The sequence below is a fragment of the Ruditapes philippinarum genome, unplaced genomic scaffold (assembly GCF_026571515.1).
Source record: "Ruditapes philippinarum isolate M1 unplaced genomic scaffold, ASM2657151v2 ctg6302_1_1_1_1, whole genome shotgun sequence".
Lineage (NCBI taxonomy): Eukaryota > Metazoa > Mollusca > Bivalvia > Venerida > Veneridae > Ruditapes > Ruditapes philippinarum.
In genome coordinates, this window is record NW_026857317.1 from 1 (window position 1) to 52820 (window position 52820).

Here is a 52820-nt window from a genome sequence, read left to right on the forward strand (position 1 = left end):
TACCAAAATCCATTACATTACCTCTTTACCAACTTCAACATTTACCTCTTTTACCAAATCCATGCATTTACCTCTTACCAAAAACACCAATACCCTTTACCTCTTTTACCCAACTTTCACATCATTTACCTCTTTACCAAATCCTGCAAATTACCTCTTTTACCAACCACCATACTTTACCTCTTTACCAAACTTCCCAACCATTACCTCTTACCAAAATCCAACAATTACATCATGTTTTACCAATCCTTATCTTTACCTCTTTTAAACCAACTTCAACCATTACCTCTTCACCCAAATACCATACATTACATCTTTTACCAAACCATTACATACCTCTTTACCTTCTTCAATACATTACCTTTTTTACCCAAAAATCCATACATTTTACATCTTTACCAACCTTTCCATTACACTTTACCTGTTTACCAACTTTCATACAATAATTACCTCTCTACCAATCTACATAATTATAACATCTTTACCAACTCGCAATACAAATTACCGTTTTACCAACTTCAACAATTACATCATTTACCCAACCTCATACCATTAAAACCTGTTTACCAACCCTTCATACATTTACCTCCTATTTGACCAACTTCATATATTACCCTCTTTACCATCTACATATTATTACAGTTTACCAACTCCATACATTACCTCTTTACCATCTACATTATTACATCTTTACCCACCCATTACATTACCTCTTTACCAAATCCATTAGACGCCACCCCCCCTGACAATCTTTACCCAAACTCATACCATTACCTGATTTCCAAACTCCATACATTACCTCCCTTTCCATCTACACTAAAATATTACATGTTTACCAACTTCATACATTACCTCTTTTCAAACTCTATACATTACCTCTTTACCATCTACATACATTACATCTTTGCCCACTTCATAGAGAACCTCTTTACCAACTGCATACATTACTTCTTTTCCCACTTCATACATTACCTCTTGACCTACTTCATACATAACCTCTTTACCAACTTCATACATTACATCTTTACCAACTTCATACATTACCTCTTGACCTACTCCATACATAACCTCTTTAACAACTTCATACATTATCATTTTACCAACTTCATACATAACCTCTTTACCCACTTCATACGTTACCTTTCAACAACTCCATACATTACCTCTTTACCAGCAATTCCCTTTCATTTTACCCTTTACAAACCATGTTCATTACCTCCTTCTAACATAATACATAAACTCTTTACCAAATACTCTTTAAATTTTTCATGAGCATGTACTGTTTGATTTGACAGTGAAACTATCGAAGTCGTAATTACATTGAGCTATTTTGGAGCCCTGACTCAAGCATACTTCAAAAACATGCAACAGCGGCGCATGCTTGTGCGATTTTATCCGTTGATGCATGCTTTTATGAAATAATTTCTTTTAGGTCCTACACATATCCATACATAATTTTAAAAGATATTTTAAAAGTTTTTGCTTTGTAATAAAAGGAATAGTTTTTTTGGTCAATTTAGTTGTTATATTTTTAAGAGTGCACATTATTCACATAGTGTGAGTTTAATTAATCTCGCCGTCAGCTATTTTGTTTTTATAGAAAAGTCCCACTATAAAAATCCTAGTTTAAAAATACCTGTATTTATAAAAAAAATATACTAGTTCTCTCCTTTCTTTTACAGAAAGATTCGGACATCCTGTCCAAGTACTCAGCTGGACAAATACGAGGAAGATTTAAAATTTGTTAAATTTTAAACTTTTTAAAGCAAGGGCCCAAATTTGTGGGCTCATGCTAGAAACCCCAATTTATTCCAAAAACTGCCCCTCTCGTCCCAAACTGATTCGGCTTTTATGCTTTGCAATATAGCCCAATCTCCCACGCAATGATCTACACTTACAGGATTAGGTTACTGCCTGTACCGTAACGATAAGTCGACATATTGGAACTACTTTCAGTCACATGGTAAAACGGTAGCCTCCATGTGCCACTTTTGTAGCCAAGATGATAGAGATATAATTCATTTATAGAGTGGAAGAAAGAATAATAGTGATTTTTTAAATTGATAAAAAGTCAATTTCTCTTCCCCCCTCAACTTTGACAAAAGTGGGTAGTACTTTTAGGGGTTACTTCCGCGAAGGAACTTGGCCCTTTAAATTTTAAAAGCGGGGGGAATTGCATTGGTTTTATTCGAGGTGTACGTATATTTTAAAAACTCACAAATTTATATTTCCAAAAGAAATTAATTATAACACGGAAATTTTTTTATTACAATTTTAAATAATAGGTAAAAATAAAAACCGGGGATTATAAGAAATGGGGGCCTTATCCTACCTTTAAAAATTTCCCGTTTTTAAAGCCCAAAGAGGTATTTTTTTAGCAGGGAAAGAAAAGCCTGACACATAAAAATTTTCTGTTAAAATAGGGGTAAACCAACCAAATTTTTTGCCCAAAAAGCTTCAAAAGGGTTACCCCCCCCTTTCATTGAAATTTTTGCGATCACAGGAACTGCATACACCTTTTATTTTAAATGGCAAAATCCAAGTCAAAATTACACAGAGGACTCATAAAATATTTTCATTTTCTTCAGAAAACCATTTTGTGTTACTTTTTTTAAATCAGGTTTTTATACTTAAAAAATACCCCCCTTTCATCCCAATCGCCTATGATAAACTGAAATCATTAACGGTTTTCCCTGCACTTTTTTTCAGCCAATCGCTGGCCTCTATCCCGTGTTACAATCGATCCCTGAACCCTATACCGGGAGAAGAAGACGGTTTCTGTTTTGCCGATTATCGCTTGTACTAAACATTTGTAATCATTTTCACACTTTCAACCGTTGGGAAAATCGGTTTAAAATTAAGATATTATAATGTATCGTTTTCAGACATGCTTTGTCGGTTGTTTCAGAGGATTTTTTGTTGTTGTTCAAATTTTTTTCCAGCAATCACTATTAATGAAAAACGCTTTGAAAAACGAAAAATTTAATGGGAATACTCTAAATTTTTCAATTTTGTTTTAGAAATAGGGAAAAGGAAAAATTGATTCATCCTTTTAAATTTCCCCCAAAAGTTGGAACGCCGAATTAAAAAAAAAACCCATTTCCCAAAGTCTCTGTTTAAAAAATTTTTCAAAAAGACCCAAATTTATTTGGAGAGCTATAATTCAATTTATGCGAAATGTAAAATTTATTTTTAAAACCCCGAAAAATTTTTAGTTGCCCCAAATTTTTAAAAGTAAGCCTTTTTCAGTTTTTAAAAAATGATTTTGGGCTTTCAGAAAAGAATCAAAAAAAGACCCGGGGCATTATTTATCTAACAAAAAAATACAAGTCAAAATTAAAATAAAAATTTTTTTATTCGCTTTTTGGGGTTTCCCTATAAATCACGGGGACAAAACCACGTGGGCTTCTTAAATTGAATTTCGGGAAGAATCTTTTAAATTATAAGGACAACAGACCATTTGGGAATTTATATGAATCATTTTTTTATTACTTTTCTTCTTTTCTAAAAAGTACAAAAATCTGGACCTTGGAAGCATTAATCACAACAAAATTACATAAGAATTGCAGACTCGGTTTGACTTGAGTCTGTACATGAGGGATAATGAAAAGGTGCAACATCCCTCACGCTCCCTAGCACCGGCTTGAGCGGTACTCAATTCTCAACACTTAATAGTGCTGGCATCATATGAACCCGAAAGGACCAGAAAATCATAACAACACTGAAGTGAAGTACCGGAGCAACTTTTTACAGCTGCCACACAGCACTTTGACACCTCTGTTGTGAATACAAAAATTCTGGAAACAAAGTGATCCCTCGGAAGCCATTATAATCACAACAAAATTACATAAAGAATTGCAGGCTCGTTTGATTGAGTCTGTACTACATGAGGATAATGAATAGGTGCCAACATCCCTCACACGCCCCCTAGCACGGCTATGAGCAGGTACTCAATTCTCAACTCTTAATAGTGCTGGCATCAATGATCCCCAAGGGCCAGAAAAATATATCAACAACACTTGAAGTGAAGTACGGTAGCAACTTTTTACAGCCTGCCCACACAGCACTTGACACCTGCTGTTGTGAAGTACAAAAATTCTGGAAACAAAGTGATCCCTCGTAAGCATTAATCACAACAAAATTACATAAGAATTGCAGAGCTCGGGTTTGATTGAGTCTGTACATGAGGATAAATGAATTAGTGCAACATCCCTCATGCCCCTAGCACCGGATTGAGCGGTACTCAATTCTTCAACACTTAATAGTGCTTTCATCATTGATCCCGAAGGACCAGAAAAATATAACAACAATGAAGTGAAGTGAAAACATTTATTATAAAAGCATACCCATAAAAAATATCCCCTTTTCAAACAAGTAAGCTGTCTAAACATTTAAAACCGGTGCCCATGTGTGGGGTATGTGTATGGGGTATTTGAGACATCTAAAAAAAACTTAAATTAAAAAACATATTCAATGATATATAAACATACATGCATAAATATTTGAGAAAATTGCCTTTTGATGTTGAAACATATATACCTTTGTTTGGCCTTACTTCCTAATTTGCATTAAATATCAAACATTCACTTTTTTTTCTTTTTTGTTTTCTTTTTTATGTAACCACATGTATTGTCATGCTTTTATCTTTTGCATTTCACTGCTTATTGTTTGAGAAAAAAGCGAATGGTTATATCAGCAAGAAAGAAAATGATGTATTGAGAGGGATTTGAGCCTCGGGTCTCTTACATCTGAAGCAAGTTGGACCAGGGCCTGTGGGGAAGCTAAGATGTTTACACAATACAAGGGGGGATAATCCAGATTATCTTTGAGCATTAGAATTTAACACACTATTATTTAATATTTCTTTAAAAGATAAATGTATGCATTAAAGTTGTTTTTTTTATAAGTTTTACATAAACTATGATTTATGAACAAATTAACAAATTACGTATAAAACAAGATTGATTAACAACCAATCATGTACGACTTATAGATCTCATACCCCCTCCATGTACATAAATGTGTTGCAACCTTTTAATAAGTAACCCATACTGTACATAAATATTTTTTGGAAAAAAAAGTATTAGTTTCGAGAAGTAACACAGCGTGAATTTCTGAATTTTCAATTATGTGGTAAACACTTTAAAAACAAATTATTGATTTTTTCCCTTTGAAAACGTCGCTTCTGAATCGACCAACTTTTGCATTGGTTTCCTGCCAAAGTAGATCACAAAAGGTCACATGGTTAAGGATCCATTGAATTCGAGCATATTTTGCTCTATTTTTAATTCAGATGTTCATTTAGTAAGTTACAAGATATCCAATATAACCATGTTTACGAAAACAATATTATCATCACTGGAGTGCGAACAAAATGAAGTTGCATGGCATTTAGCGTTAAATATCAAATATTGACACTTCTGGTATTATCTCTTTGACATTTCTTTATCTCCATTTTGTATTGCCGATCCATATAATTATGAACATTGTTCAACTACGTCTACGTCGTAGCTATGATTATTTAAAATTACATTAAATGATGTACTCTATTACAGAGCTAAGGGAAGCGTTCAAATTGTTCGACAAAGATGGCGACGGTTCGATCACCGCGGAAGAGCTTGGAACCGTCATGCGGAACCTTGGACAATTTCCGTCCATGGACGAGCTGAATATGATGCTGAAAGAGATCGACATTGATGGTATGTTTTTATCGTATTCCTTCGTTTATAAATGATATTGTATCTTTCATTTATAAATGATATAATTGTATATTTCATTTATTAATAATATTTATCTTTCATTTATAAATGATATTGTATCTTTCATTTATAAGTCATATGGTATCTTTCATTTGTATATATGATACTGTATCTTTCATTATAAATTTTTATTATATCTTTCATTTTAAATATGATACTGTATCTTTCCTTTTATAAATCATATTATAATCTTTCATTTATAAATGATATTGCATCTTTCATTTATAAAATCATATTTTATCTTTCATTTATAAATGATATTGTATCTTTTCATTTATAAATAATATTGTATCTTTCATTTATAAATGAAAGATTATGTGTCACCCTTTATCGCGCGAGTTACTGTGGCTACCGACTCTTGCAAAGTGTGTTTTTTATCAAATGTACCGATGCATCTCAGAATGCCACACAAAATCCTTTGAACATTTCTTCAGCATTCAATTAACAGAATTCCAATGGTTTATGCAAGATGTGGTCTGTTGGGGCGGTGAAGAATAGTTTGATCAAAGGGGCGTTTTTCATTCGTTACGAGATACCACAATTACACATATTATTTCATTCATTCTAAATGCAGTCAGAATCAACATGGAATTGTAAGCTCTCGTATAAAGTGTGCTTCTCTTTTTCTTCCTTTTGAACTTCTTTTACTTCCTTGAAAAATTATCGCTCGATGTTGTTATGCGTCTCTTCTTTATTGAACTTATGAAAAACAATGATCCACGTCAAAGTACCCTTCAAACTAGAAAAACTGGAATGAATAAAAATGACGGTTATTTTTCTACGACCATATTGCTTTGTAAACAAATGTACACGCATTTATTTTTATTTAAAAAAATATACTTCAAGAAATTGACAATATTGTTTGCTAATTATGATTAACAAAGCTATTAATCAGATCTAGAGGTCTCAGATTAAGTCCTTGAATTAATTTCGGCACGGACAGAAGCGATTTACCCATATACCGGTATAGTATTTTAATGAAATTTAATGCTTACTTATATACAATACATGTATAATAGTTATTGAAAATGGCTGGCCCATTCAAGGAGATTGTAGTCGTTAATAACATTATTACTATAGAAATAATACTATTTTACGTTTTAAGGTGATGGAACGTTTAGTTTTGAAGAGTTTGTACAAGTGATGGCTAACATGGGCGGACTTAGTGAACAGTCTGAGGAGGATGAAGAGAAAGAGTTGAGACAAGCTTTTACTGTAAGACACAAAATATACGTGCAGTATTTCATGTTAACATTAAAATCATTTTCTTTTTTCATCGCGAGACACGAGATATACGTGCTGAATTTACATTTATATTTGAAAATAAATTAGAAAATATAGTGTAAGTCAATAATTTTTGTATAAAAATGACTCGTTATGTCGATGCTTGTATAGTGTTTAAATTTAACTGTGTTTACTGTGAAACAGAGCTTATAGTGTTAACGAAAAGACGCCAGGATTTTGGGAAATATCTCAATTCCAAGATGGTTTTTTGCATTGTTTTTTGTATTGTTTTTTTTTCTTTGTAACTGCAAATTTCACATTATTGTAAGGAAAGATCTGATTTTACCAGTAATGTATAATGTCAATGTGAAGGCGATTGTAGCACCGGTTTGAGCGGTACCTAAAGTGCCCGAAGGACTAGGAAAATATAACAACACTGAAGTGAAGTACGGGGAGGGGCACGACACTTGGCACCTGCAGTTGTGAATTTAAGTCTGAAAACAAATATTTGAACATTTGCGCCTTATTTACATATATTAGCAATTGCCATGGAGTGTTCATTGCAAAAAGAATTTTGCAATGATCTTTGCATAGCATGAATTTACCATTGCAAAATAAGAAAAAATAGATTTTTGAATTAAAAAACATTACAATGACTCCTAAAAACTTTGTTAAAGTTTCAAGTTTGCCAAGACAAAATCAAGAACACGTTAGTTATGGCAAAATACGGAAAACCAATGGTAAAATGCAATTTTACCATGGCAAAAACAAACTTTGGATATATATTTTTGCAAAAAAGGTGTAAAGGTAGAGAAACAAAACATACACTTTAATAAAAGTTCTAATCAAATTTAACGTATCAAATTGAAACATATTTCATAATCTAAAAAATTGAGACATTGTTTACAATTTTAAGGCGTGTAATATATTTGATGAATTTTTGGGAGAACTGGCGGGGTAACTAGAAACCGGCGGCTAATATATATATGTATGTAGCCTTCTCATTTTTTGTATTTGCAGGTTTTTGCAAATCTGGGTGTGGCTACATATGTGCTTCGGATATCCGAGCAATTCTACAATGTCTAGGGGAAGATCTGACAGAAGAAGAAAGTAAGGCATTTCACGGTTTCATTCATAATTAATATTGCATTTCGTTTTGTAATTATTAAGAAACAATATGTTTTGATTATCTTGCTATTTTTTATTGTCATTAATAACAACTTTAGACGGTTGCTTTCCTGTCGCAGTAGGGGACAAGGGGCGACAATTCTTAATGTAAAAGGATAGAATTTATTCATTTAGAGTTTGTACGTGCGCACGTATGTATGTGCATCTTTCTTGTAGACAAATTTGCAGATTTTTAATTAGGAACCATGAGTACTTTTAATGTGTATATTGCTGTATTAAATAGAACATATATTATGTCAGTCGTTCTTTTTCGGATAATTCCGTAAGCTCTCATGGTCACCGGGTTCATATGTACATTAAAGCGTTATGCACTTCCGTGTTTGTGATCAATATAGTGTTGTCTGCGTCTTTAAATTCTACGTAGTTAAAGAATACAATTAAATTGATGAAAACCGCGTCATTGTTTGGAATATTCGAAGGAATATTTTGAAGAAAACTTCCTGTTTGTGTCGCCAAATGTTGGATTCAGAAATCGTTAAATTGTCATTGTTGGAGTTCCAAATTAACGCAAATTCCATTACTGCGCTGCTACCAGAAAATTAACTTAGTTTGGATCTGATTTAGATTTAATTTATTATTGAAATCATCTTCATAATTTTAAAGTTCAATGTACATATAATGTTAACCAATGACACTACGTTACAATTAAACGAGTAAAATTTCACTGTAAAATAAATCGATTGCAATTAGTTGTTTGGCGTCTAATAAATCATTCGGATTACTTGGCATCTAAAAATGCTATTGTTCTGAATCAATCAAGTCGGCGTCTGGAAAATTTGATAAAATTCTTAATACTAAGATAAAATTCCGATGAACAATTATAAGACTGTATGATGCAAATTGGATTAAACAAAATGGCGCGGCATATAGAAACTACCCTTTATGATATTCGCGAATTAGTGATATACTGATCACATTGCAATATACAAATTGCAGTTTTATTATATGCTATTCCTGGTTGAATAGTGATAATCATATAATACATACAAGATAATGAATGAGTGGGAGTTCAATACCGAATTTATTGAAAAAGTTGAATAAAATCATATTATGCGAGCCTCTGGCGAGTACAAGAAATTTAGTAATGATGCTAGACGAAAATAACATTCAACTTATCATATACCCGAAAAGTAACATAGACTCACTTTTTATTGACGGGGTATAAATATATAACAACATCGCTATATGTTTGTATGCACGGCCGTGCAATACCGTTTTACGGAGTCTCAAAAGTGATTAATGAAATTGATTTAATCATCCTATATTTAACTGTAATAAATCAAGTTTTAATAGCATAACTTTAATTTCCATTTCACAGTCGATGAAATGATTGCCGAGGTGGACATCGACGGAGACGGCAGAATAGATTATGACGGTATATTAACTATTTTAAAATATATGAGCCGCGTCACGACAACACCAAAGTAATGCGTTTGCATCTGCTCAGTCTGATCAGGATCCATGCTGTTCGCTATCAGTTTCTCTACTTGTAATAGGGTTTGTAAGCGAGCAGCATGGATCCTGATCAGATTGCGCGGATCCATGTTGGTCGCAAATGCATTACGTTAGTTTTGTCGTGACGCGGTTTAATTTTCATCACTTTAATGCTCCCTATCAACGATAAGTTTTGCACGATAACGGTTACACAGTCACTGCTTTGGTTTTATGTTATCTCTACCATCCATAACGTAGCCGGGCACCATGCACAATATAATATGCAAGTGACAGCTGAGCAAACCAATATCATTTTGTAACTATCTAGTGACCGTATAAGGGAATGTTCGCTCCTTCAATTCAGAAAATTAATATGTTATTTTTGTTTTTTTTAGCCATTATTGTTAATATCGGTGAATCATATACGGCGATAATTACACTTGTTAAAAGCACTAACGATGCTATAATTGCCCAATTAGTGGCAGTAATACTGCTAATGAGAATATTGAAAGAAGTACAAAAATAGTTTAATGTTTTCCTATTTCAGAGTTTATAGCGTGTGTTTGCTCCGACACAAGTGCTGACAAAGAGGACAGCAAGGTGGAATCTCCGAGACCAAGTCCCAAAGTGGGCCAGTCCGAACCGGACACGACGCGTCCGCAACCACAGGTTGTAGTTGAAAGGAACGCAGATCCGAGCACCTCGAAAGCACAAGATGGCCCTGAATAGGCTCGGTGTACAGCAAACATAAACTATGAACAAAAATATTTCTTTTTCTGAAAGTTTTTTTCTGTTAATCCTTTGTTTTTTACGCTTAGATTTGAGACGCATTAATGCAAACCTGCAAATTTTCAACAAAATATATTCTTACTGAATACAATCGGGCATGCATTGTACTGTATTAAATATTCAAATTATATTTGTATTGAAAGAACCACAAAAAGGAAATGTCTGATGATTTGACAACAGTCACTCACGTAAACGTTTACAGGTCTAAATACCGAGATGAAACATCCTTCTGTTTCTGTTGTTGTATTTCATACCTTAAACTGTTGTAATAAAAAATGTTTTGTTTATATCAAAACGAGTGAATTTATACTTTAAAATTGAAAACATATAAATAAATAATGTGAAAAAATAACGGAATGGTCACAGGAAACATATTATCAGCACTGCCTGGGACTTTGAATTCTTTCATATGTGGAAGCTGGCCAGCTAGCTTACGAAATGTCGTAAAAAGTTTTACTCAGTTGTTCGTTCTTGCCTGAAATAATACACGGAACGGCACTTGATGTCTTCCTTCACCAGTAAAGATGGAACCTCTCCATATGACCTTTACAATGTTAGTGTGACTTAAAACACAACTCAAAAAAGTGCTTCAGTCCGATATTAGGAGGCGACATTTTGTGTCAGTCACGTGCGTAATTATACCACTCTTTCGCCACGTGCGTAATTATACCACTCTTTCAATGGTGAATGTAAGCAAATTCTAGTAAATATAAAATAAAATAAAATTCAACACTCACTTTAGATCCTGATGGGTGTGTGTCTTTAAATCACATGACGAATGCAAACCCAAATTTCACACGTGGCACGAAGAACTATCTGTGTATTAACTTAACGATATAACTAGACATTATTCCTGATGGCAATTAATTTGCAAATATTTTATGTTTTTAATCAAAGCACATATTCTGCTATAAATTTTCCATCACAATTACAGGTCTTCAAAAGATAAAAAGAAATAACTGTAAACAAACTGCTTACAAATGGAAGCCCCCATTTGCCGATTTTGTGGCAAAAGTGATAGACATATAATTCATTTATAAAGTGGAGGAAAGAATAACAGTGATTTTGTGAAATTGATAACAGTCAAGTTTCCTTCCAAATCAGGCATAGATGAAGTTTGAAAAAGTTATAGGAGTAACTTAATCAAGAAGGAGCACTGCCTTATCAACGGTGTATACTCGTTATCTACATACGAGGCCTACGGAAGGAGACGCTCTTTTATGATTGACGTCTTGATTGACATTATTATATTTATTTCACACTTTTCAACCGTTGACAATGGTTTAAATTATGATTTATTTCATCTGAATGAATGCAAGTCAAATTTTGGCTGTTGTTCAAATATGGTTTGTTGTTGTTCAGATATTTTTCAGTTCAATTTAATTTATTACTGCATAATTACGAAAACGCCGAAAACCGAAAATTTAATTACTACTCTATTTTTTCAATTTGATTCTATCCGCTAATGCCCCAAGTGTGGAACGCCAAATTAACATAAACTCGATTACAAGAGTCTCTGTTTAAATATTTGCAGAGAAGATCAACTGATTTGGAGAGCTATAATTTAATTTATGCGAAGTGTAAATCATTTAGAACTCTCGAAATTATTACTGTGTAAATAAAAAGTTAACTTATTTCAGATGTAAAAAATGATTTTGTGCTTGCGGAAAAGAATCCAAGCTCAGACAGGGCATTATTTATCTACAAATGTACAAGTCTAACTCAATCATGAATGATTTTGACCATTTTGGGAATTTATAGGAATCAGTTTTTTCATCACTTTTCTTCTTTTCTAGAAAGTACAAAACATTTTTTATAGCCGCATACCCGTAAAAAAGTATCCCCTTTTCAAACAAGTAAGCTTGGCACAACTGTCTTAACATTTAAAACCGGTGCCCATGTTTGGGATGTGTGTAGGGGTTATCTGAGACATCTTATAAGACTTAAATTAAAAAAACAAATTCAATGATATAATTATAAGCATACATGTATAAATATTAAGGAAAATTGCCTTTTGATGTTGATATTAATTTCTTTTGCAAAGAATATGTCCTTACTTAAGTTTTAATATTCCAAATGACTTGACACAATACCGCCCTTTCTCGTCAGTATTTTGCGTTGAATGCGATTTTGATTCTGAATAGTGCATACACCCGGCGTTGAAATGTTACAGAAATTGAGAAATTGTCGATTAAACTAAAAGTTTCACACAACTGGAAGGTTAGTTTATTGTAGAACCTATTTCACAAATATATTTTCAATCTTTTATTTTTTCTTTGTACGAAAAATGTCTTAAAACGACATATTTACAGGAAATAGACTTATGATACTGCGTACACTCTCAAAAAATCAAGATACTGCGTACACATTTACATGTTATTGATTCTTCCTACACTTTCTTCGAAGCAGTCTAAGTTCATTATTGAATCAAATGGATAACACTGGCGAACAATAAATAATAAAAAGATAATTAAGATAAAAAAAACAAAAAACTAAGATTAAATCCTGTGATAAAGTATTATTCTTTCAAATGTTTAAATGTACATCCTAAGAAAGGTTTGAGTTTAATATTTTTCGTTAAATTTGTTACACTCTAAACTGATAATTTTTTTGTACACTGCATTTTAATTACAGTCAAATTTGTAGCTCATTTAAAGAAATAAATTTATGCCGATTTTTTCGCGATTTTTTCTCCAGACAACATGAAGGACGATGGACATCGTTAAGATGGTCCTTACAAATGTGACCTTTCAATAGGCATGTTTTTTTCTTTTCTGAGCATTATTACTTGACATATACGAAACGTCATTCCTCTGAACGCAAGTTTGCATGCCATTTTGGAAAATGAGAATAGAAAGAGAAATATTGCCCTTAAATTATTTCGTATTCATGATCTTTAAGACATTTACTACAGTTTTATGAAAATTTAACCCTTTCATAGAATTTTCTAAATTTTTTGTATGATCAGTAAAATTTGATGGCCGTATATCTCAAAATTGTCAAAATAGCCACACTGTGTTATAACAATGTATAAGAAAGCTAATTACAAACACAATAAGCATAATTTTATACAAAACTTGCTTTATCTTAGGGTTCTATTTGAAACAAACGATAATCTGAACATATTTATTAAAATAAAGAGTTTTTCATGCTTCTTAACTGAACAAAAAATGAGAAAAATAAACATGAATTCTGTAAATAATTAAAGCTATCAAAAAAGCTCTTCCATAGAATTTTCTACATTTTTGATATATCAAGTAAAATTTTATTGTGGATTCAAAAATAGAAATAAAAAAATATGTTGACGTGTTAGTTGTTTTGTAAATGGACAGTTTCCATGGTTACCGCATATATTTGTATGCCAACAGTCAAAATTACCTCGCTTTCTTGAGAAATATCAGTGTTATACTAAAAGCATTGTCAAATATACAACAAAAACGTATTGTTATATAAATTACTATTTCTTTTGATGTTATATGAAGTAAATGATTCTGAATATGTTTTTAAAACAAGTTATATAAGGCCATATTATTTCTTCACTCGGCTAACATACCTGAACAGTAACGAGTATTCAGAAATTAAAAAAGAAAATAATGATAATTGGAACATTTCTTAGATATTATTATTGTTATTTATTCAACATTTTTAAAATATATCATTTTAAACTTCTTTGCATTTGTCTTACAGTAATCAAGTGGCGACACACTTTCGTCAATAACGCGCGCAGAATCATCATCAATGCTATCGTGCAAATGCTGGGAGAAATCCTTTATCTGATGTTGTCTAAACGACCTTTTATTCTTTTGAACCGATCCATCTCCTGAACATTAAAAAATAGTTATTCTGTATTATTTGCTCATTATTTGCGTATAGTCGAAATTTAAACAGTTATCCGAGTACTTTTCAATATTTGACCTTCTTTTTGAAGAGTAAAAGTCCGCGATTATCTTTCTTGGAAGCGCATAACGATGCGCACAAAAAGCTACCGAAAACGTCTTTTAATAGGAGTTCAGTGCTTTAATATGCACTAGTGAACCATCGTGCATCTATTATTTATCAAAATAAACTTTTCTAAACTAATGGTTAATCTTTCACATTACATCAAGTTGTTTATGAAGTTGTTGAATACCGATATAATATATTTTTTATAACTTTTGCCCTACGCAGAATGCGCGCGCACGAAATGCAACATCCGTTTCTATGGAAAATTCGAATCGTAAAATGGTTTAAATGCTCTTAGGCAAACAAAACTCGTAAAATTAGAATCTTGTATAAAGTAGGGTGTAAAAATTAATTTCAGGGTGGTTAAACAAGGAAATATGTATTGATTTTGAGTGAACTGTGCAATAATATAACATTGTACGGAGTAGATGAGCAGTAATGTAATTTCAAAGGCCATAGGCCTACGGACATCTAAATGACATTTCGTGCTATATGTATATCACAGAGCAAACAGAATCATGATGTGTTTCCATTCTAACACGTCAAGGAAAACTAAAGTTGGACTATATTGGTGGTGGTTAAATTTGTTCTCGCCTTAGTGTTTATAATATTAACGCACTCATTCAATATACTCATATATCACGTAGCCATGCTGCTTTTGCGTCTCCGTAAAAATGGTATTGCACGGTCGTGACTATATCTTGACGTGACGTCATATGCGTTACATAAACACGACGGTGCAATACCATTTTTACGGAGACGCAAAAGCGTCAAGGGTATGTGATAAACAGAGTATATTTAATGGGTGTAGGTTTAATACTGAATTTCTTGAATGAGTTGAACAAAATTATATTATACGAGTTTCTAGCGTGTATATTATTATTTTATTCAACGCGTTCAATAATTTAAGTATTAAACTTACACGATTTTAATATTCTATTTATCATATACTAAAAATTAGACCGTTTGAAGTGAAAGAAAACATTCGTCATTGACACGCCTGTTGTATAACGCTCACATTTAGCGCGTGTTTACGTTATGTTTATATTAAGAAAATGGCGTATGTCAAAATATATGCACGGCTTTATAATACTGCATGTTTGTAACGTCACCTTTCATTGGATAATTGTGACGTTTATATTATTAGTTATAAAGATTGTTGACAGGTTATATGGCCCTATATAAACGACTGTTCGTTAATATAACCCGAGCTGCTGTCGATGTATAAAGATATCTCTTTTTATTCCTCTTAAAATGATGCTTGCTGTATTATAAATTCGTTTTAAATATTTCTGACAAGTTATATGACCCTATATAAACAGTTGTTTGCAACATAACCCTCGCCCAGCGACTCGGGTTATATTTACAAACAAACGTATATAGGGCCATATAGCCTGTCCAAAATATTTTCAGTTTCCGTTTCCGGTTATGGAGAGGTGGAAAATTTTCTCTCGCACTAAAACGTAAATTATAAATGGAATTAAATGTGATTGGATTTTATATTCAGTATGGTTTCTTTACAAATTAGATTAACTTCATTATTCGTGTACATTCGTGTACTAAATCATGAAAATATAACTTAAATTAGTTGAAATTTGGAAGTTAGCAAATTTTCTGTGTCTTCTTTGTTTGAAAACTGTGAGCAATGACCAATGCGCAAACGTTGAATTGTGTTTACTGTAGACTGATTGAACTGTGATCAGTAATCATTGATCGCTGGTGTATATAAACTATGGCACTCCGACAAAATCTAACGGAACTTGAACCAGTTATGTTAAGCGATCAAACAACGGTAAAATTTCCCGTTAATACGGCGTTGAAATCTGACAACATCGCTCAATATGACTATAGAAGTACTATGTCGCCAATGTCACCGAATAAAATTCAAACATATGTCCCTAACATTGACTTAAACACTCACTAAATGAGTCGTTATCATTTGAAGCCATTCCTCGAGTGGATTAAAAGACAGAAACGGATCTCAACGAGTTTTATCAGTTGCAGTCGTGGGTAAGAGACCTGCGAGCAGACATGTTTGTCGACAGGTTGGTCTTAGAATATAACAAGTCTGACACGAAACTGGAAGAAAGTCGTCAAATGCTTTTTAACATTATAAGGGAATCGGAAGGGTACACTTTCGATGTAAATACTGCGCTTAAACGTCGTGTAAGTACCAGACAGGAGGACTCTGCTTATATTAAGCTTGTCTATGACATTCATGCTATACTCAGCGTAATCGAAGGAGAGGAGAAAATATAATCGTTATTGACTAATTATAACAACATCAAAAAAGCCAAGTCGCCGTAAATCATCTGTCATTTTACAAGATACTTATAAATGTGTATGCAAAGTAGAGATCGAGCAACTCAAGATCACGGTTGCATCTCTACAAACAGTGCAGTTTTGAATCTACGCATGCGGAAGCTATGGAGAAACTAACTAAGTCAGTAACTCATTCTTAAATGAATCCTACAAACAAACATGACAGTGTTCAAACTTGTGTTGATAACATAAATAAACATGTTAGTAAAATAGAATTCACAGTGATGAAAGACCTAGAATTGTGTAAGACATATATTCAGTCTAATAGTGCTTCTATAAAAAATACTCAAGACCACCTTTTTCAGATATTTTTTACATTTGCGCACTTTAAATCATGTGTCGAAACCTGTGGTGTGAATATATCGGACCATTTGCGGAATGCAGAAGAAAATACCGTCACGTCACAACCTGGGCATGACTCCCAGACACCTATCGGTAATTTAAGTGGAACCTCAGAAACAATTCCTAACAATACCAACTATTGTTACAACAAGATCTGATAGCCAGACAAAGCGGTAGGTCTCGTATGCAGATGTATGTAAAAGCACTGGCACCGCTTTTAAAAAAACAGTCTTACCTATTTAACCCTGATCAAATCGAAAAAGATACCAAACATAGTACCTGTAAACCGGTATCAATGCCGAGCCTGAAGCAGCAACATACTAATCCAAGACCCAAACTACCCCTTACACAGTCAATGCCCAACCCTTCACCTCCACGTTAACGTTGAATACGAGGAGGAGGAGGATTTTTCATAACATGCGCGAAGGATTTTTCATAACATATGTTCAGGAAAAGGGGCTACATGTTACAAAAGTATGTATCTTTAGAAACCGAGAGTATAAAACAGTTTTAGTACGAATTAACGTTGAAGACAACGGTAAGGCTAATCTCCTAATCAATGATCCGTACTTCTTGCCACGGGACATAATTTGCAGGGCCATGGATGTCTCAAAATGCATATAATAAGTCCCGTTATAACGATAAAGATATTAATACGTTTGGTAATGGGACAAAAGCAATGCTAGAACAAACCGAAACTGCAATGATGACGCCTACTGGGAGGGAAACGAATACAATTATAATCAATGCAACACATACTCCGTGTTAGAGCATGTTGTAGACTAATATGTGTCTTGACAACTATAAAGACAATTTGAAAATTGCGACCTGGTATTCAACTGGAATCATCTCAGGCGCAATTTATTTGTGTGACTTATCAATAAACGAGAATATAGATATTTTTGGTATATCAGAACACTGGTTATACAGAAAAGACCTCCATATTTTAGACAATATCAATAACATCTATATAAGTTTCTCTGTTTTTCGAAGAAGGATGGGGAAAGGAGGTCTGGCAATGCTATGGCCTAAGAAATGGAATTCATATATTACATCATTAGATATTGTTTCAAAATACTTTATTGGCATCCAAATTATGATAAAACCCGAAACATACATTATCCTTCTTCAGATTTATATGCCATGCGGAAATCACCCCATGCATGTATACAGAAATTGTCTCGAAGAACAAGAAAATATAATTTGCATGTATATAGACAAAGGCACATTAATAGTAATGGGGGATTATAATACAGAACTAAAGTCAGATCGAATAACAAGCACAATTCCACAAAGCCCTAGAAGTGCGCCTTTGCTTGCTTTACTTAGGAAATATAACCTTCAAACCATAAATACATTAAAATCTTGCCGCGGAGCAAAAAACAGCAACGTTCCATATAACAGTAACAGAGAAACTTTATTATGTAGTCTTACCGGATTCATACGTACAATATGTCAAAGACTGTCAAATTGTTGAACGTATCGACACATCGTCCAATCATTTGAACACTTAACATTGAGTACGATGGTAGGCCAAACTTCTTGGATCTTAAAACATGCGACCGTAAAATCATTAACAGGCATAATGTTGAACAAGACCATTTTAACCAGTATATAGATTATTTAGAAAATTGCGACGTTCTGCGTTATGCACAAGATTTTCCTATAAATAATAAAAATGATATAGCTGATCTTTTCGCTGGTATTGTTACAATTGTGAATCTTGCAACATATTTGTTTATACCAAAGGTTAATAATCAAATAATTAAAGTCATACATAAACCCATACTGGAATACTACGCTATCATCATTACACAAAGATATGAAATTAAAGCGCAATAACTGGATACTGGCGGGAAAACCTAGAACGGAAAAATCAATATCTTTAAAAGAATACAAATCGCTCAAAATTAAGTTTAAATGCGCACACCGTGAAGTTGCAACGTTCTTTTTGCAGGAACAGGAAGCAGAAATCGATACGGCCGCAGAGTGCGATAACAACGAGTTTTGGCGTCGTATTAATCACCGGCGAAATAAAAAAACCTTAAAACCCTGGATTTAAAATGTGCTTTAACGGTACGATATATACAGCGATCCACAAAAGATAAACACTGAGAACATATTTTAGTGAGCTATACACACCTGACGACAACTCAAGCATCGAAAAAAGCCATTTGTCAAAAGTTGAAAATGAGCTGATCGATATAAAAAAGCTTTGTGAAAGCTCAAATGACACTACTTTCAACATTACTTCAGAAATGATAAGGAAAGCTTTGCAAACATGCAAAAAACGCAAAGCTTGCGGCAATGATTCAATTCATTATGAAAACATCATGCACGGCGGTTCACTTCTAATTGACGTAATCGCAAAATTGTTCAATAGCATGCTTAGGTTTTCACATACCCCGTTAGAAATGAAAAAGGGTATAATTTTCGCCCTTTTCAAGGGTGGGAGTAAGACAAAATCAGATCCAAATAACTTCCAAGCAATTTCTTTATGCTCGGTGATATTAAAACTTTTCGAAAAGGTTATATTAGAACTTCTTGAAAAGGATGGGAAGGTCAATTTAAATGCATCACAAGGTGGCTTTCAAATACATATAAGTTGTATAATGACATCTTTTATGGTAAGAGAATGTATATTATATCTATGATGTACAGACTCAATCAAACCGAGTCTGCAATTCTTATGTTATTTTGTTGTGATTAATGCTTCCGAGGGATCACTTTGTTTCCAGAATTTTGAAAACCATTCCCCAGTATATGCTTGTTTTCTCGATGCTAAACAGGCATTCGACCGCACTTGGGTATCATTACTTCTGGTTAAATCGTTCAAAATGGGTATTGATATTTCACTATTTAAAGTGATTTTGTCATTTTTCGAAAACTGCTATAGCTGCGTGAAATCACAAGGTTACACGTCAGACTGGTTCCCCATTTTGCAAGGAGCCCGTCAAGGCCAGTGTCTCAGTCCTTTTCTCTATCTTATATTCATAAAACGCTTAATGGAAGAAATGGACAGTAGTCAGCATTGCTTCAAATTAGGTACTTTAAAATATGGATGCCCAACTTTCGCTGATGATATGGTTATTATTTCAAATACAAAGCGCGGTCTAGATACTCTGATGGACATATGTTACAGGAACTCTCACCTGGACTTTAGGAGACAAAACCATAAACGAAACGGATAGCTACCTTCTTTTAGGCGTCCAATGTAACAACACTCTAGATATAGATGTTAATATCTCTATAAGCTGCGACAAACTTCGAAAAACCTTTTTTAGTATGTTGGATAGTGGTATTTACAGAAATGGCTTCCATCCTCTTACATGCAAAAAAATCTATGTGTCAGTTGTGCTACCTAAGGCTCTGTATGGAAGCGAACTATGGTCGGGAATTATTGAGACACAGTTACATCCCCTTATAAAACTAATCAATGTATAAAACACATTCAGTCAATACCAGTAAATACAAGGACGGATATAGCCCTGAGCTGTATCAGTATACATCCAATGGCCAATTTGATAGATAAACGAAAAATGTTATTATTTGGCCGGCTCTGCCAGTTAGACACTAAATTTCGAATAAAACAAGTTTTTGTACATAGGTTAACGTCATTTATGATCTTCCCAAGGAAAACAAAGGGATTCTTACCAGATATTTACATGATCCTAGGTAAATACAACCTAACAAGCTTCCTTATAATCTTTTACAGTACAGGGGTATTCCCAAATCTTAGTACCTGGAAAAGAATGGTCAAATCGACAATCAATAGCTCTATAGAGTTTGATTGGAAAAACCGTGTACTATGCGATAAAAGTTTGAACCAATTTCTCCTTGTTCATCCTGTTTTTGAACCATGTATTCTTTGGCATTTCAGTCGCAGTTAAAGAAACCTACATGCAGAGTGTACATCAACGTTTATTCTAATTTGCCGATATTTTTTTAGGAAATATGATATGAGATGAAAAAGTTGTAATCTAATGACAAATGATATATGTATTGTTTTGTCCCTGAGGGCAAAGTTATGGGTTACATTATCAAAACTTATGGGCATAGAAACCTGCAGATCATTGAAATGTTTCCTGGTTTTAAATCTTTTTATCTAAGCGACGAGACTAGAGTATAGTTTCAAAGCTTTCATCAAATGTGTATATTCGATGAACTGGCTGTGAATGTGAAATATACATGTTATAATTGTCCTATTCTGTTCGTAATCAACTGAATTTGCTACAAGTTCGCATACAAGCGCACGAATACACACCCATTTAAACGCACGCATGTACACACGCACGCTTATACTCACAAAGTAACCCCCCCCCCCCCAAAAAAAAAAAAAAAAAAAAAAAAAAAATCACACACACACACACGAACGCACGCAACAACACACGCACGCACGCACACTCTCTCTCACACACACGCTCGCACTATTGTTTCTTCTGACTTTACAACTTATATGTATTTGATTAATTTCGTTATAAGTTCATGTATTAACCGTTGTTACAGGTATAAAATCCCAAGATACTTTGTTTCGTTTCGATAAGAATCTTTAGCAAGAGGATATATTGCCGAATCGATATTCCAAAATTTTCGTTTTCTTCCTCATGTGTATACATTGTTTCTATGTTAAATGATTATTTACCTTATTTATATTATTTATCAATTCTGTGTGTATTCAATATTTGTTACATAAACCATTTTTACAGGTACATCTATATTGTATATCCTCTCAAGATAATTTTGTTTCGTTCCGATAAGAAGAGGATATACATGTATTGCTGAATACAATATTTCAAAATTTTCGTTTGCTTCTTCGTGTATATATATTGTTTCTATGTTAAATAGTTATTAACCTTATTTATATTATTTATCAATTATGTGTTTATTCAAAATTTGTTACATTAATATAATTATACATGTACTCATATGTTTGTCAGTCATACATTGATGTACATGTAATGATTTATATACTTTTTGTAAGAACTGTATTGTATATGTATGTACTCTTCAAAACTGGAGGAAATAAAGAAATATATAATTGACCCGCGTCACGACAAAACCAACATAGTTCGTTTGCGACCAGCATGGATCCAGACCAGCCTGCACATCAGCGCAGTCTGATCAGGATACATGCTGTTCGCTAACCAACTCTATTACAAGAAGAGGAACTGATAGCGAACAGCATGGATCCTGATCAGACTGCGCGGATGCACTATTAAGTGTTGAGAATTGAGTACCGCTCAAGCTGGTGCTAGGGGGCGTGAGGGATGTTGCACGTATTCATTATCCCTCATGTACAGACTCAATCAAACCGAGTCTGCAGTTCTCTTGTAATTTTGTTGTGATTAATGCTTCCGAGGGATCACTTTGTTTCCAGATTTTGATCCATGCTGGTTGCAAACGCACTATGTTGGTTTTGTCGTGACACGGCTCATATTATTTTTACGGTGACGCAAATGCGACACGGGTATTTGATAAAAAAGAGGATATTGAATGAGCGTAAGTTCAATATTGTTTTTATTAAACGGGTAAAAAAAATGATATTATGCCAGCCTCCGAAAAACATTATAGATCTATTATCTTATTCAACGAGTTCAATAAATTTAGTATTTAACTTACATGAATTTAACATTCTATTTATCACTTACCAAAAATTAAGACCTTTTGAAGTAAATGGGTATGTGATAAAGTATAATTAATTATCTATAATGATAGAAAAATGTCTAAGTTAAAAAATAAATACGGCCACCAATATTTTTAAATCAGTCATTAACGCAGTACAGACGTCTGAAGTGTTGTAAACTTGACGTCACAATGCAGCACCAAAATCAGCGCGTGCAAAAACCGTCAAAAAAAGAAAACTATTTCACTGCTATAAATAATGCGTATTTCGCTTGTGATAAAAAAAGAATACAATGTTTCCAATATTTGTTTCTCTCAAATTAATGTTCATCAACCGACTAAAAAGTCTTTAAGTAGGTCTATAGGCTATAAATTTGACTGTAAAAAGTTATGCAGTGTATCAGTTTAGAGTGATACATTAATGAGTAAATATATATTAAACTCAGACCTTTTTTATGATGCCAATTTTAAACATTTTAAGGGAGCATACTTTATCACAGGATTTGAATCTTATTTTTTATTCTAAATAACTCTTTATTATTTTTTTTCGCCAGTGTTATCAATTTGATCCCATTATGAACTTAGACTGCTTCGAAGAAAGTGTAGGCAGAATCAATAACATATAAATGGGTACGCAGTATCTTTTTTTAGATTGTACGCAGTATCATAATATCTATTTCCTGTAACAAGTTCGTTTTAAAATATGATAAACAAGATCGACAAGGAAAGGCGGCATTCAATGAACGCAGCCCCCATCCGACCCAGCAACAAGCGTCAGCGGCAAGGAGCCCAGGAGGACTCCAAAGAAAAACAGGACAGGGCACAAGACAGAGTACGGGCAGGCAAACCACTACATCAGAATACATAATTAGTAACTTATAAGGAATTAAAACAAAACAAATAAATGATTGAGTATAAGGCCCATTATGTCAAAAGGCACAGGGGAAGGGGACATGAGACACGGGGAAGGAGGGGGAATAAAATAAATAAAAACTAGGGACAAGGGGAAAAACTTACCGTAGACGAGAAACAACAAGAGACACGAGCAAAAGTGTCACCAAATCAGTATAAAACAACATAGACATACATCTGAGGAACTTTTTTCGTACGAAGGAAAAATAACAAAGATTCAAAATAAATTTATGAAATAGGTTCTACAATAAAATAACTTCCAGTTATGTAAAACTTTCAGTTTTATCGACAATTTCTCAATTTCTGTAACATTCAACGCCGGGTGTACACATTATCCAGAATCAAAATCGCATTCAACGCAAAATACTGACAAGAAAGGGAAGACTTGTGTATATTAAAACTAGAGGCAAGAACATCTTCTTTGCAAAATAAATTAAATTCAAATCTATTCTGATTGCTTTACATGGCTCGTTTTTGTTCAAATGTTCGCGTAATCAGGATTTTGAGGATGCGCGCGCATGGTATGACCCCCTTGTGATTGTGGTATTTATAACCTTAAAATTATAATGTAAAACGTACTGTCTGTGCACCAATAATTGATAAGCGCGAGGATATGATTAAAGACTGTGTTAGTCAGGCTGATTTTACGAAGATGAAGACAAAGGTTCTTGTAAATCATTACAAGTTGGACAGTGCTGAGCAGTATTCTCGAAGAGAAAAAATCAGGATAGGGAACTTAGAACCATCTGGTGACCTGATTGATGGTGTGATTGATATGTTAAATCATATTGTAAGAATTGGTAATGAATCAGCAGAAGATAGTGAATCACAATCTTTATTTAGTAGCATTGATGGCCATAACAGTAGAGCAAATAGTCAACAACAGGCTATATCTTTCTCTAGGGCAGACATCAGTGATTGTCATTTTACAAGACCTAGGAATGGCAAGAAGAAACAAGTTATTGTAAGGTTTGTTTCACGACAGTCGGTGAAGATGGTCTACAAATACAAGAAGTATCTGAAATCCTCTTCTAAGGATATGTACAAATCTGTTTACATCATGGATGATGTTACTCCATTACGTTTGAGATTGAAGGCAGTGGTGTCTAATATTCCTGGTGTGGAGGCAACATTCTTTAGAGATGGGAATGTTCACTGTAAATTTAAAGGAAAGAACTATCAACTGACATCCACAGATGATATTTTTGGCGTACTGAAGGTTGACCAGAGTGAGGAAATGATGAAGGAGCTAGGGTTACAGAATTTCCTATAGGATGTGCAGGAGGATGATGAAGAGATTTTGCATAGTAGTGATGTCGTGGAAAATATTCAAACTTTTATATCTGACCATAATTATTGTATTGAAGAAAGGATTTGTACTGTTGATAATGATACATATCTTAATATTTATTTTGTCGATGTCTGTGGTCTTGTTTCAAAATTAAACAATCCAGATTGTGTAGACTTTGTAAAAACATGTGATGTTTTTCATTTTGCTGAAACTAAATTAGATGACTTTGACCAACCTTGTTTAGATGGTTATGTCTACTTTGGTAAAAATCGTAAAAAAATAAGAATAAATCTGGAAGAGTTGGGTTTTTTTATTACAAATGATCTGGCTGATAATAGTCAGGTTTTAGAACTAAGTACAGAAAATTGTCTTTGGTATAAGTATAAATATTGAAATTTTTGACAAGATTGAAAATAATATTGTTGATATTATAACTATGTATGGTGAAGTCAGTTTTGTTTTGATGGGTGATTTTAATGCTAAAAGAGGTACATTTAAAGATTATATTGAATTTGACAAATACATATTGGATACAAACTTTTCTGTTGTTAACCTGTTAAATAATGGTATTGCATTGGATAGATCTTCCAAAGATAGTAGTAATGTAAACAATTTTCGTAACCGTTTGATTGACTTATGCAAGTCCATAAATTTATTGATAGCTAATGGTAGATGTGGTAGTGACCTTCACGTTTATGGTGAGATAGGCATATTCCCATTAGCCTTACAAGTGAAAGCAAGAGTTTTGTGTTTCTGGAGTAAAATTATTAATGCTAAGGAAAATAAGATATGTAAACTTCTTTATAAAACAATGTTGTCTTTGTCCTCTAAGTGTTTAGTGAATCGTAAAAATACTCATTGTTTGAAATATATCTAGATGTACTTCCTTTACATAGGCAAATATTTATGTAAATTTAGAACAATGAATCACCTATTACCAATTGAAACAGGCAGATATTTGGCAATTGATCATAATAAAAGGCTTTGTTCCTTATGTCCGTATCAAGCTATTGGTGATGAATTTCACTACTTATTTCAATGTTCGTACTTTAATGACATAAAGGGTAAATCTCTTTTTCCCAGGTTTTACATTCAACCCTATATTTTTAAACACATTAATGAATAGTTCTACTAAAATTATCTTTATTTTGTAAAAACATTATTAATATGTTAAAATTTAGATAATTAATACTTCTCATTCTCCGTTCCCATTTGTTACAATGTAAAATACATGTTGCATTGAATTCAGTACTTGAAATGAGCAATATGATCTCCTTTTTTGTTTATTTAGCTAGTCATCATTGTATTCTTATATTGTGATATTAGTGATTTTTGACTGTTATTTTTCAGTTTGTTTGTTTTTATAACAAGTTGCATATTATATGCCTTGGTTTAATAAAAACTGAAACTGAAACTGATTAAGGAAAATAATTTTAACACGTAAATTCATGGAAAACGGATATGACATTTCCTTCCTGGTTGATTTAAAGTGACTGAGAATATAAGAGGGCCATTTGTCATGGTATGTGTTTTCTATTTTGCAAACTATATCATAATTCTATTTGTTGATTATACTTTGACTTAATTTATGACATTCAAAAATTAATTGTAATACTGGCTGTACACAAAGATTTCATAGTGTAAATTCATGGAAAACGAATATGACAATTATCTTCCTGGTTGATTGAAAGAGAAAGTGCGAATAAGGTCATTTGACATGGTATGTATTTTCTAACAAACTAAACATCTAATATTATGCTTGATGAATATTTCGACCTTTTTTGACTTTGAATACGTACATTAATATCGAAGAAATAACAATGATGTTTATGTCAGCAAGGTTTTATATTTTCTTGTATGAATTATCGTTTTATTTTATGTTTCCTCGTGATTGGATTAAACATATTTATTTAAGCTACAATGCGAAACAAAATTTTGCAACCAACCAGTACTGGTGCCATATGAAGAAACATATAGTCGTCACCTGATTAGGGCTCGAACCCATGATCCATCCCAGGGTTGAGAGGCAGACATCTTATCCACTAGGCCATCGCTCCCCTTCTTCGGGTCGGAGATTCCATTCTCCTATTTCAGTTTTTTACATTTCTACATCTAAATTAGCTTATTTACATATAAGTTTTATAGCGCAGGGTATCTTAACAATAATACATATTTCAACATAATATAATACTGTTTAAAATCTGCTATGACCATTTCCCCCTGTTTTCTTTAGGCTACAAGGGATTTGCTCGTCGGGGCGATAGATTTTGGCACAACTTATTCTGGCTGGGCTTTCTCCTTCCTGCATGATTTTCAAGCGGATCCTACTAAAGCGACTGTCAAGCAATGGCACTCTAGTGGAACTCTAGTTACAGAAAAAGCACCCACGTGTTTGTTGATAAAGTCAGATGGAAAGACCCTTGAAGCGTTTGGATATGATGCTGAAAACCAATACAGGGAACTTGCAGACAATGAAATGCACGAGGAGTATTATTACTTCAGAAGATTTAAGATGGCACTTAATAAAAAGCTTGGTGAGGTAGGTACTTGTAACTGTTGATTGACTGTTCTAATATATCTCTACCTTTTGTGTATCATGATCAGAATTTCGATTTACAATGTCAGGAAAAGGAATGGACACCATTTGTTTATCTCCTTAAAAAATGTATATAGATAACAATATACATGCTACAATGAACTTGTGATTAAGGAATTGTTGGTTGGTGTTTTAAAAAGATTGATTTTTAAACTGCAGAAACTGGACCGCGGCATGACAATAGAGGATGAGATGGGAAAGTCGATGATTGCGATAAACGTTTTTGCTATGGCAATCGAATATCTAGTAGGAGATATGATGAAGAGTGTTAATGATAAACTAACATCCGCTATTGAGAAAGATGAAGTCCACTGGGTTCTTACCGTCCCAGCAATATGGACAGATGCTGCCAAACAATTTATGAGAGAGGCCGCGGTGCAGGTTATATTCGTTTCCTCTATATTTTGTATAAGTTTAATTTACTTTTATGTCATTCTCCCCCCTCTCTTTCAATTAAACAAACAAAGTTAAGCCTTACTTAAATGATACCGATCAGATATTTACTCACAAGCCTGTGGTCATTTGACATTTGAATTTCAAATAATGAAAATCACTATGATGGTACTTTTGATATCGTGGGAAATTGGAAAGGGTGTAATGAAATAGTTGAAGTATAAATTTTGTTTTCTTTCTTACGTTGCTTATGTTAATTGATTTTTGCTCCTCATATAAAGTGATGTTAAGTATGTTTACAGTGTCATAGAATTTACATTTGCAGTATTTTTTTTATCTTTTAGCCATAACTTATTATCCCGTGGCCACGATTTATTATCTTGAGGCCCCTGTCAGAATAATCATACAATTTCACTGTAGAAATTCTTTTACAAAGTGTTAATGTTTTCCTATAGCGATACACTGAAGTGTTCAAATTTTAATGTAAACCTGTTGCTGTTCGTATATTAAACATGTAAATGTCAAATTCGTTAAAACAGAAAATATGCGAGTTTTGAGAGAGATTTTACATCAGTTTAGGAGAGACACGCTGATAGTGTGTAGCGTTTTTTTGTTGTTTTTTTTTTTGTTTTTTTGTTGTTTTTTTTGTTGAGAAGAAAATGTGTTGTTTTGAAGGGAGTTTTGTTGATTTGATGAAGTTGGTTGAATACAATTGTTGTGATCTTAATTGATCAGGGTTTATTGGTTGTAATTAGTTGTTTTGGTTGTTGAGTTATATCTGTTACGTAATAAATATTTGGTTCAAACTGGTTGAATGTTTGTCTGGTCAAGATTATATTAGTTGATGCTTTGTTTTGAGGATATCTGTAAATATTTGGTGCTTTAGTTTGCTTTTCTGATGCTAATTAGTTTTTGTGAAGTTAATATTGTTGGTTGAATGTTTGTGGTTTATACTGTATCTTAGAGTTGTAAAAAAAAATATTCATTTTTGTGTTCTTCATTTTGTGGGGATTTTATTGTTTCGTTTGATCATAAGTTGTTTAGAGATTGGGCTCGCCAGGTGTCTAGTATTGTTTCGTATAAAAGACGTGGACAGATATTTCTTATAAGTGGTTGATAAATGATGTGTGTTTGTTTTAGGTGTAAATAATCATCAGAGTTTATTGTTTGGGTGTAAATAATAATCAGATCATGTATTTGTCATATCAACATTGTAATAAATCTTCAATAGTAAAAAAGAACTAAATTTTTAGATAGATATTTTTCTTTGACTGCTTGTAAATATTCAAAAAACTCTTCCTTGGAAAATATCATTTTTCACTGTAACTTCTTTATTTTTTAAGGTATCTACTTCAAATATATATTTCTTATCATCACACACATAATGTGTGACAAGATTCATAACTCAAACACACATTTAATTTAGAATTATTCCCCTTGAACTAACAATTTTTGTTGTAAATGTTTTATTTTACTATAACATCTTCATTTCTTAAGGTATCTAATTTCAAGCTTCAAATATTTCATACTTATAATCACCCACATCATATGCCACAAGATTCATAACTTTAGCATGAATATTTCCGGAATTATTCCCCCTTGAACTTTGATTTTTTTTAATTGTTACTTTTTTGCTTTGACTTCTTATTTTTTTTAAGATTTACTTTAAAATTTAATTTTTTGTTTTATATTAACTCTTAAATAATAATGATGATGAAAATAATAATAATAATAATAATAATAATAATAAAATATGACAAGGTTAATAACTCTAGTGTCAATATTTTCCGAATTACCTTCCCCTTAAAGAATATTCCTTATTATTTTCTGTTTATTTATTGCTTAAAAGCTGGAAAATTTCTTATAAATACACTTCTATTTCAGTGTTTTTTGTTTAGATTCATATTAGACAAATAAAAAGTATTTCTAGCGTTTGCAAATATGCTTTTTTCAGAACAGGACTGGTGCATTTGATATTATATCAAATTATAAGGGGATGTTGTACAAATATGACTGGAACATGAACAATAAAATGATTTATGATTCAAATTGTGTGTTGGAGTTCAACTAAACCTCAACCACAAAAAGAATATGGGTACAAGTGCGGTATGCTTTTTATAAACTTATGCAAGTAGAAGTGATCTGGGTGGGTATATATCTTCGCCAAATATGTTTAAAGCTCAACTTTTTATGTATGCATATTTCTTTCCAGGCTGGACTTGTAACAAACAAATTGACGATTGCACTTGAACCAGAAGCCGCATCGATATTCTGCCGCCACTTATCTGTTCACACTGCCATTGCTGGTGGAAATATATCAATAACGGAGATGCCTGTTGGAACTAGATACATGGTTCTCGATGCAGGAGGTATGGTACATTTATATTAATCTGAGTCACAACCATGTTTTAGCATATGATACCAGTATTTCTTATTTCTACAAAACGGACCCGAGAGTGATTCAAATACTATATAGCCTATACACGTATTTATGGTAGGTGGACCATGTAAAATACAACAAGAGCAACATTGTCGCAAAATACGCCCACTACAAAAACTTTTGTCAGGGATGTGGGCATTATAGAAATACATATAAACGATATGATCTGGGCAATATCTGGACAATATCTGGATATTTTGTCATCTCTAGTGACCCTAACCTTGCAAATATTAACCTAAATTACACGTGTCACACTTGTAGTCATGATAGTTATCATCTGTGTTATAATCCATCAAAAAATGGTACCCATACACAAACTTACCTCTTTATGTGACCTTGACTTTGGTAACAGGGACCTGGATTATGTGCACAAAGCTTCACAATGGTAGTCATGATAATGACCATTAATGTGTTTCAATCTCTTAATAAATGATGACTTAATGGTCCGAACACACATTTTTATCAGAACTTTTACCCCTATGTGTGACATTGACCTTGGCCGCAGGGTACTCAATTTTGCATGCGACACTCTGCCTTACCATGGTAAACATTTGTGCCAAGTTATATTGAAATCCCTCTATGCATGTAGAAGTTTGAAGATGTATGACACTAAAATTCCTCAATGCGTGTAGGAGATATGCTCTTGACAAAATCTCAATTTCTAATCTAAATTACATGTTTCACACCAGTAGTCATGATAATTACCATTTGTGCTTCAATCCTTGAATCAATGATGACTTAATGGTCCTAATACACATTTTTATATTTTTATCTGAACTTTGACCCCTATGTGGACCTTGACCTTGGTCGCAGGGACCTAACATTTGCACGTGACACTCTGCCTTACAATTGCGAACATTTGTGCCAAGTTATACTGAAATCCCTTTATGCATGTAGAAGTTTAGCTCCGGACAAGCGTTTTTCAATGACCTCTTAGTGTGACCTTGACCTTTGACCTAGAGACCTGGCTTATGCGCATGACACTGCTTCTCATAGTGATGAACATGTCTATGAAGTTATTAAAATTCCAGCGTGTAGGAGATATGCTCCGAACAAAACGCCGCCCGCCCGCAATGTGGGGGGAGGGGGGGAATTATAATACGACAAGTTTTTCAAACGGGCGTATAAAAATGTATGCCAAGATATTGACCAATGGATCATTGTATTTCGCTTATAAATTTACAAAATAATCGGAAAATACCTGGGCATTCCCAAGACTGACTAAGTTCTATGTTTAATGAGAGCCCTTCTGCCGTAAAGAAACAAAAAGCAGCTTTGGCTGTTGAGTACGGATCCCGGACATGTCACCAGCAATGCTCTTAAAGGGTTAATTTTGAAGCGCAAAGTGGTGATAACTTAACGTCATGCAATTTCGTATAAGACAACGATATTAATTTTCAGCGGGGTCATAGTCTGAAGCTGATAGTGACTTGACTTGATATCACATTACAATAATACGTTATTGGTGTGCTTTTATTACTTTTATGTAGTCTTGAAATAGTATCGCTTACTATTGATACAGTAGCATACATCTATGGTGGTTGATGTTTGTTATTCGTGTTTTCGACCCGCCCCACGCCATTTTAACTTGTTAAATCTCGACTTTTCGCTTGGCGGAGTCGCGGGGCGAAGTTTTATTTTATTAAACTTCGCCCCGCGCCCCTGGCGTTTTATTTCTTAAATTTCGCTCCGCGCCCCCGCAGGTTTTAAAGCAGTATGCCTCCAGGTCCATGCTTACTTTTGGGAACTTGGAAAATCATAATAATTTTACGAAAAAGGCACTCACTATCCTAGTGAAAACACATAGTGTGTTGGTCAAAGAATCCTTTTTACCATCGAAATAGCTTACTTAAAGATCATAGATGTTGTTATTAAGGTTGTTACCACACTTAAGTGAAATTTCATATATGTATATATAATTATGCCTCTAAAACCATTTTCAAACATCAAAGAAGATGTAAATATGTACTGCAAATATTTGTACACATTAAATGTAATCATTAAAATGTATGCATTCATTTCTTGTTGAAAACATGAAAATGTAAATTCGGTAATATCTTTACCAAAAAATAAAAATGCTTTTTGGAAATTACAATATTGATAAATCTTCATTTGAGCATTATATTTATGACATAAAACCATAACAAATTGAGTTACAAGATATATAAATGGTTGTAAGATATTAGATTTAACCACTTTATTTTTCTTTTTTTAAGTTTTCTTTCAACGTATCCATGTTTTTTTCAGGTGGAACAATAGACATAACGGTACACGAGGTTGTCAGTGAGAACAGCGTTAAAGAGATCCAATCAGCAAGTGGTGGTGGGTGGGGAGGTATCCTAGTTGACAAAGCTTTCGAAAATCTGCTTATTGATCTGACTGGGCCAGAGGTTTATGATACATTTAAACGAACGGAAACGGAAGACTGGCTTGACCTTTGGCGTGATTTTGAAGTAAAGAAGCGATTAGTTGCACCCAATAAAACTGCTCGTATTAATATGAAATTCCCACTATCGTTCGGACGCACCTATGAAGGATGCACTAAAGGGAAACTGCTTGATGCTATTGAAGCTTCAAAATACGCCGATGAAATTCAGTTTGGTGAAGACAAAATCAAATTTTCCGCCAGTCTGTTCAAGAGTCTTTTCGAATGTTCCATTAACAAAGTCATTAGCCATGTGTCAACACTACTTCGAGATAAAAACGTAAGAAAGATAAAAACAATTTTGATGGTAGGTGGTTATTCAGAGTCTGCCTTGCTTCAACACTCAATAAAAAACGAGTTCTCCGATATAAATGTTGTGATACCAATTGGTGCATCATCAACCATTCTAAGAGGAGCTTTAGTTTATGGACATAGTCCGGTATCCATACGGGAAAGAGTCTTGAAGTACACATACGGTGTTGATACAACTGACCCATTTAAAGAAGGAACTGACCCAGACCATTTGAAGATTATAACTGCAACTGGTGAAAGATGTAGAGTTTTCAGTAAACATGTTGAAAAGGGGCAAATCGTCAAATGTAATGAACCGCAAGTTGAAAAGACTTACTTTACAAGTCACAAATTCCAAAGTCAAATATCTTTTAAAATTTTTGCCACACAACAATGTAACCCAAGATATACCACTGAATGTTTACTAATTGGCAACATGAAATTTGATCTTCCGGATCCAGAGGAGCAGCCTGGAAGAGAGGTTCTCGTGTCTATGACGTTTAGTGGTACTGAGATTATCGTGAAAGCAGTTGATAAGAAAGCAGGCAAGGACACGAGCGTTTTCATCAACTTCCTTGGATAAATTTAATGCGTATCTGACAGTGGAAATGATATGTAACGGGTGCAGTACTTTAAGGGAATTTAATATTTTTTTCTGCTTAGTGTTATTAAAAAAAATATGAATTACAAAGAAGTAAGCGAATATCATTCAAAGAAATAAGGATAACGAGGAATGGTTAAAATTTATACATTTGTAAAATAATGTTCGGAATTAAATATTACTAGGCTTAATTGTAACAAAATGAAAAAAACATATAGTTAATGAGTAACTTAAATGTTACTAATTTGTTAGAAACAGTTGTTATTGCACACATACAGACCAAAACGTGCTAAAAACTAATACTTATATCAGGGCGAATTACTGGTGTGTATACGAATTTAAAAGACAATGCGTAGCCGCCTAAAAATTATAATAAATGATAATAGATAGAGACTATAGTTAACAATTTCACTAAACTGAAATGATACATGGAAACGATGTGCTATAAAATGGGTTATTATCACAGATATAAAAAAAGTTCACTTGAAACGGAAAACCAGATAAAATTTGGCCAGGGAAGCATTCTCAAATGCTTAAAGTATAAACATCCAAAATGTTGTATGAGAAAGATATATTTATTTTATTGATAATATTAAATAACAAAATATCAATAACGATCATATTACATTATTTCCTCTTTAAACTCCATATACCAGGTTTAGATTAAGTAGCCATTCTCGATAATTGCTACACAGCTTCATTATTCTCATTTATTAACTGTTTATCGAATAACACTCGTGTATTATTTATTTAGAAATTGTTTCCCAATTTTTATGTTATGATTAATTTTATACATATTGACTATAATAAATTAATTAATCACAGCGATATGAGATTTTGTGTTATGTTGTATCAACTGTTTGTCGTTTAAACATGACGGAAGCTCGTCAGCACTTGCCGTCACAAGTACCTAAAATATGGATATCTAGTCTATCCGGAACACGTCGGCTCTTCTCGTATGGTCCCGTACGTAGGACGCAATATACGTTCTCATACAACTTCTGCAAACTTACTACTTAGCCTATGCCTAATTTCGAACGGACATTGACTGTTATCAATTTGAAAATATTAATGTTACTCTTTCTGTTTAAAAGAAACATATCTCTATCACTTCTGCCACAAAGGTGGCACATGGAAGCCACCCAATTTACCATGTGACTGTAATTCGCTCCAATATGTCGCCTTTTTATATCAGAAGTCTATTGCGAAATATAATATGCAGTCGGTATCAAATTGACAATCGCGATTGTAGTGTGTTTGCTCTCCTGTTAGTTTACAATCGCATTTTTTTTTGGTCCTTTCTTTTTACATCCCTACTAAACGCTGGCTCTTTCACAATTTGGTGACCTATTGAAATGACAGTCCTCGACACTTCCATTGTAAAGTGTCCTCGAGGGAAACAAAGCTGGAAAAGGTACACATAATTCCTACAAATATCGGATTTAAAAGAACATGCTTGTTATTAACAAATCAAGAATGCTTTGCCACGTAGAACATTTTCTCTCTCATCATTTTGGATGCAATTTTGATAAGAAATACCTCAATGTGATGTTGTTAGAACTTTTACCAAATGAAATACTTGTATTTAATTGATTGTAGCGCGAAGTACATTTCACTAAAGCAATTCATCACTATTTAAAAGTTACCTGTCAAAACAATGGAAATTCAATCAAAGAATGGATCTTCGACGTATCACACTGGCGAAAACCGATAAAAGATTGCGCATCCAAAGATCAAGTTCCAAAGAAGCTACTCAAATAATATTTGTCAAATACATTATTTTTGCAAATTTAACATTCTACACCAAGGAAAACATTAAAAGAACAATTTTCACTTGAAAGTCATCCAATTAGTGAGGAAGAAATGATAATGGTACGTTTTATACGTTTACAGATATAATTAAGGACCTATCTCATATCAATGAATATAAATCGGCATAATACCATTATATAGACACGTATTGAATGGTTGTGTTGACTGTGTCAAATTTACGAGGGCTCTGTCACATCCTTGGAGGATTTACCCTGGTGACCTTGACCCCCGTGACCTCTATGTAGGTACTGCATGTAGAGCTTATCAAGTTGGACATGTGAAATTTTGGAGGCTGTAGGTGGGAGGACTTTCGTTTAACGGTCAAGTTTTGTTACTTTGTTACAATCAGACAGACAGATCAGAAAGAACTTGCTCTCCCTAGCTATTGAACCGGGGGCTAAAAGATCTTCTTAATGGTAGGTGCCATTGTTTTTGCTAGTGATACAAGCATGTCCGAATCTATGTCAACCGTTTGAGATTATTCTATATGAAATTGTGTTACTTGATTTCTTTTTTCTTAGCTGCGTGAGAAAAAGAAGAAAATTTCCTGTAGACTGTGTCGGGAAAAATTTAGTTAGTAAATTACTGGAAGTGGATAACTTAGACAAACAGTAGCATGGCAGCGATCGATAGCTGGAACTATAATACCTAGCCGTAGACAAATAGTGTGATAGTTAATTGCCTCCTATAATTACTCCTATAACTCAAACGTTTCCATATTAAACTATCCCGAACCATATCACTGTTCATGCCCATTCTGAGGTAAAAAAAAACGCAAATAACGTCCCGTAACAAAACGCTGTGGAAATCTGAAAATACGGTATTCGGGGATGTTAAGGGTAGAGATATCAGGGTTTAGATGGATTTGTTTTTAATTAACCAGAGTTAATATTTTCTTGTAAATACTATGAGGTTATTATAGTATTTTTGTCTAACAGGACAAAGTCATCATCATCAAGGTCATATTCATTATCATTACTGAAAAAACACTAAAAAACTTTCAAAATTGTTAAATCATGAAATATGCATGAGCAAAATCAAGATAGATGTAATCATTGTATTATTATTGTTACTATTAATATTATTATTATTATTATTATTACCAAATTAGCTATATTATGTGGGATATGAACTTAAAATAATTACGCCCGAAATAAAATAATGTGCATTTTTAATGTCAAGCAGGTGTCGTAGCATAAACCTTTGTTTAATTAATGACAACCGCATAGACCAAACATTGCCTGCCACTAAAAACAGATATTTCATGAACAAAAATAGAGCTTTTTTCATAATATTCTCTTCGATCGCAACTTTTAGTTTAAAACTGACTTTTGCAAAACAGCTGTAGTTTTATTTACAAATTTATTGACGGGTGTCCGATTGCCGATCGGTTTTAAGGCTAAACACCACAAAATTCTTGTTATACCCCAGTGATTGTCGGATTGGATAATAGTTATAATATCTTACCATGAGCGAGGAAGATTTATCCCAATATGTAAGTTTTTACCTTCTTGTTTTAATTTGTTTCAAAACTTTTCAATTTTTAGGTTTATAATTTTATAGATGTTAGTTGGATATCCACAAATTATTTAAACACTTATAACACTTCTGATTTTTTCTTTTTTTCTGCGAGAACATATCAAGCTTACTTAATATGATCACACATTAAAACTGCGCTCGCTAATACAAAAAAAAAGGAAATAAAAAATATATTTACAATAATTTTTAAATTTCTGAAATATTTTTTTTCTTTGTCTATAACATTAATTTTAAAGACGGATATTTTGAATTTTAGAAAATTATAAAGTACTATAGATATTCATTATTTTTAATACTAGTCAGGCAGTGCATGTCCCAATTATAGCTATCACATAAAATTTATAATGTTCTACAAGATTGTAAAATGTGCCAATTTTCAATAAAAATGATTAAAACTAGTTTTGGAAATGTGTGTGAATAAGTATTTATGGGATTAACATATTTTGTCGGGTTTAAAGTGACACGGTCAATATAATGGTAGAGCTGTAATATAATGAATAATTACGTTGTTATACATAACGACAAGCCACGGAAAAAAAATCTCAATGGCGTTGTTAGCAATATTACAAACATTTATATAGCAGATAAAAAAGTGTTCTAGAACAAAATATTATTATTCATCATATAAATGTTCATTCTAAATATCAATATTTTTTTCAAGCATCAATTTATAAGAATATCAAAATGGTACATTTTTATAGTTTTTATGAGTATTTGAAATGCTTCTGGACAATGTGCCCATTGTAAACTTATCCATTTTAAGCCAGATCTATCTTCTAAATTTAATTTGAAAAAAAAAAAAGGAAGAATAAACAAATCAGAGGGCGTTTATTATTTGAGTTAAGGAGTTAAGCATTGACACCGGGAATAGTTTTATAACAGCATGGTTACATTTGAAGTTTCGTTGTTGACATTATGATAGCCTAAATTTTCTACCATACCCCAAGTTGTAACGTATTTTTACTGTTATAAATCACCATTTATCATTAATATTGGCTTATAAATATCCTAGTTTATAGCGTAAATTATAAAATAAAATTCTATCTATGTGTTGTGAAGTGGCATAGTTTTAGCAAAAAGAAGATGTTACGACTCGGTCCGTTAGTTTTATTTATTTAATCAGTTTTTATAAATTCTAATGTAAAATTGTCATTTATTTCATATTCGCATGAACTGCAGACCTGACAACAATATAAGCTCATGGCGGTGTGTGTGTGTGTGTGTGTGAGTGTGTGTGTGTGTGTGTGTGCGTGTGTGAGTGTGTGTGTGTGTGTGTGCGTGTGTGTGTTCTATTCTTTGAAGTTGAATGCCATTGTAATTTCACTAAATTCTGTTCAAAATTTTCATGTTTCAATTTTCCCGATTTGATATAGGGCATATATGTATTACATATATTTGCGTGTTATTTGCAACATTCTGTATATATTTTCTCACAAGATAGTATAAAATCATCTCTCAAAGTGTGAACGAAAGAAGTTAAATAACTTCGGATCATTCGTACGTTTAAAGGATACATTACATTTAACATATGCGGTTTGGTAATAATAACTTTAGATAAACAGTTGAACCTGCAATCCAAATGCATTTTTTTCGCCCTTTTCCGTCAAGCTGCGGGTAGTCGAGTGACACTCAATTTACTATATAGTTAAGCATACGTTAACATGTGGTTGCATACATGCATTCTCAAACATATAAATGTGATGTCATTTCGATAATTCATTGAATGACAACATGTTATCTCAAATCAACTCTTTTTGTGTACAATTATACGGCCACTACAGGTACATACACGTAGAATATCTGATGTAGTAAGAAACTATTAGTGGATTTAACTTGGAAGTCTAGACTACATAAATATGTGATTTGAAATAAAATATATATGTTTATCTGGTGATTAGCAGTCTTCTAATTGACATGCCTTTTTTGTTCATACACAGAACCATTGTTTATAGTTCAGCTTGAAAGAAAGTCATATTCGCGGTACTGCCTGGTATAGAGAGAAACGGAATCCCTAAAGAACGCTACGAAATCCCTAAAGAACGCTACAGAATCCTTAAAAGAATGCTACAGAATCCCTAAAATAACGCTTTGGAATCCCCAAAGAACGCTACGGAATACCTAAAAGAACACCTACGAAATCCCTATAGAACGCTACGGAATCCCTAAAAGTACGCTACGGAAACCCTAAAAGAACGCTTCGGAATCCCAATAGAACGCTACGGAATCCCTAAAAGAACGCTTAGGAATCCCCAAAGAGCGCTACGAAATCCCTAAAATAACGCTACGGAGTCCCCAAAAGAACGCTACGGAATCCCCAATAGAACGCTACAGAATACGGAATCCCCCGAAAAAGATACGGAATCCCTAAAAGAACGCTACGAAATAGAGAATAAATACAATTTTCCTCTTATCATCGAATGTGAAATACGTTGCAATTCTAGGCTATGAAAGGTGTTTATACGTATAATTCAATTTTTATTGCATACTATTATTAATATTTTTTTTAAAACTGATTGTAAAGTAGCTTTAACAGACGCTAAATATACAATACATGTATCATATGTCATAATCAATTATAGATTTTATATTTGTATAAATAAGTTTCCATTTTTAACGACAAATGCATGAAAGGGCGTTAATGGGATAAATCATTTGAAAATAAATTAAAGATATTGACTTTTAATTAATATTTCTACTCTTCTATTTAGCGACATACTAGTCTTATATTACATCCTATAGAAATTGATTTTTCCTATAGAAATGAAAATCTAAAAATTGTCCGCCCTCCTTAATTTTTGTATGCAAGAAAAGGCATGCCTTTTCCCGCGTTACTCTACCTTTTCCCACTTTTTATTTCAATTAAGCAGCGTATTAAATGTCCATGAAAATATATGATACCATTTATACGGCCAATGATTCCATTTATAACGCCAGTATCATGAAGTAATTATTTTTTGTAACAAGGGAAATAACGCTTTCTTATTATAATCAAAATGCGTACACAGCACTACTTCCCCTTCTCAGTTCGGAGATCACTGCGTGAAATGTCATAAAATGTACGAGTAATCTATCCTGAATAAGATTATTATGATAACGTCGATTTTGATGTCAACACAAGTAAAATGCCAGGAATCGTTCAATCAGTTATTTGAAAATAAAATCATGAAAAAGTCTCCTTCCTGAACAAAAGAGCTAATGTCTCTTCGATCTTTTATGATAATAACTCTGAATATTGTTTACCCCGCAGGGGCCTACACATTGGTTTCACGGTTCGTACATTTTGTATTTCAAGCCTGTATTATACGTAACAAGGCAAAAAACATGGCCCTGTAGGCGTCCCTTTGATTGAGGTCTTTTGCCGTCCATTTTGTTATCACGTGTTATTATATTCTCCATTCTGACCATTCTGATTGGCTTAGGACAGTCGGTGTTCGGGTAGAAATGGTCAAATCTTGTTTATTGTATAAGGCGACAATTAGTTTCAGGATCTTAATGATCAACATTATATCATGACGACAGCGACCATCGCCAACAACACTATCATAAACGTCATCATCGGCCTTATCGTCATCAACGGCAACGATTACAGTTATTGATGATGATGATGAATGATATGAGAAATCATATTTATAATAATATTTCTGACGTCACACTTAAATTACACGTCAATTTACCTTATCCTATTGGGCGATTAATCTAATTAAAATCAAATTAAATCGATCACTGTAAAATTAATGTAATATTTCATTTTATTGCAAGATTTTTCAATGATTGAAACTGTATATCACATAATCGTGTTAAAATTGCCTTGATATTACATTATGGATAATTGTTAAATAAATATTTAAAAGACGGGTCAAGTTGAAATTACTGACATAACGGCAATAAATTGAATAAGTATTTCTCTTTCATTCAGATAAGGACAAGAATATTGGAAAACATTTCCGTTTTCTTGTCTACCATTCTTTTATTTGCCCTTTGTGACGAGAGCGCTGTCTATACGCTATGAAATCTTGGTAATGTAAAATTGAGCCTACGGGATTTGCTTAACCTTTGAGTTGTCTTTATTTTCAAACAAGACCTTCGTAATTTTCTTATGTTATCTACGAAACAGTGTCGTCTGCTTTGTCTAAATAAAGCGTTCGATAGATAGATTTTTAGTGACGCAGACGATAATCGTAAACAGCAGACGACACCACGGGAGTAATCATAGGATGTAAATTACAGTAAAAAACCACCAGGGATTAGCGAACAGTAGTGTTTTATTTGACTCTTTAAATACATGTTTATAGTTTTATATATATACGAAATATCTAGAGTTTAGTGGTTGTTACTAGGAAGTTTGCGATATGTCTAAAAAGGTAAATTTATTTATCATGCACGATTAAAATCAGAAATTTGTTTGGATATGCAGATATCTGAAATACTTTAACAAATAATTATTCTATCATATCATATATTTTGTACAAAAACTGTAGATTTCTATGTGTGTATATGTGTGTATATTTTGTAGTTTTAAGTAATTCTAACACAGTAATAAGACTCTTATATAGTTTTGCTTTGATTAAGTTTGTATCTGATTGCTTGTATAAGTATCTTTTTCACAAAAAGAACAGCATTTCGAAGAGCTTAACAAATACAGTAACTGTTGTTATGTTGAACATTACAGGGCAAACTATGACATTTTACTTAACAGGCTGTTAATTGTAATGTCAAAATAAATCTCTACATTTTTTCTCTTAATCGCTTTTTGTTGTATAGAATTATCTCAGAAATCTCTCTGTTTCTGGCAAGACTGGCTGGTCAATACAACAGATGACATCATAGATTTACAGTTAGTTCTAAAACAAACCCAATAAGAGCTAATACAAATAGGTTTTGTTTGTCGTGAAAACCATTTTCTTTCTTGATAAAAAAGTTATATCGAGACATGCAACTTAATGGGTGGGCACAAATGATAGTTGCACTATTGTGGAGTGGGATTCAGACAATATTTAAGACTTTATCCCATCACGTGCTTTATCCCGAACTTGATACATTAACTCTTTACCAACTTCATACATTACCTCTTTACCATCTGCATACATTACCTTTTTACCAATCCATACATTACCTCTTTACCAACTCCATACATTACCTCTTTACCAACTCCATACATTACCTCTTTACCAACTTCATACATTACCTCTTTACCAACTTCATACATTACCTCTTTACCAACTCCATACATTACCTCTTTACCAACTCCATACATTACCTCTTTACCAACTCCATACATTACCTCTTTACCAACTCAATACATTACCTCTTTACAAACTTCATACATTACAAGTTTACCAACTTAATATTTTACCTCTTTACCAACTCCATACATTACCTCTTTACCAACTCAATACAATACCTCTTTACCAACTTCATGCATGACCTCTGTATCAACTCCATACATTACCTCGTTACCCATTTCATACCTGACCTCTTTACCAACTTCATTCATTACCTCTTTACCAACACCATACATTACCTCTTTATCAACTTTATAGATTATCTTTTTACCAACTTTATACATTATCTCTTCACTAACTCCATACATTACATCGTTACCAACTTCATGCATTACCTCTTTACCAATCTCATACATCACCTCTTTACCAATCTCATACATCACCTCTTTATTAACGTCATACATTACATCTTTAGCAACTCCATACATTACATCTTTACCAGCTTCATACCATACATCTTTAGCAACTCCATACATTACCTCTTTACCAACTCCATACATAACCTCTTTATTACCTGTTTACCAACTTCATGCATTACCTCTTTAATTACATTGTGCTATTTTGGCGCCCTGACTCAAGCATGCTACAAAAACATGCAACAACGGCACATGCTTGTGCGATTTTACCCGTTTATGAAATATGTTCTTTTACACATATCTGTACATAATTTTATTTGAAGGATGTTAGCCGGAATAATTTACACGCTTGCACGCACTCACGCACACGCGCGCACACACACAGAGTCACACACATGTGATAATATATGAAAAAGGTCTCAAATTTTAAAAGATATTTGAAAAGTGTTTGCTTTGTAAATAAAGGAATAGATTTTTTGGTCAATTTTGTTATATTGTGAAGAGTACACATCATTCACATAGTGTGAGTTTCCTCTCGCCGTCAGCTATTTTGTTTTTATAGGAAAATCCTAGTGTAAAAATAAATTTAAAAAAGTACCTGTATGTATACAAAAAAATAAAGAAAAAATACGCTTCTCCTTTCTTTTACAGAAAGATTCGGACATCCTGTCCAAGTACTCAGCTGGACAAATACGAGGTATGATTTTTATTTGTTGTTGTTGTTTTTTAAAGCAAGCGAGTTGTAAGTGCCTCATGCTAAGAACCAATTCATCAAACACTGTCGTCAGTCAATCTGGCCTCCTCGGCAATATACCGTTGACATAATAAGGCGGCGTATTAGAACTGCTTTCAGTCACATGGTAAAATGGAAGCCCCCATTTGCCGCTTTTGTGGCAAAAGTGATAGACATATAATTGATTTATAAAGTGGAGGAAAGAATAACAGTGATATTGTGAAATTGATAACAGTCAAGTTCCTTTCCAAATCAGGCATAGATGAAGTTTGAAAAAGTTAAAGGAGTTACTTACTCGAGACCGAGCCCTGCCTTATCAACGGTGTACTCGTTATCTACATACGAGGCCTACGGAAGGAGACGATCTTTTATGATTGACGTCTAGATTGACATTATTATATTTATTTTACACTTTTCAACCGTTGACAATGGTTTTAATTATGATTTAATTCATCTGAATGAATGCAAATCAAATTTTGTTGTTGTTCAGATATTTTCCAGTTCAATTTAATTTATTACTGCATATGAAAACTCTGAAAACCGAAAATTTAATGATTATTATACCTTTTCAATTTGTTTAGAAATAGCAAGAGGAATATTGATTCTATCCGCTAATTCTCCAAGTGTGGAACGCCAAATTAACATAAACTCGATTACAGAGTCTCTGTTTAAATATTTGCAGAGAAGATCAACTGATTTGGAGAGCTATAATTCAATTTATGCGAAGTGTAATTCATTTAGAACTCTCGAAATTATTAGTGTGCAAATAAATGTAAAATAGAGAAAAACAGAATCCCTAAAGAAAGTCCAACACAACAAAATTGAAAATGTTGCAGGCTCGGTTTGATTGAGCCTGTTCATGGACGGTACTGGAAAGTGCAAGTTACCGTCCACGCCCCCTAGCACCGGCATAAGCCTTTTTCAGGTGTAAAAATGATTTTGTGCTTGTGAAAAAAAGAATCCAAGATCAGGGCATTATTTTTAGTTGTCTTGATAGTTTTGTTGTCTTGTACGGTACAAATGTACACGTCTAACTCAATAATGAAATTCTTAAATGCTGTTTTCTTATAAACCATTGTGTCTATACCACGTGACTTTTTAGCAAAGATTGTTTAACTTTCAGGATAACAGACCATTTTAGGAATTTATAGGAATCAGTTTCTTATCACTTCTTCTTTTCTAAAAAGTATAAAACATTTATTTATAAACGCATATCCGTAAAAAATATCCTCTTTCCACGGCACTACTGTCTAAACAATTAAAACCAGTGCCCATGTTTGGGTGTGTGTAGGGGGGTATTGGGGGCATCTAATAAGACTTTGATTTTTTTGTAAACACATGCAATTCACTTTAGAAGGAAGTGCTCACTTTGTATAATACAAGACACTTCGTTTAATACAAGACACTTCGTATAATACAAGACACTTCGTAAAATACAAGACACTTCGTATACTAGTAATACAAGACACTTCGTATAATACAAGACTGATTTAACAATCATGTACGACTTAAAAGTCCTTCCATGTTCAAAAATAAGTGCGCTCTTTCTTATAAGAACCCCACACTGTACATAAATATTTTTTTTAAAAATTCAGTATAGGTTCCGAAAAGTAAAACAGCGTGAATTTATCAAATTTTCAAACATGTGGTAAACACTTATTTGATTTACCATCACTGCCTGAACCAACATTTGCATTGGTTTCCAGTGCAAAGCAGATCACAAAAGTCACGTGGTTAAGACACCTTTGAATTCGAGCACATCTTTTTCTGTATTTTTAATTCAGATGTTCATTTAGTCAGTATCAAGATTTCCAATATAATCATGTTTACGGAAAACAATATTTTATCACTGGAGTGCGAACAAAATGAAGTTACATGGCATTTAGCGTTAAATATCAAATATTGACACTTCTGGTATTATCTCTTTGACATTTCTTTATCTCTATTTTGTATTGCCGATCCATATAATTATGAACATTGTTCATCTGCGTCTACGTCGTAGATATGATTATTTAAAATTACATTTCAAGATGTACTCCATTACAGAGCTAAGGGAAGCGTTCAAATTGTTCGACAAAGATGGCGACGGTTCGATCACTGCGGAAGAGCTTGGAACCGTCATGCGGAATCTTGGACAATTTCCGTCCATGGACGAACTGAATATGATGCTGAAAGAGATCGACATTGATGGTATGTTTTTATCGTATTCCCTTGTTTATATATGATATTTATCTTTCGTTTATGAATAATATTGTATCTTTTATTTATATTGATATTGTATCTTTCATTTATAAATGATATTGTAGATATGTGTCACCTTTATCGCGGTAGTTTCTGTGCTACCGACTCTTGCAAAGTGTGTTATTATCAAATGTACCGATGCATCTCAGAATGCCACACAAAATCCTTTGATCACTTCTTCAGCATTCAATTAACAAGAATTCCAATGTTTTATGCAAGATGTGGTCTGTTAGGGCGGTTAAAGAATATGTGAATATAATTTTTGGTTGATCAAAATGGCGTTTTTCATTCGTTACGAGATACCACAGTTACAAATATTATTTCATTCATTCTAAATGCAGTCAGAATCAATATGGAACTTGTAAGCTCTCGTATAAAGTGTGCTTCTCTTTTTTTTTCTTTTGAATTTCTTGTACTTCTTGAAAATTATCGCTCGATGTGTCATGTGTCTCTTCTTTATTGTTTATGAAAAACAATGGTCACGTCAAAGTACCCTTTAAACTAGAAAAACTGGAATGATAAAAATGACGGTTATTTTTCTACGACCATTTTGCTTTGTAAACAAATGTACACGCATTTGTTTTCATTAAAAAAATATACTTCAAGAGATTGACAATATTGTTTGCTAATTATGAATAACAAAGCTATTTCAGAGGTCTCCGATTAAGTCCTTGAATTAATATTGGCGCGGACAGAAGCGATTTACCCATATACCCGTATAATATTTTAATGAAATATAATGCTTACTTATACAATATAATAGTTATTGAAAATAGCTGGTCCATTCATGGAGATTGTAGTCATTAATCACATTATTACTATAGAAATCAATACTATTTTACGGTTTTAGGTGATGGAACGTTTAGTTTTGAAGAGTTTGTACAAGTGATGGCTAACATGGGCGGACTTAGTGAACAATCTGAGGAGGACGAAGAGAAAGAGTTGAGACAAGCTTTTACTGTAAGACACAAAATATACGTGTATTATGTTCTTTTTCTATCGTGAGGCACGAAATACACGTGCTGAATTTACATTTATATTTGAAAATATATTAGAAAAAATAATTTTAAGTCGAAATTCCCATGCTTGAATAGCGTTCAAATGTAACTGTGTTTACTGTGAAACGAAATCTATAATACATTTTTATAATGATTAGACGTCAGGATTTCGGAAAATTTATTAATTTCCAGATTTGTTTTTGTAATTGCAAATTCAACATTATCGTAGGGGAAGATTTGATTTTACCAGTAATGCAAGGACGATAGGAAACTTATTCAGCAGTTATGTAAAGCCATTGTTATATAAATGAATCCGGAAAATTGGCCCCCGCTCCCTAGAAACATTAGCCGGAGTAAAAATTGGGAAAAGGTGATCCCTCAGGAGCATTACTCAAAACAAAATTTCATGAAAATTGCACACTCGGTTTATTTGTGCTTGCACATGAGGAATAATGAAAACGTGCAACATCCTTCACGCCCCTAAGCACCGGCTTAAGCGGCACTTAAAAGTGTTTGAATCAATGATCCCGAAGGACTCTCAAAATATAACAACAGTGAAGTATAGTACGGGGGCTTTTTTAAGCTGCCTGCCACACGGCATTGACACCTGATGTTGTTAAGTAAAGTCTGAACATTTGCGACCCATTTACAAAGTAATTTACTAGTAATTGTCATGGCAAGCTTTCATGGCAAAAATAATTTTACAATGATCTTTGCATTGTATAACCATTGCAAAATAAGAAAAGATTGAATTTTCAATAAAAAATATAACAAAAGCTCCTAAAATACGAGTATGTGTAAGAATAATGTTTCAAAGTCAAAAACAAAAGTTTGCCATGGCAAAATTAAGAAAATGATGGTCATGGCAATATTAAGAAAATCCAAGGTAAAGTGAATTTTGCCGTGGCTAACACAAAAACAAAACATCTAATTAAATTGAACGTATCAAATCGAAACCTATTTCATAATCTAAAGAAATTATACATTGCTTTCAATTTTAAGACTGTTATATGTATTGAATTTTTGAAAGAACAGGCGGAGCTAAAAGACATCGTATATATGTAGCCTTCTCAATGAATTGTATTTGCAGGTTTTTGACAAATCTGGGTGTGGCTACATATGCGCTTCGGATATCCGAGCAATTCTACAATGTCTAGGGGAAGATCTTACAGAAGAAGAAAGTAAGGCATTTCACGGTTTCGTGCATAATAAATATTGTATTTCGTTTTATAAGGAAACAATATGTTTTGATAATCTTGATAATTTTTACTGTTATTGGTAACAACTTTAGACGGTTGCTTTCCTGTAGCAGTAGGGGATAAGGGTCGATAATTCTTAATGTAACAGGAAAAAGTTTATTCACTAAGAGTTTGTACGTGCGCACGTATGTATGTGTATCTTTCTTGTGGACAAAATTTGCGGATTTTTAATAAGGAACCATGTGTACTTTTAATGTGTATATTGCTGTATTAGATAGAACATATATTATGTCAGTCGTTCTTTTTCGGATATTTCCGTAAGCTCTCATGGTCACCGGGTTCATATGTACATTAAAGTATTATGCACTTCCGTGTTCGTGATGAATATAGCGTTGTCTGCGTCTTTAAATTCCACGTAGTTAAAGAATGCAATTAAATTCAACTTCAACTTCAACTTCAACGGGGTTTCTCGACAAAATCCACGAAGTAGACATCGACGTCGAGGAGGTGAAGACTGTACATCGGTGTAGAGTGGCGTGTTCCGACATAAATTTTTAAAACTATTTTACACAATTGTATCACAACTGTCCCATTGACAAACTGATGTTCCACACTACACCCTTAAAAAGTCAGTTGACCAACATGTATTTACACTTTACAAGATGTTGACCATTTAAACATATGATGGTACGACTGGAACGAGCTGGATGGAAGATTTAAACGCCTCCAGGCTCTCAGAAGTAACACAAGAATCCGGTATAATATTCCAGGTATTAACAGTTCTTGGGAAAAATGAGTGTTGATAAACGTTGATTCTAGATTGGATTGGGATGAATTTCATACTGTGACTTCTTCGGGTTGAACGAACTGTGGCAATAGTGATGAAAACCGCGTCATTGCGTGGAATATTCGAAGGAAAATATTGAAGAAAACTTCCTATTTGTGTCGCTAAATGCTGGATTCAGAAATCGTTAAACTGAAATTGTTGTAGTTCCAAATTAACGAAAATTACTTTATCCCCTGCTACCAAAAAATTAATTATTTTTTTGGGACTAATTAATTCAAAATTTAAATCTCTTTTATTTTTAAAGGCATATTTTTTTATACATTTATCACGAGTAAATTTTATTTTCAAAAGTACTGAAATTAAACAGATTTTCACTTAATATATATCGATCGCTTTTTAGTTAGTATTGTTGCGTCTTAAATATAAAAAAAAATCATTCTTTTAGTTTGGGTCCAAATTCTAGTTTTCTGCTACACCATACAATTTAACCCAAGTCGGGTTGGAAAAATTGAAAATTTTTAAATCTGAAAAAAAATTCTGAAGAACAAAATTCTAAGACTGTATGATAATTGGACTTGAACAAAATGACACAAAATAAAAACGATCCCTTATGGTATTCGCGAATTAGAGATATACTAATTACTTATTACATTGTAATTTACAAATTGCTGTTTTATCATATGCTATTCGATAACTTTATAATAAATACAGTATATTAAATGATTAGAAGTTCAATACTGAATGTATTTGTTGAATAAAATCATATTATGCGAGCCTCTGGCTAGTTCAATAGATTTAATAATGAAGCCAGACTACTTATCATATAACCAAAAAGTAACAAAGAATCACTTTTTCATTAACGATGTAACAACATCGCTATATGTTTGTATGCGCGGCCGTACAATACCGTTTTACGGAATCTCAAAAGTGATAAATGAAATTGATTTAAGTATTCTTTATTAATAACTATAAAAATAAGTTGTAATAGCATAACTTTAATTTCCATTTCACAGTCGATGAAATGATTGCTGAGGTGGACATTGACGGTGACGGCAGAATAGATTATGACGGTATATAAAACACTTTAAAATATATGAGCCACGTCACGACAAAACCCACGTAATGCGTTTATGACCAGTCTGACCAGGCTCCATACTGTTCACTATCAGTTTCTCTACTTGTAACAGGGTTTGTAAGCGAACAGCATGGATCCTGATCAGACTTCGCGGATGCGAAGGCTGGTTTGGATCCGTGCTGGTCGCAAACGCATTACGTTGGGTTTGTCGTGACGCGGCTCATATCATCATTTTAATACTTTCTATCAACCAAAAGTTGTACTTTGCCGAAAACATGCTGAGTTAGGGCCATTTATAAATCCTTTCGTAAACCAAAAATGCAGGCATGTCTTCTTTTTTTCATGATAACGGTTACACAGTCACTGCTTTGGTTTTAAGTTATCTCTAACTTTCATAAACTAGCCGGGCATCATGCACAATATATGATGCAGGTGGCATCTTAGCAAACTAGCTAGTGACCGTATAAGGGAATGTTCGCTCCTTCAATTCAGAAAATTAATATGTTATTTTTGTTTTTTAACAATTATTGTTAATATCGTTGAATCATTTACGGCGATAATTACACTTGTTAAAAGCACTAACGATGCTAAAATTGCCCAATTAGTGGCAGTAATATTGCTAATGAGAATATTGGAAGAAGTACAAAAATAGTTTAATGTATTTTATATTTCAGAGTTTATAGCGTGTGTTTGCTCCGACACAAGTGCTGACAAAGAGGACGGCAAGGATAGAATCTCCGCGACCGAGTCCCAAAGTGGGCAAGTCCAAACCGGACACGACGCGTCCGCAACCACAGGTTGTAGTTAAAGGAACGCAGATCCGAGCACCTCGAAAGCACAAGATGGTCCTGAATAGGTTCGGTGTATAGCAAACATAAATTATGGACACATATATAGCTTTTTCTTAACGTTTTTTTTCTGTTTATTTTTTATCTTTAACGCTTAGATTGAGACACATAAATGCAAACCTGCAAATTTCCAACAAAATATATTCTTACTGAATACAATCGGGCATGCATTGTACTGTATTAAATATTAGAAATTATATTTGTATTTAAAAACCCTCTATGAAAGAACCGTAAAAAAAGGAAATGTCGGATGATTTGACAACATCACTCACGTAAACGTTTACAGTTTCGAAAAAACATAAAAGTAGTCTAAATACCGAGATGAAACATTCTTCTACTTCTGTTGTTGTGTTTCATACCTTTAACTGTTGTAATAAAAAGTTTTGTTTATATCAAAACGAGTGAATTTATACTTTAAAATTGAAAACATATAAATAAATAATGTGAAAAAATAACGGAATGGTCACAGGGTAACATATTTATCAGCACTGCCTGGGACTTTGAATTCTTTCATGTGTGGAAGCTGGTCAGCTAGCTTACGAAATGTCGTAAAAAAGTTTTACTCAGTTGTTCGTTCTTGCCTGAAATAATACACGGGACGCACACTTGATGTCTTCCTCCACCAGTAAAGATGGAAAATCTCCATATTGACCTTTACAATGTTAGTGTGACTTAAAAACACAACTCACAAAAAGTGCTTCAGGCGACATTTGGCGTCATGTGCGTAATTATACCACTCTTTCGTCACGTGCGTAATTATACCACTCTTTCGTCACGTGCGTAATTATACCACTCTTTCGTCACGTGCGTAATTATACCACTCTTTCAATGGTAAATGTAAGCAAATCCTAGTAAAATTCAAGATATAAGATCACTTTTCTCCATAAAATTCAACACTCACTTTAGATCCTGATGGGTGTGTGTCTTTACATCACATGACGACTGCAAACCCAAATTTCACACGTGGCACGCAGAACTATATGTGTATTTACTTAACATATTACTAGGCATTATTCCTGATGGCAATAAACTAATTAAGATTTCATGTTTTTTAATCAAATGACATATTTTGCAATAAATTTACATCACAATAACTGATCTTCAACAATAAAAAGAAATAACTGTAAATAAACAGCTTACAAATGTTTATTGTAACAAATATGGTATAGTTCTTAAATCTCTAACGCAGCGTTTGTTGGAATGATTTAGTTGTAAAAAGAATATTTCAAAAATATACATTTTAATATCAAATACAAAAAAAAGACACACATACATTGTATGATAACCCGAACAAGCATTTTTAAATAGATATAGTCTAACGTGAATTTATTTCATTAAATTTAACTAGCACATGCAATATGTTAAAATACAAACAGTATCCAAACATTTATTTAAATACAAGGGTGTTTATAAAACACAATAAACCCATTCCAAATTTTGTTTTTTTTGACAAGAAAATACATTTATGGTGCATTTTCTTAAAAAAATATTGCTTTTAAAAACCAGCTGAATTTGTGTAAGCAAATTAACTCTTGCTCGGATTTTGGAAAAATTTATTAACTCAGTTTAAGAGATTTCAATATCTAAATACAAATGATAGAGTATTCATAGTACATAGCCTGGTTGTGTTGGCTGGCCTGGGCAAAAGATTCAACACTTTAATTTCCAGCAGTTTTCTGGTCAAACCATATTCTAATAGATCCCTTCGTGAAATTATGGATCCTGACGATTCATCAAAAAAAAATATAACGTCAACTGCTTTAGAAAAGAGCATCTGCAAATACAGAGAGCTACTGATATGTCCATTTCAACTACACTACAGTAACCAATACATATATATCTTAAGTATCAATAAAATGTATATAATACATGTATATTAAACACTATAATGGTCATTCAATCTACTGGACCTCAATGCAATATTAAAATATTGCTTAATTGTGAACACATATTTAACCCAAATTATTATATCATAGTTTAACAGACTGAACTACATTATACAAGCACTTTATATAAGTTCATCAATTAACAGAAAACAATCACTAACATTCATTTTGTCTCAAATCTATAAAGTGAAAATTCATTATTCTCAACAAAAAAAAAAGACTTCATAAAACAAACCATTCTATCAAACCAAAAGCTATTACCGGTCAGCCTCGGTGCTTTACAAAGTTTACAAAGGGAGATTACTACGTTAGTGAAAATCCAAGTTACAGCACAGTTATATGTCTTAGTACAGTTATGGGTATTCAAAATAAAAATTCAACAAAAATGTATATACAATGTATAAATAAGAATATAAAGCACTGAAAAATAATGATACAGTTGTCCCAAACATTACTGAATTTATGACATGATAATGTGATGTAATCTGGACAC

The 52820-nt window shown here is 33.1% G+C and overlaps 3 protein-coding genes across 5 annotated transcripts; all 3 read left to right on the forward strand.

The window, feature by feature from the left end:
- The first annotated feature begins 1362 nt into the window (after positions 1 to 1362).
- LOC132749368 (calmodulin-A-like) lies at positions 1363 to 12030 on the forward strand. The gene is made up of 7 exons (XM_060739101.1): positions 1363 to 1383; positions 1626 to 1726; positions 5554 to 5699; positions 6865 to 6976; positions 8005 to 8093; positions 9490 to 9546; positions 10153 to 12030. The coding sequence occupies exons 1-7, from the start codon at positions 1363 to 1365 to the stop codon at positions 10332 to 10334; spliced, it is 708 nt and encodes a 235-aa protein (XP_060595084.1). The 3' UTR covers positions 10335 to 12030.
- A 14158-nt stretch (positions 12031 to 26188) lies between these two features.
- Positions 26189 to 34483, forward strand: LOC132749366 (heat shock 70 kDa protein 12B-like). Of its 2 annotated transcripts, none has more exons than XM_060739097.1 (5): positions 26189 to 26347; positions 27059 to 27364; positions 27581 to 27802; positions 30027 to 30183; positions 32502 to 34483. In XM_060739097.1, the coding sequence occupies exons 1-5, from the start codon at positions 26345 to 26347 to the stop codon at positions 33551 to 33553; spliced, it is 1740 nt and encodes a 579-aa protein (XP_060595080.1). In that variant the 5' UTR covers positions 26189 to 26344; the 3' UTR covers positions 33554 to 34483. The 2 variants fall into 2 exon arrangements, with proteins under 2 accessions (XP_060595080.1, XP_060595079.1); XM_060739096.1 differs by lacking the exon at positions 26189 to 26347 and adding an exon at positions 26355 to 26545 and having other exon boundaries at positions 32502 to 34424.
- A 2364-nt stretch (positions 34484 to 36847) lies between these two features.
- LOC132749367 (calmodulin-A-like) lies at positions 36848 to 50839 on the forward strand. 2 transcript variants are annotated; one of them, XM_060739099.1, is made up of 7 exons: positions 36848 to 36878; positions 43212 to 43257; positions 45340 to 45483; positions 46385 to 46494; positions 47623 to 47713; positions 49532 to 49588; positions 50268 to 50839. In XM_060739099.1, exons 1-7 carry the CDS (start codon positions 36852 to 36854, stop codon positions 50399 to 50401), a joined length of 609 nt encoding a protein of 202 aa, XP_060595082.1. In that variant the 5' UTR covers positions 36848 to 36851; the 3' UTR covers positions 50402 to 50839. The 2 variants fall into 2 exon arrangements, with proteins under 2 accessions (XP_060595082.1, XP_060595083.1); XM_060739100.1 differs by lacking the exon at positions 36848 to 36878 and adding an exon at positions 41135 to 41283.
- Positions 50840 to 52820: the final 1981 nt, after the last annotated feature.

Coding starts and splice junctions, on each gene's coding strand:
- LOC132749368 (XM_060739101.1), top strand. CDS start 1,363: ATGCAACAGCGGCGCATGCTT. Junction 5,700..6,864: donor GAAAGAGATCGACATTGATG/GTATGTTTTTAT, acceptor TTACGTTTTAAG/GTGATGGAACGTTTAGTTTT. Junction 8,094..9,489: donor AGATCTGACAGAAGAAGAAA/GTAAGGCATTTC, acceptor TCCATTTCACAG/TCGATGAAATGATTGCCGAG.
- LOC132749367 (XM_060739099.1), top strand. CDS start 36,852: ATGAGCGAGGAAGATTTATCCCAATAT. Junction 43,258..45,339: donor CTCAGCTGGACAAATACGAG/GTATGATTTTTA, acceptor ACTCCATTACAG/AGCTAAGGGAAGCGTTCAAA. Junction 47,714..49,531: donor AGATCTTACAGAAGAAGAAA/GTAAGGCATTTC, acceptor TCCATTTCACAG/TCGATGAAATGATTGCTGAG.
- LOC132749366 (XM_060739097.1), top strand. Junction 27,803..30,026: donor TGAGAGAGGCCGCGGTGCAG/GTTATATTCGTT, acceptor ATTTCTTTCCAG/GCTGGACTTGTAACAAACAA. Junction 30,184..32,501: donor CATGGTTCTCGATGCAGGAG/GTATGGTACATT, acceptor TGTTTTTTTCAG/GTGGAACAATAGACATAACG.